Genomic DNA, 72089 nt, shown 5'->3' on the forward strand with positions numbered 1-72089 from the left:
GTTGCTATTATTAAAAACCCGGTCCAGCACTCAAAGACTAAGCAATTGACATCCGAATACACTTTATTCGTGATTGTTATGATCGTAAGCTTGTCAACATAAAAAGGGTCCATACTGACTATAATTTTGCAGATCTCTTTACTAAAGCTTTTAGCCGTGCCCGATTTTTGTTTCTCGTGGAGTCAGTAGGCATGATCTCTTTTGAGTAAATTTTTATTTTTTTTGGTTTTGAAATAGTAAATATTTTTCAAATATGTCACAATTTTATAGGAGAAAATAAGTTAACCTTAACTCACCAAAAAGATTTTAAATGTACTTTTAATATAACAAAAATCAAGTCATCTGACTTAACAAAAAGATTTTAAATTTTTATATATATAATATTAATTTCATCCTTACTCCTATTTAAGAAAATCTTAAGAAAACTCTAAAAGCATTGTCCCGTTAAGAGGGAGCTCCTTCGTACAGGGAGTCGGACATTTAAAATATTCACTCAAGAAGTTGATCTGACCATATGGAAAGTGATAGTACATTGGCATGTATTGATCCTAGCAAGTCAAAAAAATAGAACAAAAGGCTACAAAGTCATTCATTGATGTGTAGATAGGCTTGACAAACAAGTAAATGTTGGGCGATATAAACTTAAATTTATGCTGTTACTAGTGACTACACGTTTAAGAAGCGGTTGCATGATTCCATTTAAGTCATATCAATGAAGGATAAAATGTAATTACACATGTCATACCCAAGCCTCTCTTTACCTGATCACAGTAGTCTTATGAAAGTTAGTGTCAATTTTAATTTTCATTGAGTCAAGAAAAGAGTCAAAGTAAAAAGTCAAGAAAAGCAAGAAAAAGAAAACAAAAGAGTCAGAAAAACAAAAGAAAGAGAGTCAGAAAAAGAGTTAATCCTAGGAATTTTAACTTCTGCTTTATTTATTCATTTATTTTCGACTCAAGCCTTGGACTTTCTACGTTTGTAGTCATACAAGATCTGATTGTTAAGGCCCTGAGTCTTCTGCTTTGTTTTATTTTCTTCCTTTTTTTCAAGCCTTGGACTTTCTCTGCGCGATAATTGGTATTATCCGACCTGATTGTTATGGCCGGAACTTCTGCTTTATTTTAATCTTTCTAGATCGAGTCAAGTGTGCAAAGCACAAAGTGTCATGAGTACAGTGTACAATAGGTCAAGTGTGTTAATAAGAGTACTGTGATCAACTAAGAAAGGTTTAAGTCAAGTTGAGGTGATATGTCAACACAAAGTAAACCCGAGATATGATAGAATCAGCAACATGTGTGATTAAGTGGGGACCATATAAGCACCGTGCCTAATTGAACTTCAAATATATCATTTGACATCGAAACACTTGTCAAGTTAAAAAGGTGGACAATATCTACAGTCAATGATGAATTTGTGTCATAATAACTTCAAAATGGAAACGCGATCTAGGGCTTTACAAATCAATATGATTCTATGTCGCGATCGTTCTTTGTAAATTAACTAAACAAATACTATGTAAATTAATTCAATATTTTTATTTAACGTCAAAATATTTTAAATTTTCTTTTATTTTAGTTTATTTTGTTTTCTAAAATATTAAGTACCTGTACAGTTTAATATTTTAAGTTTTATTTTTAATTTTAATTTTATTTTATTTTTATTTTTTTTGTGTTTTTATGTTTTGTCAAAGAGATCAATCGTTAGTGCAAAGTTTAATAGTAACGGACCGACAAAAGAAAATCATAAAAATTTAAACAAGTGCGTGGATTCGTTGAGTAAATGCTTTTTAGGTTTGAAAATGCAAATATTTTAAAGACCGAGGACTGAGAGTGTATTTTCGGTGAATACTCGCGATGTTTTGACCTTATCGCGAGATAGGCTGACCCTATATAAATAGGAAACCTAAAATATCTTTCACTATTCACCAAAGACTTCTCCTTTTCACTCTCTCTCTTCTCTCTCATCTTCAAACTTCAAACCCTAACTTTTTTTCAAAACATAAAAGATCCGGCTGTCACACCCCGGCCTAGGGCCTAGGCGTATGACCAATAGTTGGTACCTGTTTTACAATTACACCAGAGTTACGTTCTTTTAGCGGAAGTCATAAAATATTATTATAATGAAATCTCGGGAATTTAATACTCGTTTTGATGTTTCAAATACCTGCCATTTTAAAATATGATTTTTCACAATATTTTAATTAAAACATATGAGCCATCAAAACACCTCTAATGACTATGTCCCCAATCTTCTAATCTGGCTTGCTTGTCTGTTCTACCTTTACTGTTTCCCTGAAATGTGGGGGAAAAATACGTCAGCTATGTGCTGGTGAATAACGCTAACTCAATAAAAGATTTTCATAATTCATCATAATATAATCATATACAAAATCACCTTCGTTATGATACAACACCAATAGTGTCAACGACTCAGTGGGCCTCATCCCATCTCATCGGAACTAAAAATACCAATAGACCACATAATCGGACTTCACTCGCCCTAGTGACAGTCACTTGCCTCATGGTCAGTATGATTGTAGTGGCCTGCTACAAATCATATATGAATGGATCCAGACAAATGTATTTTAGCCTGAGCGTTTAGTACTACCTTGTATCAAAACGTTTTTAGAGGATTTGAACCAACCCTCATGCAAATACTTTCATAACTCTTTACATATGGATAACAGTCCATAGTTTATAAGAGTATACATTTCATAAACATAGAGGATTCGTACCAATCCTCATAAAATCTTTTCTGACTTTTTATCTATGGATAACCTTCCATAGTAAATCTTTTAACAGTACATAGACGTATTCACGTCATAAAACATATAAAAAGGTTGGACGTATTCATGCTATCAAAGTTTAGACGTATTCACGTCGTAAAACATAATCATAAAAAGGTTTAGCGTATTCACCTTTGTTCTTGATTCATGTATCTTTCTGATTTATGCATTCTTTCTATCTCTGACCTATAGTACGAGAACAAACTTTGTATAAATATCTAGATCAACGATCTAGCTTCAGACCTATAGTCTGTTTCATATAGCTTAAACCTTGGTAATCATTTCTTTCTATTAAAACATTTGGACCTTTAATCCATTTGTCTATTCATTAATCACATACTATGTTTCTTCTTCATGAAGAAACATCTATATTGGATCTCTTTTTCAAGAAGAAACTTTAGTTTAATTATAACCTTTGCATATATTTTTTAATCATAAAGAAATATTATTTTATTCCTTACGTTTCTTAATCACAAAGAAACAATACCTTGACTATAACCTTTAGTTATGAAAAAGTATATTATGCTTATCAATAAACAAGGTTCGGGCTATATTCCCGACTATGGTCTAAACCATTATAATAATAAAATAATACTTAAGCGAAATCCCTACCTCACACAATTATTCAGAGTTTAGACGCCTAAGATTGATCGAGCAGCACTTCTACTCTATATCGCGTACTAAAGCTTAAACCATCAGAACCCTGCTTCTAACTTGTTTAACGAATCTACCGGGCGTCGGAACTTCAATTCTTGCACGAATCACGAGAAATCAATACCTCGAAACCTCACAATAGTCGGGCACGCTCCCCAATGTTAAGTGTGTGTTTATGGAGGTGTTTTTGGGATGCCTTTGGTTCAAACTCGTAGCTCCCCTTTTATATGCAAAATTTGGCCACCATCGTGTAGCGCGATGGGGCTTTCCCCTCGGCCATCGCGTAGCGCGACGCCGCAATTCACCAGAATCTGACACGTGTTGACACGTGGTTGGACACGTAGATCCAGTTACTTAACGAGGTCATCGCGTAGCGCGATACCCTCTTAAACTTGGACCATCGCGTAGCGCGATACCCCTTTTTCTAAATTCCTAGGATACTGCATCGCGTAGCGCGATGAGGACTATGATCTTCCCATCGCGTAAAGCGATGGCTCTTAAAAACCAAAAATTTTATTTTAAACCCTCTATGTTCCAAGAATGTCATTTTTTAGCCCAAAACTTGAATAGGGTATTTTCGGGATGTTACACCGGCCTTTCATTATCAATCATGCCGTTGAATCCAGATCATGCGCCCTCGGTATAACTTCATAAACATCTTGGTTCCACTGTTTCATCTGTGTTTCTCGGTTCTTGTGGATCGAGACGGCGGTTCTTATGAACCGTCGGCTAGATCTAAGACAGATCTCTTGATTTATGATGTCCTCTTGGTCATAAACAGTTATTAGGGACCTTAGATTTGTGATTATCATCATTATTTGTTAGTTTTAGACTTAGTTTGTGGTCAGTTTGTAATTATAGGGTTTGTTCAGGTGTTCAAGGGCTCAATTGACCAAGCAAACCAAAGGGTTTCTGGTTCAAACTTTCCAGAAACCCAATTCAGGGCTAGGCGTCATCAATGGATTGAATGGGAAACAAAAATTGACAAGTTGAATTTTTTCGCATACAAGGTTTTTCGCTTCGCATACCCATGCGAAGCGAAAAGGCATTTTGTTTCGCTTCGCATGCCTATGCGAAGCGAAATGATCTCTGTTTCGCTTCGCTTGCCCATGCAAAGTGAAGTGATCTTTGTTTCGCTTCGCTTGCCCATGCTAAGCGAAATGATTTCTGTATTGCTTCGCTTACCCGTGCAAAGCGAAATGATCTCTGTTTTGCTTCGCATACCCATGCGAAGCGAAATGACTCTTGTTTCGCTTTGCATGAACATGCGAAGAAAAACTGGACCCCATGCGAAATTTTCCATGCGAAAATGTCACACTTGGAGAATTTTCAAAACCTTAACAATGACAGCGACTGGACTATTTTGGAAAAATAGATTGTTTAGACACTTGGACTGTTTTGGACTTAAAAATTGTACATTTTGGACTAAGTAACTTATATATAAAATTAACTTCTCTACTTATTAAATCTAAAATGTACATACTTAAGGTTTATATATATATAACTTATTTGTTTTGTTTGTCTTAATGATGATTCTCATGATCATATGGTTTGATTTCAGGGTCACAATTTGTTTTGTGCTCTCGAGTTACCAAAAGCCAAGAAGGATAAAGTATTCACGTCAATGGTCAAGGGGCTCAAGCAATCACCCCTTGCACATGCCATCTCAGCTGACCCAGCTATTTATTACAAGTGGGTTTTGGATTTCTGGGCGTTTGCAAAGATTGCTGATGATTCTTTGTCCTTTACTACGAAGGTTGCTGGGAAGGAATTAACCATTACTGAAGCAGACATTAGACGGGTGTTGAAGATAACTGATGAACCTGATTATACATATGAGAAGGGCGACAGAAAGAAGTTGGAAGCGTTTGTTGCCCAGATGGGATATGACACTGAGTGGAAAAGCCTTGAGAAGAAACATCTCCCACCATACTGGAGGTTTCTCTTCTATATTGTCACTCATTGCTTCGCAGACATTCGTGGAGGACTTGATAGCATGAGGGTAGACTGGGTTCGCATCATGTTTGCACTCACGGCTCGGGAGAAGTTTAATTACTCAAGGAATATATTTCTATGTATGTTGGGAAATATCAAGAGTGAAGCTACATGGCTGATGTACCTGAGATTTGTACAAATGCTTATAGATGATTTGATTCTAGATTTTCCAAGGCCGTGATCAAAGAAAGCCAAAGACAAGAAATCATTTCCCGAGCCCTATCATGTGATGAGATCAAGACTTCAATTTTTGGCGTGTTGTTAAGCACCAAGGGCAAGGGACATCAGTATTAGGGACCAAGACCAGGTCCTAAGTTTGGTCTGTTTGAGGAAACTGAGGCGGTGGGTGACCAGCCTGTTGAAAGTGAGGAGGATGATGAGCCAGAGGATGAGGCAGAAGTGGATTCGTCTGATGAGCCCCTTGAGGGCAGAACAAAGGCTCGGCATGACTCGAAGAAGAAGGCTACTGACAAGCCTTCTGTTAGTAGTGCTTCTAGCAAGGAAAAGGTGGTTGTTGAGGAATAGGAAGACCAGCCGCCCTTGAAGCGTCTGACGAAACTTGGGGACTCCCAGAAGTCAACCAAGTTTCTTGTCAAGATTCCCTCACAAGACAAACCATCTGACCAGCCCAAGATCACCAAAGAAGCCCTAGCCCAAGCCCTCAAAGCATTAGACATAACCAAAATCCAAATTCCTACCTATAAAAAGCCAAAGACCAGAAAGAAAGCCAAATCCAAGAAAATCAAAACCTTACTCCATGACTCACCTGAATCCTCACCCGACACCACTCCAACAGACCAACCAATTTCTACCTTCCTACCCCAAATACCACCCTCACCAACCCAAGTCCAACCTACAACTCCAATCTAACAACCTACCCAAACCGAACCCGAACCTTCTCAAATCACAACACCACCCACCACTACAACTTCACCAATCCTTACCCAATCCATTACCCTACCTCTGCAAACAACCCAACCACCCACAGTGTTCATCACACCACCATCCACAGTCATCTCACCCAAACCCATAGCCCGAGGGAAGTCTTCGACTCCTCTATTGTACGCTGATCCTATCCTTGATAAGATCATCGCACTGGAGGAATCCAACGCTAAAAGGGCCGAACGGGAAATCGTGCTCCTCAAATTCATTAAAGACATGAAACATAAGGCACTTGAGGATGAGAAAGAAAAGGCGGCTCTAAAGGAAATGATTAGGGTACTGGAAGAGCAGAAGGAGACAAGTGATGCATTTGCTGAAAGTCAAAGATTGTTGATAAATACTTTCAATACACGAATTCAGAATCTTCAAGTACTGATGAACCGAGAAGCCTCTGAGAACGCAAATATGAGAACAGATCATTCAAGGCTTGGAGACAGACTGACTACACTTGAAAGAAATTTACCAAGTGCAAGCGCTCTCAGAACCAGTGTAAACAAGAAGATAGAAGATGTGATGAGAAGGTGGGATATTGAAAAGTAAGCTACAAACTCCAAAGTTACAAGTTTAGAAAATCAGCTTGCTTCATCTACCTCTCTCGATACACTGTGAACAAAGATGGAGGCTATACAAGAAAAGATAAAGGAGCATGATCGTCTAAATGAGCTTCAATTAGAAACAAATGAAGACATAGTGAGAAAATACCAGGCAGCCTCAGACCTCATGGGTATTCATGAGGATGATTTCAATGATCTGGAAGATAGGCTGGATGCGGTGTTTAGGGCTTGGAGAAGGTTTGGTGAGACTTCTCAAGTTGGTGGATCACAACCTACCGCAGGTTCATCTGTGGCCTTGCGAGGAGTTCAAGTCGTGGCATCTGAAGGTGAGGCGACTGTTGGTCAGTTAGTACAACAGGGCGCTCAGTCTAGTGATATTGGTAGTGGAGTTGAAGGAAAGAAAGAAGATGAAGAGGAGGAAGTTGATGATGATAGTGAGAAGATGAGGACGACAACGTGCATGATAGTTTTGACGACGATGATGATGATGAGGGTGGAGATGGTGGAGACGGAGGAGCCGAGGCAGTAGGAGGTGGAGATGGAGATAACACTCAATCACCTCCACATTCTCAACATGATGTTCAAGACCCTGCTGATCCAGACTCTGCTAGAAAAGTTAGGGAGAACGACTCACAGATCAACGATTTATATAAAGATGTTTTTTCTGCAGGTAATGTTACAGGGATGGTGGATGCTTTTATTGAGGCGGGTATGAGTTTTGAAGATTTTATAACAAGAACGGAGGAGGCAGTAAACGAACCAGATGACGACATCAACTACTCGCCAAATCCAGATACCCCTCCTGCTCAAGCTTCAGATGCACCTGCAACAGATCCCGTCTTAACTCCAGCAGCCGACTTGACACAGGAACCACCAAAGAAGAAGAGAAAGACGCACATTGTGTCAAGTCGTGCGTGTGCCCGCTTGCTCAATTACCCTTATCATGACGATTCACTGATCGTTTATGCGAAGTATAATAAGAGGAACAGTGTTTGGGCCATCAGAAGATACAGCGAAGACCTTATTTATCTCAACCACCACGAGCTAAAGTCACTACCAGAGCTTGACATCAATTATCTCCGAAAAGCTCTAGGTCATGGTGAAGTCGGAAGTATGCTAGAAAGCTGGATCCCCGATTATCTTCATCGTCAATCAAGGGTCGATTACAAAGATTTCGAGCCGAATAAGGGTCGCAAGTACAAGAACCGAAAGGAGATAGACCTAGCTACCAGAGAGCCTCGCACCATGTGGAGATACAAGGCACCGAAAGACTGTCACGAGATTTATCACGACGAGCCTTATCTTCCCAACACTCTCCAAGATTTCATTGACTGGGAGTTTGATAACAAAACCGGTGAGGCCGTCATCCACTGCCGTGATATGCACGAGATTCGAGTGTTTGATGAGCATGAACTTATGGGTCTACACATTGAGGATGTGAAGAAGCTCTACAACAAGCCACTGGGAACCGTCGAGGACTTGTGACGTCAGAATACAGACCGGATAGTTGAAGCCTTCAACAAGTTCGTGCGTAGACTTGTTGAACTTCCACTAACCGAGGATGAATGTTTGGTCTACGGCACTGACGGGTTTCAATACTAAAGACTAGCGGGGGATTGTTAGTCCCATTTTGTAGTTTTAGTCTTTTGTACTGTAATTATATGTTTTGGGCTCTAGTTGTTAGTTGTGAATATTTAGGCCCAAGAGAAATAATATTGTAAAGCCCATTGGGCATTTGATATGACTTACTTCTCATGCATGCTTCCCTATAAATAGGAAGCATGCCATGAGAAGTAAATGTTGTTAGTTGATCAATAGAAAACCTTTTGCTAAATCTCTCTTTCTCTCGGTTTTCTTTCTTTCTCTCAAACCACCCGAAAATAACATCTCAAGATCCGAGGCTGCTTAGGTGGCTTAGTGTGGTTTCTGCTAGCACTAAGCTCGGTTGATCCAAGATTATTGTTAGATCCATCCGCCTCGGGACCTACATAGTTAATTTAATTATTATTAATCAAATACTATGAATTTGTGTGTGTGTGTATATATGCTTTTTATAACGCATTTCAGATGATATTTTTATATTTTTTATTTTATTTCTTTATATTCCTATGTATTTCCTTCCGTCATAGTTCACTATTTTTGTATTAATTATTTTAATAACTTTATTATATGACTAATAACTATTATCATCAATAACTTTTTACATAAAAACATAAGTTTGTATACTTTTAAAAAAAAACACTAATAAGCATCATAATAATAAAAATGTACACACTAAACAAAAGTTTGTAATTAACTGTTTGTTACAATTATGTTTGAATATTTTCTACGCATTTTCAACGAAATCTATTATTTATATTTAATTTGTTTGTTTGCTACGCATTTTTGACAAAAATAATGATACATAAAAGTGTGTAACCAACTTTTTGTTGCTATCTTGTCACACTTCTGTTTCGAATTTATGGTTTTCTATTTTCGTAGGAATTCGTTGGAAAAGTGTAAAAAATAGTGTTAGTAGTAAATGCGTTAGAAAATTTTATAGGAAACATTACTCTTTTCTAATAGTGTACTGAGATTCATATTACATGCTGATAATACAATAATACACTTAAAAGAAAAGTAGAATTAAAAAAAATAATAATTAAAATGGTTATTGTAACAAAATCTATTATAACAAACTTTATTTCCATTTCAAGGGTTATTTAGACATATGTCATTCGATACCCCCAAACAATGTCCACTAATAGGAGTATATGTGATGGCTTATGTAGTTAAGTACAAGAATCAACAGTTTGTTCAACAACTCCTGATCTCTTGATGTCATTGTTAAACACATGTTCAAAATGGTAAGATTGATGTTAATAGCTCTAAAGCTAAAAAGTTCGCCAAATGTTTATAATATCTAGCCTCTCGTACCATCAATATTGTTCACTTTGCACCCGATAGATCGCCTCTCCAAGAGTTCACGGATTTGTTTTTGCTTTTCCCATGTCCCCAATGGAAACTTCCCACATAAGCATGCTTAACTATGGAGTTTTCATCTGCTTCACAACCAGCTAAGCCTAAAACACGTTGGTGATATTTGAATATGAGCATGTATTATGAAGCAAGAATCTCTTCTGGCCATGGTTGATGGTGGATTTGTCTAGGGCGTCACAATGAGCCGTGTTAATCTACTATGGTTGTTAAAATGTGGATACATTATACATATGTTCCATTTAAGTCTTATTTGCTTATTTTGGAGTTAATTTAGTTATGATAAGAGTTTCTAGCTTGTATATAAGGTTTTTCACCTTTTTCTTATCGATAAACTCATAGGAAAACCTATTGGAGTGAAAATAAAAAATAAATAATTCTATAATGTTTAATCCATAGAATCTAATAGAATAAAAAATTGAGATTGAAAAACATTTCACTAGATTTCACGACATAATTCAATTGAACTGGAATTCCTTTCATCAAATCTTCACTCAATGGGATACCGATGAAGGTGCTTGTTTTTTTTTTTTACTAACTAGCTAGAGCCTCATCATTATCTTCAAAGATTTGAACAAAACTTTGTTTGATGTAGATCTAGGGAGGGGTGACAAGTAAGACTGCTCAAATTACTCGATGTTTGGAGCTCACTTCGGAAAAATCACATTCGAAGTCAACTCTTTTGTAATGAGCTAGCTCAGCTCGGCTCGTTTACTTTATTCAAAAATTTTAATATTTTATATTCTTCAAAACATTCACATTTGGTTCCATATCGATTTCTCCTTCTCTAACACAGTCAATAATGTATTTTTTAAATATTTCACACATCATACATGCCATATGATTTGACTATATGTCTTCAATTTAACCATTTTTTAAATTGCTATAGGATGTAATGGCATGCTAATAATGACCGAATGTGGTCACTATAATTTTTTTAACCAAAATCCAATACTAATTATAACACTACTTACAAATACGTATAAAAAATATATATACGTACGGTTAGTTATCAATGTATATTGTTGAGCAGTTATGACAAGCATGCATCATCTAGGAACGGTTGGTTATTTAAACATTAGCTTTAATAATAAACCAAACCATATATAAGATCTACTCGTCGGACGGCATGCAGTTAATGTTTCATCGCCGTCATCGGCCATCATTTTCATTTTTCAATTCCAATATCCTTCCTTGCAATCCATTATTCTTTCTTTAATTATTATTATATTGTATTATTCTCCTTGCACTATAATCAAGTTGCTATGTGTAGATTGGTTTGAATAAGTTATGGGGGGTCATGAAGATGAAGGCACGTCCATAGAGTTTACGCCCACTTGGGTTGTTGCCACCGTCTGTGCCGTCATGATCGGTGTCTCCCTCGACCCTCGAACGGCTACTCCACTATGCCGGCAAGGTCTCTTTTAATATATATTATATTAAGATTGCACTAAACTTTGTATACAAAAATGAAGTGTTTTTTGTGTGCATGCAGAAACTAAAAAAAGAAGGCCGGAAGCCACTCTTTCAAGCTCTCCAAAAAGTCAAAGAAGGTAATCATCTTGTGATAATGACCAAAATGCCCATTTGACCGTCGACAACCAATTCTCAAAATATCCACCTTAAAACTCATCAGCCCGATAATTATTTTTTAATCATTACTCCATGAAATTTTTAATCAACTAGACTTTTCCATGTGCCATAAAAACCGCATGGTCACTAGTTATTTTTTTAATTTTTAATTTTTATTTTTGAAGCTGAACGGAATATTTAGGCATCCAATGAGATTTATTTTTGGCTTCCGACGAGGTTGGTTGGACAAGTGGCAATCTGGTAATGATTAAAAAGTGATCGGGTCAACGAGTTTAGGTGGACATTATGAGAACATAATAGGTTGCCCAAATGGACATTTTGTCCACATTGACCAGTCAAATGGACATTTTGGTTATTTTCTCATTCTTCTTTCAGAAAGTCAAAACATTTGTGTATATGTAGTATCTTACGTGAAGTTTAATACCCGTTTGCACTATTTTTGTGTGTGATTTTTTGTCCCCTTTCCTAAGCAACAATATATGGTTAATCAGTTGTACTGTTTTTTGTGCAGAGTTGATGTTGATGGGGTTCGTTTCACTACTATTATCTGTTTGTCAGTCGAGAATCGTCAAGATTTGTGTGAATGAGAATATTACACAACATTTCCTTCCTTGCTCATTAGATGAAAAACCTAGCCCACACACGCTTCATGAAAACAAACAAACATCAGTCGGTTATGGTGCTCTAGAGGTAATCATAAAAAGCAAAACGGGTCGGGTCAGGCGGGCCCATAAACAAATTTTCTTAAAATTCCCTGGAAGTGTATATAACCAATGTTGCTCTAATTAACAGAATAAGGTCCCATTGTTATCCCTGGAGGCACTGCATCATCTACACATTTTTATTTTTGTACTCGCTGTTGTGCACGTGACATTTTCTGTTCTTACCGTTGTATTTGGAGGGGCTAAGGTTAGTAAACACACGCTCTTGTGGATCGTTTTTTAATTAACTCACATATTATATATGGTTTGTTTGTAACTGTTTTTGTTTGCATATTAGATAAGCCAATGGAAGCAATGGGAAAGTGGAAGCAATGGTAATTCAAAGTAGATTGCTACTATATCCTCACAATTTTTTTACACTAACAGGTGGACCCACCTAACATGTTTAATAAACGGGCTGTGTTTTGGTTGGGTTGGGTTGGGTTGTAGGTATACGGGTGAAACTTTTTAACATTAAAATTTAAAAACATGGAAATTAATTATGAACACCAGTATTAACATAAACTCTTTTGGCAATGATGATTTCAGATATTGAGCCGAAAGTCACATATGTTCAAGAGCATGATTTCATCGCGAAACGCTTCATGGGTCTTGGCAAACGTTCAGCTGCTTTAGGTTGGCTGGTAAGTTGTTATAGTAGTTTGGCCACAATTACCAAAATATGGTTGGGACTAGAGGCGGGGTCCGTTGAGTTTATCTGTCGCCGGTAAAGTAGTTGAAATGAATGCAAAAAATAATTTTTGTTGTGATCCATAGTTGAAAACTACCTTGTTCCACTACTAACCCAAAGACAAAAACCGTTGCAAAATATTTGAAAAAACTTGACATTAGTGTTGTAAGCAAAGCCGAGTTCACCTAAGCTCGAACTTGGCTCTTTTATTGTTTCTATTGCTTTATTATTTCAATTTTTTTTTACATCGAAACAGAAGGCAAGCGGGCAACAAGCTGCGCCGCTACCCTCTTTTGAATTGCAAAACCCAATCTTTTAAAAACTACATTAGCTGATCTTGGAGTCATAACATTACTATGCATGACCCGCTGAACACGGGTAAGTAACTCCACAGCTTCAGGCGCGAGGAAACCAAAAGTGTCAAAAGCAAAAGGTATATAAATTGGTATTATGTATATAAATTTATAATCATTAGTTAGCAATTTTTATCATAATTGTATATATAATAATAAATAATAACCATTATGTAAATGTTTGTTCAATACATAAATTAAACATTGTAAAATTAATGCACTCGCTAGTCAAGCTTGATAAGTGAAGCTCATGCTTGAGCTTGCTTATAAACTGAGATCCAATATAGGCTAGGCTCAAGCTCAATCTCGTTTAAGCGTGCTCGTTCGAGCATTAAACTAGTCGATCTTGAGTTTGTTAACATCGTTGCTTGCATTGCTTTGAACGTTTTAAGTCCATGGTTGTTTCATCTTCTTTTACCTAATTTTGCACAATTCTTATGCTATAATATACTTTGAAGCAATCATTCTTCAAACAATTCTATGGATCAGTCACCGAATCAGATTACATTGCTCTACGACTGGGATTTATTACGGTAAATATATTTAACATTGCCATCTTTGTGTTATTATTTTTTTACAATGCACACAAATGATTTTCATGATGTTATAGACGCACTGCAGGGGAAACCAAAAGTTTAATTTTCATAAATATATGATGCGGGCTCTTGAAGACGATTCTAGGAAAGTTGTCGGCATCAGGCAAGTGGTTTAGAGCCATTGGCGGATCCAGCATACAAACGGGTGGTTCCCCGGAACCACCCGAGTTTCGAAATAAAAGTGTACGGATATATAGAAGACGCGTAGGAACCACCTTATAAATTAAGAGGGAACCACCTAAAAAAAATTCCTGGATCCGCCACTTAGAGCGAACCTTGCAACGTCAGGAAAATCACGAAAATAAATAATTGATCAAACGTACTTCTTAAAATAGCCATTAACTTTTTAAAATTATAAATTGTGACTGCTACACACTTTTCAACATGAAAACTAACACACGAATAGGTGGACCACATTTGCGACCATTGACACAAAACTTGGAAAGATTTGCGTATAACGATCAAATTGATAAGAAAAAAAGTTAATGACTATTTTGGTATACAAGTTTGATCAATGTAAGTGAAAAATACATTGACTCTTATTTTAATACAGGGTATACTAATGTGTGCTTTTATCTATTGTAGTTGGTACTTGTGGGTATCTGCTATCATATTCCTGTTGCTGAATATTGACGGTATGCACACTCACCCGCCCTCATCTACGTCTCTACAGACAACTTGTAGAAAAAGACATCGAGTATTAGATAAATTTTCAACTATTATCGTTTTTTGAAGTCTTCGTGCCATGATTGATTCTCGTTTCTTGGTTTTCATTCAGGTTGGCATACATATTTTTGGATAGCTTTTATACCCTTTTTCGTAAGTGTTATCCAACTCGAATGCGTACATCAAATTAATCTATTTAAAATTCTTATGTGCTAATAGTCTAATTGTGTCAATGTTCTGTATAACAAATGTAACATTCATAAATTTTCAGTTGCTACTTGCTGTGGGAACCAAACTAGAACATGTAATCATTCAGTTGGCTCATGAAGTTGCTAAGAAGCAAGTAGTCATAGAAGGCGAACCGATAGTGAAACCTTCAGACCAGCACTTTTGGTTTCATCGACCAAAGATCGTTCTTCTTTGTATACATTTTATACTTTTCCAAAATGCGTTCGAGATTGCATTCTTCTTCTGGATATTGGTGAGTTTTATTTCAAAAATATTATGACTAAAGTTAGAAGTGGCAAAAATGAGCGGGTTGAGTAGATTGTGCAATGGGTCAAACCAGGCGGGTCGGGTTGACCCACCAACACTTTTTTAGTGCTTGCTTGTGAATTTTATAAATAGTTAAATGTATTAAATACTGTTCCATGTTACAACAACAATACATTTTTTTTTAAATTAAAATGCTCGAGTTTTATGATGTTTTAGGCACCATAGTTTTTTACTTTTAGCATTGGACAACTTTTGACCTACTCTTCACGGCGAATTCTTATTACGTTTTATTTAATTGACACAAAATGTGTTTTATCAATAGGTTCAATTTGGCCTGGATTCGTGCATAATGGGAAAAATGATTTATATTATTCCAAGACTTGTTATCGGGGGAACATATTGGCATTAAGTTCAGCATTCGCCATACCATTGCTCAAGATCCTGTTTGGTTTGCTTTTAATATAAACTAGCAAACTAAGCAGGGTCTCACAGGTTTGTCTTTTTAGGATTTATATGTCGTATTTTAGATGTTAACTTGTGTTGTAATATGTCATTTGCTTTAGGGTGTTTATTCAAGTATTGTGCAGTTATAGTACTCTACCACTTTACGCGCTTGTCACACAGGTAATTAGTTTCGGTTATAGTCTTCATCTTAGACTTTTGTAGTCAAACTTCAAGTACAAACAATATTCAAGTTAGTTGCCTGATGTGCAGATGGGAAGTAATTTCAAGAAGTCGATATTTGATGAGCATATCCAAGCAAGTCTTATAAGCTGGGCTAAAAACGCCAAGAAAAAGAAGGCTCCACATTCCACCACTAGTGGCTCAGGGCGTGGTGGCAGTTCAAGTGGTGGTGGCGTTGGTGGTGGTACCGAGCTGCAAGGCATTCATATTGCTAAAGATTCACATCAGTGTAGAGATTGATGTTGATTAATATCACATTCTCTCCCTAATCAACTTATGAAATCATCGAGATCTAGAAATGGATCAATATTAGCATGTAACATGGCTTTATGTGTCTTACATGGACGTAGACTTGTATAGTATAACATTACCATTTTTAATCAATTAGTTTTTTATTTTTTTATTTTATCTATGATTTAATCAATAGCTATGTACATTTATTTTCTCAAATAACATTACAAAACAAACAAAAGCACCCCGTTAAACTGGTAAAGAGTGTGTTGGTAATTAAAAGCGCAAAACTTTTTTTTGTATTAAAGGGATTAAACAACCACACTTTTACAAGACACTTTGGTCACATATTTATATTAAAACATACAACATAAAATCTGCATAATCTTAAACAACTTGCACAACTAGTTGCAAGTTACAACCTTATCTTCCTAGATATGCTAACCTTCATTATTTTTAACTTTTCTAATATAGCAACTTGACACACAAGTTGTTTACACAAAAGATCCTTTTACTTAATCCAGAAGTGTAGCCCGACTTCTGTTTTGACTGACCTGAACATTGACTCGTGGCCCGTATGTTAACAAACCTGTGAACATAACGATTATGTCTAACAATCACCCCATTAATCGTTTAATGTTCACACTGCCCTCCACAGCAATGTCAAATCATCATCTTCCCGAGCCAACTCGACTTTATCCCAGATTCCAACTTTTACTCTGGTCACGTCCAAAGACTTCACTCGACTCTTTTTGATTTGACCTTCGCTACCCCAGTACACTAGTTTCTTCATGAGTTGTAAGCCACACGCTATCAACCACCAACCAGAAGACAAGCCACCCGCTTTTCTGTCTTCCAAGCCGCTAAACGAAAGCAATCCCGCTAATTCGTTTTTCCTGTGCTATCTAGTTGGAATAATTCCGCCAAAACAACCAGTCACCTACTGTTCTAGTCCTTGGCGAGGAAGAAATCAGGTCGAAGATACCTTTATATATTTTTTTCTTGGTGTCCCTAATCCTTCTATTCAACCATGTTCCACTCCAACAGCTTCTTTCCCACTGCTTTGACCAATCCACTGGATCTTTCACTGATCCTACCTGCTCCGCTTTATCCTCACAAATAACCACTCACAAATCTGCTCCACGCAGATTGTTGGTTGTTGTCTACTTTCTCTCGACTACAACCTCGCTCAGATTCTGATCGCTCGCTGAACAGAAATTGCAACCTGAATCGCTTAGGCCTTCTCCTTCGGCATTTGTTCCACACAACCAGTCCGAATCGGTCGTTTCACACGACTAAACTGTCTCACGCACACCTTCTGGAAGCTTTTCACAGCCCCTCCGATTTTTCTAGCGGCTTTTACAATTCGATCTATCACAGATCGATTTCAGTAGACTAAATCGACCACAACAAGGTTTGCTGATAACAATCTTCTTCACAAACGATCTGTCATAGATCGCGTATTCAACAGCCCCTGAACCAGTCACTGGTTCTAGGTTACACACGATCAATCACAGATCGCTTATTCAACAACCCCTGAACTAGTCACAAGTTCTGGGTTGAGTGCTAGTCGCCCTCCTTTTTTTTCCGAACAACTCTTCAGCCCTCAATCTTGCAGCTCTGATACCAGTTGTTTCTAATCAAATGCACAAAACTATTTTTGTATTAAAAGGATTAAACAACCACACTTTTACAAGACACTTTGGTCACCTATTTATACTAAAACATACAACATAAAATCTGCATAATCTAAAACAACTTGCACAACTAGTTGCAAGTTACAACCTTATCTTCCTAGATAGGCTAACCTTTTAACTTTTCTAATATAGCAACTTGACACACAAGTTGTTTACACAAAACATCCTTTTACTTAATCCAGAAGTGTAGCCCGACTTCTGTTTTGATTGCCCTGAACATTGACTCGTGACCCATATGTTAACAAACCTGTGAACATAACGATTATGTCTAAAAATCACCCCCTAATCGTTTGTAAAATCCTAGAAAATTCCATAATTATTATGGACTGAAAATGTCAACTTGAAAGTTGAAGGATTAAAAATATTCTTACAACAAGTAAAGAGAAAGAAAAACAAAGTATCTCATGTTAAGGAAATGAGAAAATTCCATCCCACTTGGAAAGATGGAAGAAAGTGGAAGTATTTCACACGGGTATAAATAAGAAAGAAAAGTTTCATCCCACATGGAAACAAGAAAGAAAATGGAAGCTTATTGTAAGAAAGAGAGTTTATATAGTAATATTCTTATGTGGCAAACCACTCTCTTTAGTCCTAACGAAGGGTGCGAAGCACCTGACGCGCACGGACACGGACTCGGACTCGGTGGCGCACTTGGCACTTCACATCGTCGCATAAGGGACGCTTTAGTATTTTTGGAAAATGGAAGTGTGACCAAGAAGTGACAAGTTATCAAAGACAACGGACACGGACTCGGAGTCGGACTCGCGACTGAGAGACGCGTGGCAGAAGCAAGGGCTGAGTCAGCATACACACGCCATTCTTCTGACATCGCGCTACGCGATGGACTAACAGAAGGGACCATCGCGCTACGCAATGGATCCCAAAATCAGCTATAAAAAGGGAGGTTACGACACTTCCCATCTCACACCAAACGCCATCACTTTCATACACTTAGCCTCGGTTTGCGTGTCGTACCTCGTAATATGTGCCAAGCTATGAAGCTTTGACAGTCTAAGCCCTATAACACGATATAGAGTAAAAGTGCTGCTCGATCAATCATAGGTACTAAACTCCAAATACCCGTGTAAGGTAGGGGTTCTGCTTAAGTCATCATTTCATTATTAAATTATATGGCTTAGACCATAGTCGGGGGTATAGCCCGAACCTTGATCACATTTAAGCAATAATATAACTTTTCATAAGTAGAAGCTATGATCATGTAACATCCGTTACTTTTCAATTCCGAAAACCCGACCCGTTTCAAAATTTTGATATAATTCGTCGGCATTTATTAATGAAAGTATTAAATTCCATAATTTATAACTCTTGTTAAAGATTTTATTGTTATGATTTTTATTTCTGAACTCTTTTTTCATGTATTTTATTCCCAAATTTTATTTTATCATAGTCTATTTATTTAAACTTCTCAAAAATCAAACTTTATTTCTTTTGACTCTTTTTGAAGATATTTCATGAACCTAGACATGGCTCCATAGTCAATTCATCATTTGACTCATTCAATTGAGTCAATTCCATGATTTTCTTCATAAGACTAGCCTTATGACTAGCCATCAATTTAATTCGTTTGACCCCTATTTTTAATGATTCTTGGCCTATATATACTAGTCTCTACTTCTACAAATCTTGCATCACAACCCATTTCACTCCCAATTATGTTCTAGCTCTCTAATTTGTGCAAAGTCCAAGTTTGACCAAAGAAAGTCAAACCGCCCAAGTTCAAGTTTATTCGTTTTGTCTTGTGTTCACTCCTCGGGTTAGTATGTTGATTTTTCTGCGAGTTTAGTTTGTTTAGGATATTGTGCTATATTAAAAATATTTCAAACAACATTCGTCCGTCTAAAGACAAACTCAACTCGCTTATGTTCATTTTGGACAAAATTTGCTTTTTTTTTTGTACATATAAATTTTGAAACATAAAAAGTTTTAACCAATGAATAATATTTTTACCATGACGGAAACGAACCCGACATAAAATTTGGTTCGGATCCGACTAAAAACAAACCACTCGCTTAAACCGTTTTCTTACTCTTTAGGCCTGTCTAACTTTCTTGAACGTCTGAACTCATAAAAACTGATTAACAAATATCGCAACCCAAATTCTTAATAAATTTTACCAACTTGAGTATTTTTACGTCAAAAACATTACTAAACCAGTTATAGAGAGAAAATATATTTTTCGTTATAAACTCTAAAAATCCAAACTTTGAACAAAAACTATCGTCGCCTTTGATATTTTATTTCATATCCGTTATTTTGAATCTAGAATTTATTTCGTAGGACCGTTTGCCGAACCGAACTTGTCCGGTTTAGCTCGCTTAAACGCTTACCTCGCTTCACTCGTTTACTTTAACAAGTGAGTTTTCATAACCCCCTTTTACTTGTTTTGGGGTGTAGCTCGTCCAAACTTGGTTTTCTTGTGTCAAACTAACATTCACATGCGTGTCATGTATGTATTTGTTTTGTATCATATTGCTTGTAAACTATGTGATTATGTGCTAGTTGTTTACTGTTTTGTTGGTGGAGAATCATACTCATAGTGGGAGGGTACGACGGGACGTACCTGCGCCGTCCATTTGTTAATGGCGGTATCATACACATACTCATAGTGGGAGGGTCCGACGGGACGTACCTGCGCCGTCCATTTTTAAATGGCGGTATCATTATTCTACACTCCAAGTAGCTCGGCGAACGGGGGTTCCTTAGTAGATTTGACTTATGTCAAGCGAAGTGGAATATCATGTATTTACTTTTCTTTTACCTTATGATTGAGACTATACATCTTGACTTGTGAATTTTACACTTTTCGTATTATATATATACAAAACTTTATGAATTCTCACCAACATTATTGTTGACAAATTATATTATTTTAACGTGCTGTAGATTGAAGTCTAAGGATTGAAGACTAGATTAGTTGGACCATTAGGGTAATAGAAATACAACATAATGAAATTCAATGTTTATCGTATTGTTATTTGATTGCGTATTTGTGATGTACTGAAATGAAATAAATAAAATTATTGTCGCTTTAATAGCGTTACGAGCTTATGAGTTATCTATACGTCACACCCGAGCGTATTCCGCTTTAGTCGGGGTGTTACAGATCACATTAATGTTTCTTCATGTTTAAGAAACGTAAGCATTCACATACAAAGGTTATAGTCATTCAATGTTTCTTCTTGAAGAAGAAACCAATCAATAGATGTTTTTTCATGAAGAAGAAACTCAGCACATAATTGGTAAACAAACAAAAATATCACATGTATAAATATTATATTCAAACAATGATCAATAAAGGTTTAAAGCTATCAAAACCAGACTAAAGGCCTGTAGCTGGATCAAGTGATGATCCGGGTAATTATATAAACCTATTATATTACAGGTCAATCAACATTTATTCAAAAGGTTTTCAAACGAGATCACCACATCATTCAGACAGACAATCATATGTGAATACGTTAAACCTTTACAAACAGTCAAAACATATTTATACTCTATAGGATGAACATGTTGTTTATCTTATAGAGTCAATCAAACGTTTACATGAGATTACGTAATCTCTAAAGCGTTGTAATACAAATTAGAGAATAAAACAACTCAGACCGAATACACATGTGTCTGGATCCAAACATAACTATTCAGCCTAAACAGTCAAAAGCTGCGTGGCCGCGGGCAAACAGTCATAACTAGTTCTCCGGAATGGGCTACGTGGCTCGGAGACTTGTGTGTGTGTAGGGCAGTGTTACAAATACCGGGTATAGTAATATATCTGCTGAGCTTGTCAAGAAAACTATATTTGTATTATAATTGTTGTTTAAATACTTTTAGAGTCAACGATTCACCAGCATATCGCTGACGTATTTTTCCCCACATTTCAGGAAACAGGTTTAGCATAGATAGCAAGGTATTAGAGTAACCCAAGAAGTTAGATGCTCGCTACAAGAAGATGACTTGTTTTCTTTTTTTTTAAATTTCTAGTAAAAGTGCCCGCGCGTTGCGACGGAGACATAATTGTGATTTACTTAGTAGGGGGTCGCTTTGTTACCGACATTTTCAATAGTAACATTTGGATTTTGTTTAGTTTATTATACAAGAGTTGTGATTTTAGACAACTATATTAGGCGAGAAGGAAATTATTGGAAAAGCTGTATATACGTATTTTGCTTTTTTGGTTTGGGTGTCTTTCATTATCAAATGTTGTATAGCAATTTATTTGTCATTTATGGAGTGGTATGCCAGAAGTTATTTGATATGTGGAGAGAGTGGCCGTCTGGCCGTTATATAGGAATGTCTTTATACTTGTTCACCCTTGTATGAAAAATGGTAAAGAATTTATTATTTTAAACTAATAAATTAATTACTCCGTTCTCACGTGGTCAATTTGTTATTTTTTAATTTGTATCTTTTATTGATATTAATTTATTAACTCATGATGTGGGAAATCAATTGTTTTACAAATTGTTACAAAACTGTAAATAGGAAACGAACCTATGGGTTTAGTTAACATAAAGGTTCAAACTGATGTGATTATTAAATTGTAAGTGATGAAATTATATCGAAAGAAAGATTATATTAAACTGTATCTACAGTAAGTTGTATGTTTTAATTTTTTTTAGGGTCCTGTTAGGAACACCGCCCCAAACGCCGCGTATAGGCCTATACGCGGCGTTTTAGGGTACGATTTGATGTCCTAGCCTGGCCTGTCATAGGGTTGTCGGATCGTAAGGGCTATACGCCGCGTATAGCCCTATACGCAGCGCCTAGGGTGTTGTATATTTTTGAAGCCCGGCTCCCTCCCCTCCCTCTCTACCATTTCTTTTTTCCTTTATTTTTTTTTCTTAACCCTCATCCTCTTCATTCAACCAACACCAACAACCATATATGTTTCCGGAGTCGGACGAGGAGATGCCGGACGGGTAACGGTTAGTCGGAGTTGAACCATGTATGTTTCCAGAGTCGGACGAGGAGATGCCGGACGGCGCTAACGGTCAGTCGGAGTTAAACCATGTTTCGTTTTATCTTTATTTGTTATATGTTATAACATAGTTGTAGATGTTAGGAAAGAGATTTGGTGAATGGTTTACTTTAGAAATTTGTCTAGGCACCGACCGTTTGACGGTAACCCTAGTTCGCCAGGCCTCCTAAACTTAAAATAGATTTCCCGTATTGTTACCGTTAGCGCTAAAATTTTTATTATATTATTACTATTAAAATATTAATATTATTATTAAGATATTGTTGTTATGAAAATATTATTGTTAGTAAAATAAAATACTATTATTGTATTTATTAAAATAGTATTATTATTATTATTATTAAAATAATAATATTTAAATACTATTTAAATATAAATTATTATATTTTTATTATTATTAAAATATTATTAAAATAAATATAGTAAAATACTATTAAAATATTAATTATTATATTATTATTATTTTTATTCTAAACATATAATTATTAGTATTAAAGCATTTAGTTTCGGATTATTATTAGTACTAAAATATTATTATTATTAGGTACCTGATGTAGGCCAGAGAGTCAGATGTCGGGGTTAGGCGGCGACGCAAGACTTTCGGAGGTACGTTTGTATAATATAATATAATATAATAATATTATTATATTATTATATTATATTATGTTATATTGTATTATGTTATATTTATGTTAGTGAGTTTTTATAGAAAAGCCCACCAGTGTTGTCTTATTATGGTTTTTTTTCCCTTTTTTTTATTTCTTTTCTTTTGTTATTATTAATGTTATTTATGATTATTATTAATATTAATAATATTTAATTATCAATAACATATTATTATTGGAAATTCGATAAAGGGCGTTTAGTAGCAGGACTTATTTGGGAAAATTGACAGTGCGAAATGAACTTTTAAATTATTGGCTGCTTTCATTATGGGCATCTTCAATCAGTTACAGTGGCTTACTTGGGAAAACTGGCATTTCCAAACGAACTTTCAATTTCTTGGCTGCTTTCGTTATCGACATCTCAAATCTGGCTCTTCAATTTCTTCGAACTCCAACGGTCTTGACCGCCGGTCACCACCGACAACCGTAGTTGTGTTCACTCGAACACATATCAGTCGTCACTAAGCTTAAGCTTAGGCTTGTTATTAGTTTTATTTTTAGTTGGGGGTATTCTAAGTTGTTCATGTTGCGTATATTAAAGAATTATCGGCTTTTATAAATACGTATACATATATAGTAGATGTGCGGTATAAGAATTCATTGCGTCGAGATAACCAGCACCAGATCGAGACGCTAGTTTGATGAGTTTGAATCTCTCGGATCCGCGGTATCCACTAACGGCAGCGAGAACGGGAGCCCCTACTTTGGACAGATAGGTGGAAATTCGGTCATTGCTCCAACATAACGAACACCAGATTGAGATATTAGTTCGCACTTAGCTGAACCGGTTGACACGTATGCAGACGTGGGTTTAGGTTTGGTGCTGACCCGGATATTAACACGTATGTTTACAGCATTCGTTGACACGTTTGCATAATACACAATGAAAGCACAAACTCAAACAACAATCCATACAATAGCAACAGTCTTCGTTATTTTTCTCTTCTTCTTGTTTGACTGGTCGTTAAAGAGAATTGTTATTGTATGGATTGTTGTTTGAGTTTGTGTTTTCATTGTGTATTATGCAAACGTGTTAATATCAGCGCCAGCACGGAGCCTAAATCCACGTCAGCATACGTGTCAGCCGGTTCAAGTAGGTCCCGGCTAATATCTCAGTATGGTGCTCGTTGAGCTGGAGCAATGACCGAATTTCTACTTATCTGTCCAAAATATGGGCTCACGTTCTCGCTGCCGGTAACGTATACCGCGGATCCGAGAGATTGAAACTCATCAAACTAGCGTCTCGATCTGGTGCTAGTTATCTCGACGCAATGAATTCTTATAACGCACATCTACTATATATGTATACGTATATATAAAAGCCGATAATTCTTTAATATACGCAACATGACCAACTTAGAATACCCATAACTAAAAATAAAACTAATAACAAGCCTAAGCTTAAGCTTAGTGACGACTGATATGTGTTCGCGTGAACACAACTACGGTTGCCGGTGGTGGCCGAAGGTCAAGAGCGTTGGAGTTTGAAGATATCGAAGAGGCGGATTTGAGGTGCCGATACCGAGAGCATCCAAGAAAGGGTTCGTTTGGCACTGTCAGTTTTTCCCAAGGTAATCACCGTAACTGATTCAAGATGTCCATAACGATAGCAGCCAATAAATTGAAGGGTCGTTTTGCAATGTCAATTTTCCCATATAAGGCCTGCTACCGAACACGCTTTGCCAAATTGTGAATAATAATATATTATTCATAATTAAAATAATATTAATAATAATTATTATAAATAACAAAAAAAAGAAAAAAGAAAAGAAAAAAAAAACATAACAAGACAAGCGGGTGGGTTTTTCTAGAAAAGCTCCCCTATCGGCCGCGTATAGGCCTATACGCGGCGTCTTTTTATGACTAAGACGCCACGTATAGGCCTATACGCGGCGTCTTAGTTGGATTACAACCTGCCCTGCAAAAGCTGGGCTAAGTTGTCAACTCGTACCTTAGACACCACATATAGACCTATACGTGGCGTCGTGAAGTTGCTGAATTATTGGAGGTCAGCTCCCCTCCTTTCCCTCCTTTCCTTTCTTTATTAACCAATGTAGTTATTGGACTATGTTTCATCGTTCAACGAAAAACAATACAACATTTGTACTATATATACCCATAATGTCTTGGTTTAACCATTTATTTCCGGAGGAGGAACCGGGTTACGCCGCTAACGATCAGCCTGGCACGTCGTGGTTGCCCGACTTGAACCAGGTTTCGTTATATATTTATTTAGTATGAATTTGGTAGTTTTTTTTTACTAACACATGCTGCATTACGTTTGTTAGGAGTATGTCGAGTATGATACCCAACCCGAACAGTTTTATGGTAACACTGGTTCACCGGGCTTGCCAAACTTGAACCAAGTTTTGTTATACAGTCTTTTTGTAAATATACGGTTATCTTATTATTATTTTAATATTCTTATTTATTATTAAAATATTATATTTTATATTATTATAGGTATTATTATTATTAATTATTACCACTGGTACTGTTGTTTGAATTTCTAATTTATGTATGGTAGGAGTACTTCGTGTCGGATTACGGTAGATAGCTTTCATACCCGTCATCTGTCGCCTGGTCGGATTACGGAGGTCAGGCTACTTCATCGTACCAGCCACAGGTAGCAAATGATCCGTTTTATGGAACCGAGTCTTCATCGCACCATGGGCGAAATGATTATGTCGGGCCAAACCCAAATAACGAAGATGGATACGATGACGACTACATACGCTAGGTGAAGGTTTCATATAAAACAGATGCTGTAAGACACCGTGTGTTTTTTTTAAGTTAATATTATTTGTTTGTATGTTATTTAATAAACGGTTTAAGAATTAGCGTAAAACTGTTTCAGATTTTTGAGAGCCGCGAGGAGCTGGAGAAATGGGTAAAAGTTAGAGGACGAGAGCATGGGTTTGTTGTTGTGGTCCAACGGTCAAGGAAAAACGCCGTGGACCTTGCATGCAATCGTGGAGGCGAACCCAAAATAAAGGCGACGGTGAGACGTACCGGCAGCATCAAAAAATGTTGTCCGTTTAAGATCCTGGGCAGGTACGACTCGAGGGGTGCATGTTGGAGGGTTCAAATGGTAAACGAGACTCACAACCACGATCCCGTTGAATTCGAGGAGGGGTGTGCGTCTTTTAGAAAAATGAACACCGACCAGCTGGATATGGTTGAGATTTTACACAGGGCCGGCGTGAAGCCGCAAGAAATCGAAGCAGCCTCCGCGAAAAGTTTCCCGGTGTGCAACCTGTATTAAAAGATATATACAACCACACCGCCAAGATTAGGAGGGATGGGCTACTAGGCGACACTCCTATGAAGGTAGTTCAAAACACTTGTAGTTTTAATGTGTACTTGTCATGCTTGTAATATTTAGCAAAGTTTTATTTCATCCAATGCAGGCACTGGAAAACTTTCTCGCAGGCAACGGTTTCACGTTCTATACCCGGGAGAGTGATACCGACGACAGGACGGAGGAAATTTTCTTATGTCATAGTAAGTCGCATAAGATGTGGCGTGCGTTCCCCGAGGTGCTGATGGTTGACACGACGTACAACACCAACAAGTACGACTGGCCGTTGGTTCAGTTTATCGGTGTGACCTCGACATCACAGTCATTTTGTATCGCCACCGCGTTTGTGATCAGGGAACAGCAGAGGAACTTCGGCTGGGCTCTAGAGAAACTTAAAAAAATGCTCTACAACTGCATGGAGCCACGCGTGATCCTGACTGATGCGGACTAGGCCCTCATGAACGCATGCGACGCGGTCTTCCCTAATGCCACCAAAAATTTATGCAGGTGGCACATATCCGAGAATATAAGGAGAAAATTTAAGGGCTTATATAGCACGGAAATGGGGACGGACTTTGCGTACTGGTGGAACGTCCTGTATCAGTCGCCGATGATTCAGGAGTACGACCACCGTCGCCTCAACGTGGAGCGTCATTTGATACGGGACGATAGAGCCGGTGAGTCCTTCGTATCAGCTGACAGTTTTTAATAGCCTAAACATACGTGTTAATGACGTTTCCTTTTATTTTTCAGAGGTCTGGCAATACATTCGCAAGAGCTGGCTGGATCCATAGAAACACAAGTTTGTAGCCTGCTGGATCGACGAACGCCAAAACTACGACGAACCGAGTTGAGAGCCAGCACGCAAATCTGAAAAGGTACCTCAACGGAAGCAACAACTCGCTCGACACAATTGCCAGGCAAATCCTTAAAATGGTCAACTTGCAGATGAAAGAAATCGGTAAATCTTTTGAAGCCTCCCGCTCGAAGGTCATGGAAGGACATCGACAGCACGTCTGGTTGAAGAAGCTAATAAACAGGGTGTCGATTCACGCTCTGGGTCTACTTGTGAACGAGTATGGGTTGATACACAAGATGCGTGACGACGGCGCTTCATGCGACCACCATTTGTATTCGTCTTCGGGGCTGCCATGTGCCTGTCGGATTGAGGGATACATAGTTAACGACACGTGTATCCCAATAGAGGATGTTGACCCGTTCTTGAGGAGGCTTAATTTTGATCCAGCCTGTCCGCCGAACGAAGAGCCAGACTACGCAGCAGGTCTACGGGACATCACAGATACGCTATCGTCCATAGATGACCCTAATCAAAAGAAAAGTTTTTTCGCCAGGCTCTTGTCTGCTATTCCAGGGAGATCTAAAAAGAAGGAGCCAGAAAAAAGAGAGGATCCTCGGGGGCGTCCCAAAAAACCAAATCCCCAGAGGCACAGCGCATACACCCCCGCTCCAGATCTCCCCAGACACAGCTCCTACAACCCATCCTCGTCACAGGGGCCCAGCCAAGAAAACCCCACCCCATCCTCGCTGAATCGTTCGTTATCCCAATCAACGTCGCGGTTTAAAACTCCTCGTGGACGACCTACGGGAGCTCACCTCGGGTTTCCTTTGATGGTTTCACCTGCGCAAGTACCGGCGATAGAAACGTTTAGGAGCGTTATTCCTAGCTGGGCCCAGCCGTTCGTCGCACACATCAAAAACGTAGGCCCAGACGGTAACTGTGGTTTTCAATCAATTGCAGTGGGTTTGGGGATACATGAGAAAGTTTGGCCGGATATTAGGCGGGCGATGCAGAACGAGCTGGAAATGAACGAAGGGTGGTGGAGGGCGATGTTCAACAAAGAGGATGACAGATTGTACGGCTGGGTTCATTCCAGCATTCCGTACTACAACACGGTCAAACCGGCGCCGCCGAGTCGTTGGTTCAGCTTACCCCGTCACGGGCACGTGGCTGCTCAGACATACGCGTGTGTGTTAGTCAACCTAGTTGGCAATCAGACCGAATCTTACTTCCCATTGAGAATCGGTCCTGACTTGGTTCCGGATCCACAGGCCAAACCCTAATTGAGAATCGGTCCTGATCACTGGATATATATAAACCTGGTAGGGGATTTCCCAATGCCTAGGCCAAACCCTAATTGGGAAAGAAGCGCCGTACTGGTGGCGCTCGAATGGAAAACACGGTTCGAACAACGTTTGAAGGAGTACGAAGACATACGCCAGGGTTGGCGAAGAGAATCCTCTAACGTAGATCTAGACAACTTATAGAAGACATAGTATCAATGGACAAAAAAGTCTATAACAATAATAATAATAATAAATATTAAATAATAAATAATAAATAACAATAATTTTAATAATAAATAACAATAATTAAATAACAAACTAATATTAATATTAATAACTAAATAATAAAAAAAAGTAATAATAATAATAATAATAAATAATAACTAAATAACAAATTAATATTAATATTAATAACTAATAAATAATAAATACTAATAAATAATGATAATTAAATAAAAAATATAGGGCTAAGACGCCACGTATAGTATCAATGGACAAAAAAGTCTATAATAATAATAATAATAATAAATATTAAACAATAAATAATAAATAACAATAATTTTAATAATAATAAATAACAATAATTAAATAACAAACTAATATTAACATTAATAACTAAATAATATAAAAAATAATAATAATAATAAATAATAACTAAATAACAAATTAATATTAATATTAATATTAATAACTAATAAATAATAAATACTAATAAATAATGATAATTAAATAAAAAAAATATAGGGCTAAGACGCCACGTATAGACCTATACGTGGCGTCTAGGACCCCTTATATCAGCAGACGTCTGTTCAGCTACCAGACTTAGGGCTAAGACGCCACGTATAGGCCTATACGTGGCGTCTAGGACCCCATATTATCAGTAGACGCTTGCTCAGATGCCCACTTTCAAATTTCAAAACTCCCGCGCGAACGACCGAGCATCCACACACGAGCCTATATCGGACGGCGACCGGAATACCAAACGAGCGGACGAGATTTCACCCGACACCCACACCGACACCGACACGATATGGAGGTAATTTTTTAATATTATATTAGTGATGATGATTAGGTTAAAATGATGATTAATATGTGTTGTTGATGATGTGATGATGTTGATTATGTTGTTTGGATGGATAAAACTGTCGGCCGGAGTCCGGCCGTCGGTTTACCTGGACAGTCAGACGTGGCGTATAGCTTTATACGTCGCGTCTGATATAATTTTTTTTTCTGTTTATTTTTAATAATAATTATAATATTATTATTATTAATATTAATATTATTATAAATATTATTATTAATATTATTATAAATTTTATTATCAATATTTATTACTAGTATTTATTATTATTATTATTAATATTTTTATTATAATTATTATTATTATTTGTTATAAATATATTAATAATATTTATTATTCGTATTTATTGTTATTATTAATATTTTTATTATAATTATTATTATTTGTTGTAAATATTATTATAAATATTATTATTATTATTTATTATTACTATTTATTGTTATTATTGTAATTGTTATTGTTTTAATTATTATTATTTTTTATTATTATAGTTTGTGGACGACGAGATTGAGCACGAGCTCGAGCAGCTCGGGCAGGGCGAGGGACGGGGCCGCGGACCCCCCGAGGGCAACAACGTGTTGCTCACATACCCTCATGTGAAGTTTGCTGAGGGTTCGGACGCCCACACACGATACATTCGCCTACGCCAGATGCACCCGTTTCCCAGCACGATTATTTCCTGGTCGTTTTTAGAGTCCTGTGACGCGCACCAACGGGCGGCTGAGTACATCAGACAGGATACGCCCTGGAGCCGATGCTTCAGTATGTCACTATCAGCTCATCGTGAGCTGACACTGGAGGTTTACTCCACGATACGCGTTACGTAAGTTTACTCCACATTGTTATATTATATTATATTATATTATATTATATTATATTATATTATATTATATTATATTATATTATATTATATTATATTATATTATATTATATTATATTATATTATATTATATTATATTATATTATATTATATTATATTATATTATTGCAAGCCCCGCGCGCCTGTTACGCCAGAGGTTGAGATGAGGGTGCCAGGCGCCGATACGACATAGTCGGAGGTTTACTTCCGCATGTTCGGGCATGACGTCCATCTCTCGATGGAGGAGTTCGCGGTTGCTCTGGGCTTATACACCGCACAGGAGGTACGCAGCCCGATATACACGGAGAGCATCCACCAGATGCCGGAGGACGAGCTGCGGGTATGGTGGCGGGCCATCAGCGATCACGACTTCGGGGATAGGACCTTGGGCAGCAGTTCCAAGGTCTCGTCTATTAGGGACCCGCTGCACAGGTACGTTCTTAAAATGTATTCTATTGTTTAGTATAGTATAATATAATATAATATAATATAATATAATATAATATAATATAATATAATATAATATAATATAATATAATATAATATAATATAATATAATATAATATAATATAATATAATTATTATTGTTAATAAATTATATTATCATATATTACACAGGTACATTCACAGGCTAATTGCGATGTCCATTGCGGGTCGCAATTAGGACGCGGATCACTGTAGCCTACGCGACTTGTTTTTTTAGGTGTCTGCTGACACACAGGCACTGCAACCTCGCTAGGGGGTTTGCAGACTATTTTGTTGCCTACCAGTTCAGGCAGGGACGAGGGTCCTTGATTGGTGGCGGGTACGTCACCTAGCTTGCAATATCTCTGGGCCATGGAGACCTGGTGGACGGCCTGCGTATCACTCCGACCCGTCCCTGCTCGCTGGACCCCCAGCGTTGCGGCGGCATGCACATTGTGCGTTCGTTCCCCGGGCCCCATGGCCCGCGGGACCAACTGGTGGCCGGGGCGGGGGCACGTGCGCCTTATGTCCCGGTGCCTTTAGTCGAGCCTCCTCCGATCGCGGCACCGGAGGTGGAGCTTGTACATGAGCCTGTCGACGTGGGGGAGGGGGCCAGCGGGGATCCTGACGACGGTGGTGCCGGACGTGAGGATCCGGGCGCATCTCATGTACGTTTTAATATATTATCGTTTTATCGTTTCTTTTAATTCGAGTTCGTATTAAACGTATTTTTGTGGTTTTGTTGTCAGGGGCTGACGCAGCACGTTCCACGCACATATCGCGCGGTGCATCTGGGTCCCGCCACCGACGCAAGGTTGGAGGCCCTGGAGTTGGAGATGAGGCGGATGTCGCGCCAGACGGACTGGCGGATGAGCCAGATGTCGCGCCAGATCGACTGGCTTGTTGCCAGTCGGGTAGTGGAGCTGTCTGGACAGCAGTACACCGTGCCACCGCCACCGCCACCCCCCCCCCCCCCAGTTTTGACCACGAGGCGAGCACGTCTGGCGTGAGAAGCGGACGGGGCGACGACGTGGATGCCCCGGACGGTTCGGGGCCAAGGCGCACGGGATAGGACGACGCCGACGTTGACGACGCGTTCAGGGGGCTCGTGGGCCACGACGATGACATGGGCATGGGCATGGGGAACTTCACGTAGATTTTATGTTTTAGTTGTCATATTTTCTTTTATTTGTACAGATTTAACATTGATTTTTGGTATATATATGTGTTAACTGTTTTTCACCGAAAGGATATTAAATAATAAATAAATAATTAATTAATATATAATGATAATAATAATAATAACAAAATAACAAAGAAAAAAAAAACATAATAAGACAACATTGGTTGGATTTTCTAGGAACACCGGCCTATACGTCGCGTATAGACCTATACGCGGCGTATAGGCCAGTGTTTTAGCAATTGGGCGGTGTCCCTAGAAAATCCGTTTTTTTAACCACATCAATTTAGTTGTAGCAATGTTACACCAATTTACATAACGGCACTCAATCCGTTGACCTTTAAAGAAGAAAGCAGTTTTTAACATATCAAAAGCATGTAAAAAATCTAAGAAATAATAAGCTAAAATATCATTCAAAATAACCTAACATGATGAATGCACTGACTAAGGTCTGAACATCCAACAAATTAACCTAGATTTAAAGATTTGTCACTAACAGTTAATACTTGTATCAATATCAATACATTCAATTAAACAATATGTAAAGGAAGGCAGAGAGAATGAAAGCATACCTGCTTTCGTGATGCAATGTTTGCGGTGCTGGAAAGTATGACTCCAAACATTTGTCATAGTTATAGATGTATGGTAACGGTCACTTGATTGGTTCATCCTGAATTTATTGGTCAATAACATCCGGTTAATAGCCAAAGTCATATTACTCGGGACCGAAATCTACCCGTGCATGTGTTGACCCAAGACAACTTGATTTATTTAAAATAACCAGTGTTGATCCGAACTCTATTATTTAAGTGATAAAAAAATTATTGAAACCAACTTGTTGTAGGCCGACCGATATTGACCCGAAAGCGAAAGTAAAAACAATTTTTGAAAAACAAAAGAGATTGGTATTGCTAGTCAGGCCTAACGGGTCAAGTTTATATGGAAGATTATCTGTTTAAATACAGACCCGTTATGATCCGATGGTCACCCGTTTTGATCCGATGCTTGTAGATGTGTCGTTCGTTTATTTATGTATTCGTTTATGTCCATTCGTTTACATTAATTTATTTTTGTACTTTACAGTTGTCCAATTTGGTTTGTTTTCGCTCGTTAAAGTATTCATTTAAACTTTTGTGGCACATTATAAGTTAGGCTAGAGCCCGCGCTTCGTAGCGGGTTTGAAAATATGACCACACTGCATGTGAATGATTTTTAATCATAAACAGTAAATGAAAATATATTCAAATGTTAGTTTTTTGGTCCGTAATAGTACCGGTGTTTGCTATAACAAAATTTATATTCGGTATAGTTTACGATACAAAAAAAAACCCAAATTTAAATCACAAAAAATTCAAACACACCCCTAATTGGCCTACATAGCAGGTTACTTCAATTTGAAAATATATTATGTTAATAAGGCTAGGCAAATATTTAGCAAAAGCAAGGCCTTCACTTCTGAAAATCGGACATTCAACATCAGAACTTGATTAAAAATTAGATTAAAATACCATTTGAACTTTGTTGCATAACCTTAACCCCTACCTCAGAATTCAACTTGAACTAAAATATGAGTTGAATACATAAACACGCCTATGTAAATTTCTTACAGATTACAATAATCTAATTCTAGACATTAGGAGACTTACGGCCCCCGTTATCCAAATCTCGAGTTGTGCTCGTTTATTGTCTCCTAATCCAATTATTTGGCCTCATTTTGTGACTACAACCGAAAATGTCCGCGACCCATTTCCTTAGTTGTAACAGACTATGAAGTAAAACGTTGCATCTGCAGTGGCATACAAAACTTAAACTATTAGCCCATATCACGTTGTGGACGGATTTTATTATTTTATTATTAATGAATGATAAACCTGAAGTCAACAAAGTTTTTAAAATGTTTCAAACACACCACTCAAAACATGAAAAGGTCATCTAACTATTAAATTATGTGCTGTTTACATTAAAGCGCTAAAAGATGGAAAACACCCAACTTAAATTCGTCGTGGTTGAAAAACAAAGATATCAACTTGCCAAAATGCCTTGTTGAACGTAAATAAGCGAAAAATTATAAAAGATTTAAACGAAGTGATGAAAATAAAATTTTAAAATAATTGCATTTGACAGATAGATAGATCGCTTACCTTGTTCAAACTCTCAACCCTATCCCCAAACGAACTCAGTTTTGAAAGCAAATTAACGAAGACATCGTGATTGAACTTTATTAGATGATTTTAATTGTTTCATGTCATACATATACTATGCTGTATAAAGCAAGAAAGTTTGAGAGGAATATAGTCCCAATATGATGCACGTTACTGAAATCAATAAACTTAATTGTTAAAGAAATGAAAGGCCACGAACGTTAGCAGTATGATCATCAAAACCAGGAATAAGATAAGAGTGATTTCCACACAATTCACTCGTTCGCATGATTCTATAATTGTAAGAATTCCAAAGTTAACTAAAATATATATTATGAAACATCCAAATATGTGCATAATGAAACTAGCAGTATCACCAATTCCATTGATAGCACTCGCAAGAGCCTTCAAAGGACCCTATCAATCCTTCATTCCAAGACTGGCAAAAAAAATTATAACTTTTTTATTAATAACACTACAATACTTGCAACTGAAGGCTTTTCTGGGTACACTTATTTCAGTTTGGTTTATACGGTTACATGTTTTCAGTTTCATGCGCACCCTAGCAAGATGGATGAGTCGATTAAGTTAAGTAACAGGCTAACAGGTCAAAGCAAACCTGATCAGGTAGCCAGGCTGTAGCCACAAACACTTTCTGTCATTTTTGCACAAATAACTAATGAATTATCAGTAATTACCAAAACAATAGTGTAATGATAATGATCATAAACCTTCGGACCTGTTTAATCCGCTCAAATAGTTTGACCCATTGAAATGCTACATTTGGTAAATGGAGTAATCAAGTGATTTTGATCTAACCCAATACATCAAACAAGTGAAATTGTGGGGCGTGCAAACAGAAGGACGCAGCAGCTACTCCTCAGTGACGACCTTGGTGGCATTGCTGCGACTGAGCATATGATATTTTTTGTGCAAATAATTATTAATAAATAACTAATAAGGAAAACTGCTAAATTGTGTTATAAAATTGAAGCAAAACCAAATCTATCCATACATAAGTAAACGGGCCAAAATTGACAACAATGGATAAAAACAGAGACAACATACGACATAGTTAATGTTGAAAATAAAAAAAAAAACAGTATTACATTAGCCACAGGGCCTCCAATCACCATCGATCAGTCGATAGAGCACCACTTACCACCAATGCGTTTGCCGGTGCATTTATCACCAAACTTAGCTTATGAAACAAACGCCAAAAGCTTTGTCTCACCAAACCTACATCCCATCATGACATGTACGTGTAATCATGTATACACATTAACTATGTATAAATTAAAAGAAACAACATAAATTACCAATTTTGCCATCATATACCTATGTTTTCAGCTTTGGTTTGCAACTCAATTATTTTTGTTGATTCATCTTTGGTGACACTGGAAGAAGCTCACAAATTCCCTCCTGTGCAGATTAAAGCTTTGAAAAAGCACTCCCTTCACACAAGAGACTAACTTCTTGCATAGAAATCTTAATGTGTTCAAATAACAAAAACTTAAATTCATCAAATTTAATTTAAAAAAAATGTAAATTCAGTGTAAAGCAGTAAGCCTGTGGCATGACTATTGACATATTCTTCTTCATCATATCCATAGCCATGTTTGGATCAGAGTACATTTGTGTATTGCATAACATAGATATTAATGTCGTATGATTATTATATGAATTCAGTAGCTGTAAAATATGTAAGCACAAATTAAGGTAGCCTAAAACTATGAAGAAGCACACAATATACTCTAAGATTCCACTTTAAGATCCCTAAACTCAACCAACAAATTGAATCAAAACCAAAAGAGCACACATCCTACTGCTATACTACCAAAGCAAATACACATTAAAAACATCAAATACTTCGAACATCATAACTGCACAAAATCGAAACACTACCTTGCAACTCGATACCAAATCCATCTCTACCTCCATACACAAATCATCAAAGCAGACGTTAAGGGTCCAGAAACAAAAAAAATAATAATCATAAAAAAAAACAAGCTTAAATTATCAATTAATCAATCAATCAATCAATCAATCCAGGCATAATCGGAACCGGTGTAAATATTACCTATAACCAGAGAGGAAGTAGACGTTGTAGACTTTTGGGATGCGATCTTGGGGGCTGATAAGGAACGGTCAATTTCAACTCTTCAAGTGATTGCCCCATAACCGTTCCATTGACTGCGGAATTAACCGCTCCAAAGGTTATTGATTGCAAATGATTGGGGCATGAACATTGACACATTCATTGGAGGTTTTCAGAGAGTCGGAATTGAAGAGGATGAAACCGACAGTAATTGAAGGATTGTCATAAAGAAGAACCCCCAGAATATGGACTGTAACCGTAACATTGAAGGCATCTCCAGAATGTGGCGTGCTAAATTACATGACATTAACCTTACCTCTCATTGGATAAAATAGTAATTTCACCAAACGCTAAGTTTTATCAACTTGTACCCAATGCTTTAAGAGTGAATCGAGACATCCGCATATTACTTTTTCAGCCCAATTGTCTAATGTCTGTTTTGTCCCTAACCTCTAATTGTGAATTTACGGTTCTGTCCATCACTCTTTTTTTAATAATATAATATAGATAATTAATCGATTAAATATGAAATTTTAAAATAAACAGTTGGATATTTATTGAGTTTCAAAGTAAATTAATATTTTAAATAAAGTCTTCCGCTAAAACAACCTGTAACTCTAATATATTTACAAAACAAGTACCAACTATTGGTCACACTCCTAGGCCCAGTTTTGGGGTGCGACATCGTTTAATGTTCACACTGCCCTCCACAACAATGTCGAATCATTGTCTCCCGAGCCAACTCGACTTTTTCACGGACTCCAACCATTACTCCAGTCACGTCCAAAGTCTTCACTCAACTCTTCTTAATTTGACCTTCGCTACCTCGGTACGCTAGTTTCTTCCTGTGTTGTAAGCCACACGCTATCAACCACCAACCAGAAGACAAGCTACCCGCTTTTCTATCTTCCATGCCACTAAACGAAAGCAACCCCGTTGATTCGTTTTTTCTGTATTATCTAGTTGGTAATCAAAGACACAAAACTGTTTTTGTATCAAAGGGATTAAACCACCACACTTTTACAAGACACTTTGGTCACCGATTTATACTAAAACATACAACATAAAATCTGCATAATCTAAAACAACTTGAACAACTAGTTGCAAGTTACAACCTTATCTTCCTAGATAGGCTAACCTTCATTATTTTAACTTTTCTAATATTGCAACTTGACACACAAGTTGTTTACACAAAACATCCTTTTACTTAATCCAGAAGTCTAACCCGACTTCAGTTTTGACTGACCAGAACATTAACTCGTGAACCGTATGTTAACAAACCTGTTAACATAACGATTATGTCTAACAATCACATCCTAATCGTTTAATGTTTACACTGCCGTCCACAATAATGTCAAATCATCGTCTTCCCGAGCCAACTCGACTTTATCCCGGACTCTTTACTCTGGTCACATTCAAAGTCTTCACTCGACTCTTCTTGATTTGACCTTCGCTACCCCAGTACGCTAGTTTCTTCCAGAGTTGTAAGCCACATGCTATCAACCACCGACCAGAAGATAAGCCACCCGCTTTTCTGTCTTCCATGCCGCTAAACGAAAGCAATCCCGCTAATTCATTTTCCTGTACTATCTAGTTGGATTAATTCTGCCAAAAGAACCAGTCACCTGCTGTTCTTGTCCTTGGCGAGGAAGAAATCGGGTCGAAGATACCTTTATATATTTTTTTCTTGGCATCCCTAATCCTTCTATTCAACCATGTTCCACTCCAACAACCTTTTTCCAACTGCTTTGACCAATCCACTGGATCTTTCACTGATCCTACCTGCTTCTCTTTATCCTCACAAACCACCGGTCACAAATCTGCTCCTCACAGATTGTTGGTTGTTGTTTACTTTCTCTCGACTACAACCTCGCTCAGATTCTGATCGCTCGTTGGACAGAAATTGCAACCTGAATCACTCAGGCCTTCTCCTTCTACAGTTGTTCCACACAACCAGTCCGACTCGGTCGTTTCACACGACTAAACTGTCTCACGTACACCTTCTGGAAGCTTTTCACAGCCCCTCCAATTTTTCCAGTGGATTTCACAGTTCGATTTATCACAGATCGATTTCAGCAGCCTAAATCGACCACAGCAAGGTTTGTTGATAACAATCTTCTTCACAAACGATCTGTCACAGATCGCTTCTTCAACAGCCCCTGAACCAGTCACTGGTTGGGGTGTTCAAAAAAATCCGAATCCGAATCCGTATCCGAAATATCCAAAAATCCGAATCCGAATTATCAGAAGTTTCGGATTTGGATTCGGATAGTAATTTTGAATATTTTCGGATAGTTCGGATATCCGATATCCGAAATTTTAATTTTTATTATTTTATAACTATTTATTATATTTACATATATATCACATTTTTAACTGTTATCCCTTTACAAGCCGCCCCGCTACATCCACATTTTAAGAAACCCTATAATCCAGTCCTTATCGTCCTACTACGCTTCTCCGGCCACCAGCACACCACCTTCGATCCCCACCAGGCCCAGAACCATCCACTACAACAGATCCAGAGAGAGGGAGACGAAACAAAGATTTAATATTCGGCCATCTGAAATGAAGACGAAGCGACGGTGATTTGGTGGATTCCGGAAATTCGTGGCCGGTGATTCTTCATGAGCGACGGTTGTTTGTGTTGATCAGGGGTTCATAGCTTTGGTCGGCTGTGTTTATGCTTTTATGATGAGTGGTGGTGGTTAGCCTCAAATGTACAGAAATATATTGCTGTACACAAACATTTCTTGGACTTTCCGAAGCAATGGAGTTATAGAAATGAATTATTATTATTATTATTATTAGAATTTCGGATATCTGACTCACTATCCGAATATCCGAAGTTCGGATATCCGAAATTTCGGATTCGGATTCGGATAGTGAAATCCACTATCCAAAAGGACCGGATATCCGAAGTTCGGATATCCGAATTTTCGGATATCCGATTTTGAACACCCCTAGTCACAGGTTCTAGGTTACAAACGATCAATCACAGATCACTTCTTCAACAACCCTTGAACCAGTCACAAGTTCTGGGTTGGGTGGTAGTCGCCCTCTTTTTTTTTTCTAAACATCTCTTCAGCCCTTCAATCTTGCAGCTCTGATGCCAGTTGTTGGTAATCAAATGCACAAAACTGTTTTTGTATTAAAGGGATTAAACCACCATACTTTTACAAGACACTTTGGTCACCTATTTATACTAAAACATACAACATAAAATGTTGGTACATGATGTCAGTAGTTCAGTGTCTAGTGTCTGTAATCGAGTTAGTTGGATTTGTATTTGGATGTAAGCGAAGTTCTCACAAGTTCGCTGATATAGGCGAACTTGTGGAACAAGCAAAGTTAGGGACAACTTCGCCTAAACATGCTAGGCGAAGTTGTCGTGTTATATAAACTGCTAGGTTACGGCTAGATCAGGAGACGGGTTAGAGTTTTAGGTTACGAGTTATTCAGTTTTGTGTAATCGGTGATCAGTGAATCACGTGTTTCCAGTTGCAATACAACGTGTCTTTGTTTATTGTAACGTGTGTTTGATCGTGTTAACGTGTATCGTCTTCTACGCTCGTAACGTCTTACGTAGGGATTCCGCACCTACGTAGAACGAGATATTCCGTGTAGATCCGGCTGGGAACCTACAATTGGTATCAGAGCGTTTGCTCATGATTGTGTGGTTCGGGATAATCACGCGGGTGTAGAAATCGTTCCGTTCGACTATTCGCGGGACGAGTTTACCGAGTTTTTGTGTCCTACTCACCTCCCACCATCAAAAACAACCCATTACACCTTCGCATACCTCGCAAAAGCCAGAAATCAAACCTGCATAATCATCGTGTTTATCAGGCGAAGTTGCCGCTACTGTTTGTAGGGTTTAGGCGAAGATATAAGGTTAAGCGAAGTTATCCACAACTTCGCCTACCTCACAAGTTCGCTTAACTTAAGCGAAGTTATCCACAACTTCGCCAAATTAGGCGAATTTAAAAAGAAGAGCGAAGTTAAGAATTCAAGCGAAGTTAAGACTTAAGCGAAGTTATCCACAACTTCGCCTACAGTACTGTTAAAGATAAAATTTTTATTTTTCAGGTTTCTTTGTGTTTTCGTTTCGTAAAAGATGACTTCAATAAATATTACGGAACTGGTGAAGATGGAAGTGGAAGCGGGTTCAGCTACTAAGGCACCGAAGATGCTAAAGGGTACCGATTTCGTGGCTTGGAAGGATCGGTTTGAGCAGTATGTTAAATACCAAGATGCTAAGATGTGGGTGTGCATTCAAGATGGATACATTCCACCAACTGCTCTGTATGAGGGTCGTGAACAGATTAAGAAATACAACAAGATGGAAGATGAAGAAAAGAAAATGTATGAGGCTGAAAGCAAAGCTCATGCAGCGATAACAATGGCTCTTCCACAAGAGATTCTTCACACCTTCAGGAAGTATAAAACCGCCAGAGAGCTTTGGGAAGCATTTGAAAACCGATTTGAAGGTAATGTGGGGATTCGTGCATCCAAGATTAAACTACTCAAAACCCAATTCTCGGTGTTCAAGTATTTGAAGAATGAATCACTTGATGATATCATCACGAGATATTATCACCTGATGACCGAACTCAGCAATTATTCCATTGCTTACAAAGAAGAGGAGATCGTGGAAAAACTCCTTGATGCTCTCCCACCGAAATGGGAGATGTACACTGTCTTGATGAGAGAAGACAAATAGTTTGCCTACTATGACTTGGAAACAGCAGTCAACAAACTACGAAAGTCTAACTGTTGCCGATTCAAATTCAGGCGAACTTACAGTTTAGGCGAAGTTATTTTTAACTTCGCCTGAGGTTTAACTTCGCCTGATAATTAATTATGTAACAGTATATGAGGCGAAGTTGTGGTTAGGCGAAGTTATCATTAACTTCGCCTTGCCCTTTTTATTTTACATTTATTATGCGAAGTTCAAGTTGAGGCGAAGTTGTTCCCAACTTCGCCCCACCTCTAACTTCGCCTATACAGAATAAATCATAACTTCGCTCATGGTAACAGGCGAACTTGTGATTTGCCTCGACGATTCTCTAACTTAGACTGTTTGTTGCAGAAATGGCAGCTATTGCTGGAGCAGGTGGTGCAGGTGGTGATGAAGGTGGAGATAACCATCGACAGTTTTTCCCAGGGCATAACATGTACATCACATTGGACCCGGATGCAAGTGGTGTTGATGATTTCCGTGAGATCATCACATTTCTACTTCGCTCGCTAATATTCCACGCTATTACCACAACACTGCCTATATCTTTGCCAAACATTGAAGATTTCTGGCAGACAGTGGAATATGACTGTCGAGTCGAGCCCCCGGTTATGCGTGCAACGGTCAATAATCAGATAGTACAGTTCTCGTCTGAACAGATCAGGGTGGCGTTACAATTTGGGGATGAAACAAGAGACGATCCTACCGACTTTGTGGCTCCATTCCGAGATGGTGCGTTTCTGAGGATGGGATATTCTGGTCCTTTGGGGGATACTCAGAGACGCAAGGGGTTCTTACTAGACCAGTGGCGCTTTCTCATGCACGTGATGATTGTGTGTATGTCGGGGAGAAAGGCTGGTACAGACGGGATGGGTGCGACCATGCAGTCGGCGATGACTGCACTGACTTACAATAAGCGTTACAGCTTTAGTCAGATGGTATTTTACAAGATAGATCGTCAAAGACGAGCGGTGGCGCGTGAGAGATTTCTTATGTATCCAAGATTCCTACAAATGATCTTGAATCATGTTGCTCCCACGTTACCTCAGCGCCGTCCAATTAGATACGTGGAAAGTGTAAGTAAAAGGATCTTCATTCAGTGTAGATCATCGAGTGCAAGAAGCAAGCCTAAGCTCCGTCCTCGACATACTCCACTATTTGGGTACTTGATCAACCCAGAGTATGTTCCAACTAGTGGGGACGAGTTTCGGGATCCTCATCCACAACAGGCTGGAGCACCTCAACCACATGAGGTACAACAAGCTATACCTACTGCTCCTGTTGTGTCACCGGAGGAAAATGTAGACCTTGATGAAGCGTTTGGCGGTCAAGGCTTCTTTGATATGGAACATGTTGATCCAGAGGAAAATGTGCAAGTCTCGGTTGCACAGGTTTCTAGTGTGAATGTAGCTAGGGCAGCTCCGACGGTGGCTGATTCTGATTCGTCAGATGATGATGTGGCTGAAGCGAGACGGATTTTAGTAACACAAGAAAGGGTTCAAGGGAAGAGAAAGAGAGCCGATGATGACAGTGAGTCAGATTTTGAGGAAGAAGTACATCAGTTGGTCCGTAGATCAAGAAGGGAGAGGACAGGTGCAGGTTCGGGAGCTGGTGAGAGCTCAAGGGTGGTACGTTTCACTCCACCCGCACTGTCCGGTATGACCATGGTTCCGACATCATTACCAGTTACAAAGCCAAGCGCCACGGACGTTCCCGTGGTGGCTACCTCATCCTCATTCGGCCTACCACCCACTACATTCCAACTCTCGACTCCGGAGATTGTATCTTTGCCACCTCCAACTCTTACTTCAACGGAGGTCGTGGCAAGATTTATTGAGTCGACAGTTGTAGCTACTGCAGGGTTGTCAGTTACGATACCACCTGCGGTTACATTTACGCCTACTTCTGAGGTCCCGGTTACATTGGAAATCCCTCCTCAGTACACTCAAGATATATCACATCTGAGGTTTGATTTCGATGCAACCTTATCCGACTCGGAACGAATAGCAGCGCTTGAACGGGTCGTGGCAGAACAATCAAGGGTAAATCTTATCCAGACCCATGCTATTCAGCGCCTCGTTGCAGAGAATCAGATACAGTCGTCCCTGCTGATCGAACATGGAAAAATAATTGATGCTTTGAAACAGTTCTTGGCATCTCAGGGGGAGACGAGCTGTAAGGGTGATGAGCTGAGGACGAAGAAGCGTAATGATCGAGACGATGATCCCAATGCATCGAAAGGTGCAGGTGGAGAGTTGCCAAGAACTGAACAAGCTCTTGGGACTTCCACATCTCAGGGGGATACAACGAGTGCAGCTGGCGGTTCAGGAGGTGATGATGTGGTGGTTGTGGATGCTGAGGAGGTGTTAGATGATGTTATAGGTGATGAGGATGTGTTACCGATGGAGGAGATAGAGAAGATAGGGGCAGAGATTGTTATTGATAATGAGATTGATGAGGGAGAGATTGTAGAGGAGAACATTGAGCATGAGATTCCGGAAGTTGATAAGGCAGATATGGGTCAAGATATGGGAAGCGATGAGACGGAATGGGAAGAGCAGCCAAGATGGAAAGAAGGCTACTCTCAGTGGTTCGTAAAGACTAAGAAACCGGCGGTCCCTACTATGTTCAAGAAAAGTTACAACATCAGGGGTTATGCTGAATCGAAAAAGGGGATTATATGCTGGTTATATGATGAGCAGTTGAGGCTCTTTGTGATTAAAAGGTATGATGGGGTTCAGTACTTCAAGAGACTGTTGAGATCGTTGAATACGTTGAAGTGATAGACTTAGCCAGATTGGGGTTGATAAACAGGAGTGATGATAACATGGCTAGGGTCATTGGAAAGATTGTTTGGAAGGAAAGTATAAACGAGAAAACGTTCGAGCTGTTGAAACCACAGAAAGGAAAACTTATTGAAGACAAAGATAGAGGGATGAGAGCAGATGGCAAGCCTTGGATGATCATGAAGTATAAGCCGATCCGGTGTTTAAAAGAAGTTCCGATGAAACAAATGCCCAAGTATGTGCTCAAGGATCTGAAGTGGTGGTATGTGGATTGTGAAACAGCTGAAGCAGTAATGGAGAATGAAGATGAACAAGAGCTGCTGAGAGTGTATGATCCAATGCACTTGGTGAATTTGTCTCAAGCTGATCTGCAGGTGCTGAACGAGAAGAAAATATTTTATATTCCTGCTTGGAAAGAAGAAGCGAAGAAATATCAAAGAGTTGTTTCGGTTTGTATACGAGAAGGAGTTCATGCTTGAAGATGAAAGATACAAGATTGTTGAAGATTACAAGACACGTGCTTGAAGATAGAGATATGAAGCTACTGCCAAGGGGGAGTCTGTTGGTACATGATGTCAGTAGTTCAGTGTCTAGTGTCTGTAATCGAGTTAGTTGGATTTGTATTTGGATGTAAGCGAAGTTCTCACAAGTTCGCTGATATAGGCGAACTTGTGGAACAAGCGAAGTTAGGGACAACTTCGCCTAAACATGCTAGGCGAAGTTGTCGTGTTATATAAACTGCTAGGTTACGGCTAGATCAGGAGACGAGTTAGAGTTTTAGGTTACGAGTTATTCAGTTTTGTGTAATCGGTGATCAGTGAATCACGTGTTTCCAGTTGCAATACAACGTGTCTTTGTTTATTGTAACGTGTGTTTGATCGTGTTAACGTGTATCGTCTTCTACGCTCGTAACGTCTTACGTAGGGATTCCGCACCTACGTAGAACGAGATATTCCGTGTAGATCCGGCTGGGAACCTACATAAAATCTGTATAATCTTAAACAACTTGCACAACTAGTTGCAAGTTACAACCTTATCTTCCTAGATATGATAACCTTCATTATTTTAACTTTTCTAATATAGCAACTTGACACACAAGTTGTTTACACAAAACATCCTTTTACTTAATCCAGAAGTCTAATCCGACTTTTTTTTTGACTAAACTAAACATTGACTCGTGACCCGTATATTAACAAACCTGTGAACATAACGATTATGTCTAACTGGGTGGGATGAAAGCATCAAAGGCAAACATTACTTCTCTGTCCTAGGGTATATATAGCTTCAACCTTGGCTCCCAAATAATAAATTGTATATGTCTAATTAAGTATTTGTGTTAATTTGTTAGACATGCTATATACTGCCTATATCATTGTAAGCATATGATGCCTACGCCCTTAAAGTTGGTTTTCTGCAAAAGGCGTTATAAATCATGTTTTCGAAGAAGTTTATGTTTTGAGATTTTGTAAGTTGCTTTGGGATGACATTGAACCTCATGTAGCTTATTGTGTACCTGAAGAGGTAGGTCCCAGCAGAGCCCAGTTGGACCCGCAAGACTCACCTCAAAGAGGGACGTCTGCGCAGTTGAACCCGCAAGTCTCACCTTCAACAGGGACGTCTGCGCAAAGGCTAAACTCGCAACCCCTTGAAGAGGGACGTCTGCGCAGAAACCAACTGGGCCCACAGGACCCACCATGCTCAGAGACGTGACGTCCTTACGCGCAGTACGCAAGCGGTTCCCGCAGGAAAAGCCTCCCAATGGTGAAGTACTCCGCCTGTTCCCGCAGCTGCGGATACAAGCCATCAGGGAAGGCTACCTGCGCAGCAAGGCTACACGCACAAGGCACTTAACTCTTAAATAATTTAGTAATGTCACCTGAAGAAGAAGTGAGCAAGCCGGGAACACTCCCGCACAAAGCCGGGAAAGCTCCCGCCCAAATGAGCCAGTCCATACGATACTGGAGAATCTTTTGTACTGTACCTGACAAGGTATGGACAAAAGATCTGACCAAAGATACGACAGCTCACTGACAACAGTATGACAAGCCGCACGCTCTTGTACTGCATGTCACTATTAGCCGCTGCCTGCTCACCAACCTGTCGGAGGACGTGCATAGCCTGCAGTAGGTGGAACAGGAATAGTACACAGCCGGCCTGGTCATTATCAGCCGCTGCCTACCCACCAACCACCAGCATGGCATGTGCATAGCCCACAGTTGGCAGAACAGGAACACTATTCAGCCGGCTGTACCTGCTTGGAAACCTACATTCGGCTATAAATACTCCAACACCTTGGAATGGTATCATCTTATCTCATATCTCATATCTTGATATATTACCTGATATCTGCTCTAGTAATTCTCTTAATATACACTTATATTCAAGAGCAATCTAGTCTGATTCTCACGCCGGAGGGTGGTCACAAGGAGGTACCCTCCCTTCTCAGTGACGAGCTCACGGTGTCTGTTTTGCAGGTTATCAGAAGAACCATCTTCGCCGGATCTAACTCCTCGTGGGAAACATCTATTTAACCCCCAGATTATCCGTAATCTGCCCGGGGTCGATTAGTGTTTCTTCATTGGCGCCATCCGTGCATAAAATCTATAACTACTTCTTTTTCAGTTTTTTCAAAACTTCTGGAAATATGGTTAAGGTTAATCCGTTGCCAAGATCAACGAGTGACCAAGAAGCCCCGGTAACCACAACCCCAGCGACTGGGGGGAATACCGGCGAGTACACAAATTTTACGAACACTACCTCGGTTACCCAAGCCGGGGCAAGTGCAATAAATTTTACGAACACTACCCCGGTTACCCAAGCCGGGGCAAGTGCAGTAAACAATCATCCCCTGGGATTCATTAATGCCCAGGCGGAAAGACAACGGACGAGGCTCCCCCGCCAAACACTTGATCAAGTTAAAGCGTGGGCGGAAGCACGTCAGAAGGAATTCCAAGCTGAGTTGGACGAACGCTTACGTTCACTCCAACAGGCTGACGAGTTCTGAAGCACTCGACAACAGCTCAACATGAGCAATGAGTGCGAGTACTTGGACGATGATTCGGAGGAATCCGACACCGACGCAAACCCTCGCCATAGGGCGAAAGGGAAGCGTAAGGAAACGGACTTCCAACCGAGAAGGAATTTTGGAGAAACCTTCAAACCAAAAAACGCGGGTGGAAACCCACGTGACTTCTCTAAAACCTTCAGACCAACCGCTGCAAATGCGGGAACCTCCAAGTTTGCAAGGGACATTGCGGAAGCAATCGCCCCAAGAAGTGCCAAACAGATGTCAAACATAGGCACCTATGATGGTATATCTGACCCAGACGATCATTTGAACAGATTCATAGCGGGGGCAACCGTCAGCAGCTGGACGGAACCCACGTGGTGTTATATGTTCCAGATGACGCTGGTTGGAGCAGCCAGAGCGTGGTTCGACCGTCTACCGGTCCACCACATCTACGATTGGGCAGACTTCCAACAGAAGTTTAGCCAACACTTCAGCCAACAAAGAAAGTATACCGAAGAGCAATGGACAATCCTCAATTGCATTCGAGAGGAAGATGAATCTTTGCTAGACTTCATCACTCGCTTCAACTCAAAGAAGCTAAGTCTGGGTAATATTAGCGAAGATTTTGTTCGCGCTGCTTTCATCCAGGGCACAAAAGACCCAGAGCTCATCCGCACCTTAACGGGTAAAGATGACATGCCATCCACATGGGATGCCATCATGATAGCAGCTAAACGCTTCGCGGAAACGGAAAAGCAACTGGGTAGAGACCTCCCCCAGAGCACAAACCTCTACCCCCAGAAAACAAGATAAGACAACGTCCTTACCGCTCGACTAAACAAAAAGCGGAAGCTAGGCATTTGGCAGTCAAGGGTAAACTTTGACACCTCATCCGGCTTGCAACATCGGTTAGGCGGAAGGAATAACGTACAGTCGAACCAGAACTCCAGATGGACGCAACTCACCAAAAGCGTCACCGAGATATTCGCCACTGAGAAGCTCCCATGGCCAAAGGCTCCAATAATCCGAGAGCGTCACAACGCTAATCAGAGCAAATTCTGTGACTTCCACAGGACAAGAGGCCACAACACCGAGGAATGCGTAGACTTGAAGGACATCGTCGAAGCATTTGTCAGAGATGGGACGCTCACGCACCTCGTGGCGTAATAAACGCTGAGCAAGCTAATGCGTGTAGAACCCCAGTTGGGGAAAACACGAATAAAACTGCAGCTTCAATGTCGGAGACTACATACTGCATAAACAACGAGATTCCGAACCAAGTGCATATCGGCTCGAAAGGCTCGATGACACTCCCAAGAACATGGAAGGGAGCTCAATTACACAGTCTGCATGTAGATCAATTCCAAACTTGTAAAAGAAAAGGCCCAGAGCCACTTCTAATGGAAATGATTCTCCTTATCACATTGACGCTGATGGTCTTACATTTATACTTTATGAACTTTCTACACTGATATGCCGGTCTTCACCGCATACATAAGTGGGGAAGTAAGTCGTTGCGTGTGGAAGGCGGCAAAACCCGCATAAACACAAAAAACGGCAAACCTTCACGCAGGTCAGTCATAGGTAAAGTTTGGTCATCCCACTAAATGAAAGTGACGGTCTTACCCGCACAAATCATGATAGAGGAAACCGAACTAACCTATTGACAATCGCGCGTCGAACGGTTAATTTATTCAACACTGATGCCGGTTTTCACCGCATAAGTGTAAGGAAATCGTTGCGTGTGGACGGCGGCAAAACCCGCGTAAACACAATAAACGGAAAACCTTCACGCAAGTCAGTTATAGGTAAAGTTTGGTGATCCCACTAAATGAAAGTGCAGGTCCTAACCGCACAAATCATGATAGAGGAAACCGAACTAACCTATTGACAACCGCGCGTCGAACGGTTAACTTATTCTAAACACTTAAATTTCTAAGGAAAAGATGAGGAAAACATCCACGCAGGTGAGATATAGGTAAAGTTTAGCCATCCTACTAAGTGCAAGTGACGGTCTTACCCGCACAATCACAAAGGAGGAAGCAAAACTTCAACCTATTATCTACCACGTTCAAAGGTTAACTTATTCTAAACACTTAGAAAATTTCTAAGGAGAAGATGAGGAAAACCTCCACGCAGATCAGATATAGGTAAAGTTTAGCCATCCTACTAAGTTCACGTGAAGGTCTTACCCGCACAATCACGAAGGAGGAAGCAAAACTTCAACCTATTATCTACCACGTTCAAAGGTTAACTTATTCAGAACACTTGGAAAGTTGCTAATTTAAACTAAAGTATGCATGAGCAAGTCATATAACGTTTATAAAGCAAGTCATCCACTGAAAGTAGCGGTCCTACCCGCACAAAGATTTGTATTCCATAATAATTCAAGTATTACAAGAATGGCCGGGTAACTACCCGCCTACAAGAATATAAATCTATACAATGTAAACCTATCCTAACAGTGGGAAGGGATCTAAAGGTTCAAGCTTCAGGACCACTCTCTCCAAACCCACTTGTACCCACACCATCAGTTGGCTGTGGCGGTTCAAGGAAGGTCTTAAGAATGGTTAGCCCATCATCAGCAGCAGCAACTTCGTTCACCTTCTCCACCACCGGATGCGGGAAGGCGGCATACTGGTTCACTACTTGGTCATATACAGCTTCAGTATCCACATCATATAAAGGGAAGTTGGAAGGCGGGATGCCCTTTTCAACGAACCCTAGACCAAGCAGGAAGCCGACCTTTTCCCCATCCTCATGAGAAGCGTTGAGGGCTACGCTCATGGCATCGTCATATGATGTGTCTGTGAAGACTCGATGCACAACCTACAAGAAAAAATACAAGTATCAAAACCTTTTCTATGTACAAAGAAAAGCGTAAAGATATTATGAAATTGCGCATACCTGAGACAACGCTTCTCGAAGAAGCCATTCCTTGGCAACCAGAGCCTCCAGGAGGGCAGCTTGAGCTTGGTTACGGGCGCGTTCGGCTTCACTTTTGTTAAGGTTGGCGAGCAACACTTCCTTAGCAGCAGCCTCTTCAACGCCCTTTAGCTTCCGCTCAGTGTGGTCAAGCACGCCCCTCTGGTCCAAGATCTCTTGGAGCTTCTTGGCGTCTTCCATAGCCAAGGCATCATGAGCTTGCTGGAGCCTCTCTAGCTTGGCTTTAAGCTCCTCATTCTCAATGCGTAGAGGCTCAGCAATAGCTTCAGCCTTGGTGGCCCTCTCAGTTGCGTTCCGTGCAGTTTCCTTAGCCAGCCGAAGCTGTTCGTTAACAGCTTGGGCAGCCTTGGAACGGGCCTCGAGCCGGGCCTGAACTTCAACCTCGAAGGCCTTCTCCTTTTCCGCAGCCACTGCGGCAAGCCTCTTGTTCTCCTCCCGGATGGCCCGCGCCTGAGCCACTTCCAGGCTACGCGCCGTCTTTAACTTGTCGTTTTCACGACAAAGTAACTCGATGCGCGGCTGCATCCGGGCAAGGAGAATCTGCAGTTCATTCGACAGCCTACCCTCCTGGTAGCTGGACATGGCTTCCCCCAGCGCACCAGCGGGGGCGGCGTGGTGCGCCCACTCGACGCATTCCACAGGCGTCCGAAGGGTTGTTCCTCGGCGGTGTTCCATCGTGGAACATATACTTCATTGGAATCCTGTTGGTGCATAGATGTCAGTAGTTCATATGTATAAAGTCTGTAATCGAGTCTGTAATATTGTTTATGTAATTGTTTGTGTAACAGCTAAGTTGTTGACAAGTTCGCTTAGGCGAACTTGTTAACCAAGCGAAGTTGCTGACAAGTTCGCCTAGGCGAACTTGTTCAACGAGCGAAGTTATTGACAACTTCGCCTGAGGCGAAGTTGTCGTGTATTTAAGTAACCTACGGGTTACTGTTTAGGGGTAGGTTTTTCGAGAGTTTGTTTCAGAGTTCGTGATAGTGTGTGATCATTTCACGTGTCAAGTGTCTGTAATAGACGTGGTTCGAGTTATAATATAACGTGGTTTCGTTTGTATCGTGTGTTCGTGTTTTACGTATTCTACGCTCGTAACTACCTACGCAGGGATTCCGCACCTGCGCAGATAGCGATATCCCGTGTACGATCCGTCCAGGAACCTACAATTGGTATCAGAGCCAAGGCTCGATTGTGAGGTTCGGGATTTCACGCGGGTGTAGAAAACGTCTCGTTTGACCTATTCGCGGGACGCGTTTTCGTTGGGATTGTGTTATACTCACCTTATACAGTCATATTCAAGCCGTTACAACGACCGAAAACTGCTAAAACGTCGAAAACAGATCTGAATATTTTCAGTGTTCTTCGTGCGAAGTTGTTGTTCTTCAGGCGAAGTTGCCGCCACTGGAAGTAGGGTTTCGGCGAAGATATAAGGCTAAGCGAAGTTATCCACAACTTCGCCTACCTCATAAGTTCGCCTAAGCGAAGTTATCCTCAACTTCGCTTACCTCCTAAGTTCGCTTACCTTAAGTGAAGTTATTCTCAACTTCGCCAAGTCACGCGAATTTAAGATCTTTTCAGCGAAGTTAACACTTAAGCGAAGTTAGCCTTAACTTCGCCTATAGTACTGTTTGGAAGATTTTTTTATTTTCGGGTTTTTCTTGTTTTCGCGAAGATGTCGCCAATTAACATCTCTGAATTAGTCAAAATGGAAGTAGAAGCGGGGTCGGCTACTAAGGCCCCAAGGTTGATGAAAGGAACTGACTTTGTGGCGTGGAAGGATAGATTCATTCAGTATATTAAATACCTGGATGCAAAAATGTGGGTGTGCATCCAGGATGGATATATCCCACCGACAATGGTGTACGAAGGTCGTGATGTGGTTAAGAAGTACAGCAAGATGGAGGAAGAAGAGAAGAAAATGTATGAGGCCGAGAGCAAGGCCCATGCTGCAATTACAATGGCTCTTCCTCAAGAGATTCTCCATACTTTCAGGAAGTACACTTCTGCACGAGAGCTTTGGGATGCTCTTGAGAATAGATTCGAAGGGAACGTGGGTATTCGTGCCTCGAAGATCAAACTGTTAAAGACCCAGTTCTCTGTATTCAAGCATTTGAAGAACGAATCACTCGATGATATTATCACCCGATATTATCATCTAATGACAGAGCTGAACAACTATTCGATTGCTTACAGAGAAGAGGAAATAGTTGAGAAACTTCTCGATGCTCTCCCACCGAAGTGGGAAATGTACACTGTTCTAATGAGGGAAGACAGAGACTTTCCTAATTGTGATTTGGAGACAGCAGTAAACAAGCTCAGAACCTTTGAGCTTAATATGGTTCGTAAAGAGACACCAACAGATCAGATTCAAGACCCTGGTATGTATGGTGCCAAAGTTAACTCAGGCTCAAGTTCGAAGCCTGACTCTGCTGCTTACTACTCCAAAGGAGAGTCAAGTTCTGACTCTTCTCATGAAGGAAATGTGTCTGTAAACATGAACGGTGATGTTTGCTTCGTTGCTGGAGGATCAAGTGCTTCAAAACCTCAAGCATCCAAAAGTAGTTTCTCTCCCAGTGCTTCAAGCAATAACTACACTAAGATGCCAATGAGTGTCAAATCTGCTGAAGAGCAGTTTGCAGTCTATGCATCTTTTATTGCTTCTTACGAGAACTACATACAAGGGAAGATTGTGGACCCTGCGGTTTTGGAAGAAGACTATGACCAGATCGATCCTGATGATCTGGAGGAGATGGATCTGCAGTGGCAGATGGCGATGATAGTCAGAAGAGTGAAGCGTTTCATGAAGAAGACTGGCAGAAAGTTCGTAGGTGGAAAGCCAGGATTTGACAAGTCAAGGGTGAGGTGTTGCAATTGCCAACAGAATGGACACTTTGCAAAAGAGTGCACTAATGCACGGGTAGAACGTAGTCAGGGGAGGACTACACAGCAAAGTGAAAATAACAATGGGAATAGAGCCATGATGTCTGATGCTGGAGAATACAACTGGAATATGTTCTCTGGAGAACTCTTTGGGCAAGCTCACATGGCAAAGGTTGCAGCTGAAGAATGTGTGAAAGCTGCTGAAAATGAAAAAGCATTCATGGCTGATGATCAGATAACCGAGGTATGTACTAAACCTATCTGTACTAAGTGTGAGAACTTGTCTGAACAGCTTGCAACAATTACTAATCAGTATGTTAAATTGGATGCCGAATTTAAAACCTTGAAAGAAGATCATTATTTTACAAAGACAAGAGAAAATAATTATAGAATAAAAATTAAAGAGTGTGAAAAGGACGTTAAAAGTTTAAAAACAAAATTAGCTGAAAAAATTGATGTGATCGATCTAAGCTACGAGGTTTTAGAAGAGAAAACCAAGTTAATTGCTGAGAAAGAAAAGCAGATTGCTGATCACCAAGTAAAAGTGGTGGAACTAAATAGGAAACTGGAGCAATTCCGGAATTCCTCTGCTATTCTTGATCACCTCGTCAGTGATCAAAGTTCCTCACCTAAGAGGGGAGGAATTGGTTACCATGAGGTTCCACCACCATATAACCATAATTATACTTTCAATCCTAGTGTTCATGAATCTGTTAATTTTGTAGCTGATCAGACAGGTACTGCTAAGGAAACTGGTAAAGTACCGGAAGTTAGTAAAGGCGAAACAAGTTCGCCTGTCTCAAAAATTAAAATTTCAAGTCCAGTCTCATCTGATTCGGATAAGTCATCCGAGTCGGGTAAGACAAAAGAGAAGGAAGTATTACCCACTAGTGGAGAAAAGGTTAAATCAACTCAAAAGAGTACTCCACTCAACCCATATGTCCCACCTTATGTGAGACGTACGGGTGGTAATACTGCCTCCACATCTAAAACATCTGCTGAAAAGAAAGCTGAATATAGATGTTGTTTTAGATGTAATCAAACAAGGCACCTTGTTGCTGATTGCCCTCTGAAGCAGCGTTTCAGAGAGGTGAGGCCCTCGAAAACTGAGACTAAGGTTTTTAGTAATCGTTTAAATGATAAAAATGAAAACCATTCAAATTTGAGATATAATACCGGTTTTCAAAGAAACACATCTCGTTTTCACACTACTAATAACCAAACCAACCGCTATAATTCTTTTAATTCTCTAAATGTTCGTCAGTTTGGTTGGCCTCACTATCAGTATCCAAGGAGGTATCCTGTTAGGACTCGTGAAATTTTTCCTAATGCTAACTATGGTCAGTCAAGGTGTGTGAGTTCTGATAAGAAGGTTAGTCGACCCAAGACCAAGAGGTATTGGGTCCCCAAATTTTAATAATCTCTTTTGTTTGTGCAGGAACAGTTGAACAGGGCTTCCAACAATCTTTGGGTTGTGGACAGCGGCTGTTCCCGGCACATAACTGGTAACAAGAATTTGTTACAAGATTTAAAACCTGTTCAGGGAGCAAGAGTCAGTTTTGCCGGTGAGAGTGGTGGCAGAATAACAGGAAGGGGTACGGTAACTAACGGGAAGATGACGTTAGAAAATGTGAACTTTGTTGAAGAACTGAAGCACAATCTGCTGAGTGTGTCGCAGATTTGTGATAAATACTATACCGTACACTTCACGAAGACTGATGCTATTGTGTTGAAGCCTGGTTATCAAATACCAGAAGAGTGGATAGTAATGAAGGCTCCACGTGATCGAAATACGTATATGATGGATCTATGTTCAACTGAAATGTCAACGGAATAATCGTGCCTTTTGACGAAAGCAAGCGAATCGGAATCTGAACTGTGGCACAGGAGAATGGGGCACATTCATCTTCGGAAGATGAACCATATTGTCAGACATGGGCTTGTGTTGGGTGTTCCCTTAAAAAGTTTCAATTTTGAAGACAAATGTCTTGCGTGCAAAAAGGGAAAGCAGCACAAGAAGTCCCATCTCACCAAGAAAGTAAACTCAATTGCTAGTACACTAGAGCTGCTTCACATGGATCTCTTCGGTCCTGTGAATGTAAGAAGTCTAGGTGGTACAACTTATTGCTTGGTGATTACTGATGACTACTCACGATACTCGTGGGTATACTTCCTGAAATCAAAGGACGAAACGGCTCAACTGGTGAAGAATCTGATTACCAAAGTTGAGAACATTATGGATAAACGAGTGAAGTTCATCAGAAGTGACAATGGTTCTGAGTTTAAAAATTTTGAAATGGAGATCTTCTGTCTGTCAAGAGGGATTGAACACCAATTCAGCGCTCCGTATACTCCGCAACAGAATGGAGTGGCTGAAAGGAAGAATAGAACTTTAATTGAAGGAGCCAGAACAATGCTGGCTGATTCGAAGCTTCCGGTGGTGTTCTGGGCTGAAGCTGTTTCTACAGCTTGCTATGTCCTGAATAGAGTGTTAACGGTAAAAAGACTTAATAAAATATGCTACGAGCTGATGCATGGAAGAAAGCCCAATTTGTGTGGACTTGAAGCTTTCGGGTCCCCATGTTCAATTTTAAAGGCACATTCAAAGTTTGGTGAAGCAGCCGATGAAGGAATCTTAGTCGGCTATGAAGTTGGGACTCCCAACAGGCGTGTCTTTAATACAACGAACGGCAAGGTTGAAGTGGTATGTAACACCGACATTACGAGTTACAGATCGCCAAGACCGAGCATTGGACATCCGGGGATTTTCGACTATGATAGGCTCTTCAAGTCTTTTAACATACCTGATTTGGTTCGTACAGAAGAAGAAGAACGTGTTGCTACGAAGATGTTTCTAGATGAGGAGGAAAATTTGGCACATAGACAACTATTTGATGATTGTCAACCTTCCTCATCAAATTCTATTGGTTCCCCTGCTGTCTCTCCTGAAGATGAGTTTATCAATCCTTTTCACTCTCAGCCAGAAACAACCATTGATGAGCTCTCTACTAATTTGGAAGATAATTTGCATGTCAGTGCTGTGCCGACCACGATAATTCACAAAGATCACCCTCTGGAGAATGTTATAGGTGATGTGTCCTCCAGTGTACAAACCAGAAGTAGCTTGAATGAGCACACCTGTGTTTTTACAAGCTTTAAAGAAACGGGTATAATGAACGAATGTTTGTACTCATGCTTTATTAGCCAGATTGAACCGAAAAATTATCAAATGGCTCTTAAGGACAGCTCGTGGGTCGAGGCCATGCAAGAAGAGTTGGCTCAATTTAAGAAGATTGAAGTTTGGACTTTGGTTGAAAAACCAAGGAATGTGCATGCAATAGGCACAAAATGGGTGTTCAAGTGCAAGAGAGATGAAAAAGGGATCATTATAAGAAACAAGGCGAGGCTGGTCGTTAAAGGATTTAATCAGCAAGAGGGGATAGACTATAATGAAGTCTTCGCTCCGGTGGCCAGGTTGGAAGCGATACGATTATTTTTGGCGTTTGCTGCTTTTAAGAAGATGAAAGTGTTTCAGTTGGACGTGAAGAGTGCGTTCCTCAATGGGAAAGTGGATGAGGTTGTGTATGTTGAGCAACCTCCGGGTTTTCCTGACCCAGACTTTCCTGATCACGTATACAAGTTGAGCAAGGCGCTGTATGGATTACATCAGGCACCTCGTGCCTGGTATTCAACGTTATCGGACTACTTGCTAGAAAATGGTTTTGAAAGGGGTTTGATCGACAGTACTTTGTTTGTGAAGAGAGAAGGAAGTGACTTCCTGCTAGTTCAAGTCTACGTGGATGACATCATATTTGCTGCATCAAGAGTCTCCATGTGTCAGGAATTTGAGGCCGTCATGAAGAAAAGATTCGAGATGAGTGCTATGGGTGAACTAACGTTCTTTTTAGGATTGCAGGTTGATCAAAAGAAGGATGGGATGTTCATTCATCAGACAAAATATGTTCATGATGTCCTCAAGCGCTTCATGATGGAGGACTCTTCTCCATTTGACACTCCAATTTGCGTCAACCACAAGTTGGGAGCTGAAATTGACGGTGACGCAGATGTGGACCCAACTCAGTATCGGGCTATAATATGTTCTTTGATGTATTTAACTGCTTCTAGGCCTGATATAATGTTTGTTGTTTGTCTTTGTGCTCGTTTTCAGGCAAACCCAAAGGAATCTCACATGAAAGGTGTGAAGAGGATTTTGCGGTATCTCAAAGGCAAGCCGAAGCTAGGGTTGTGGTACCCGAAGGGAGGAGACGTAGAACTGGTAGCATATACAGATTCTGATTATGGAGGATGCAATCAGAGTCGGAAGTCGACAACAGGAGGATGTCAGTTTCTCGGTGGAAGATTAGTTTCATGGCAGTGCAAGAAACAGACGTCAGTCGCAATCTCAACGTGCGAAGCTGAATATATGGCAGCATCCAACTGCTGTTCTCAGGTTTTGTGGATTCAGCAACAATTGCGCGACTATGGTCTGAATTTCTTACTCACTCCTATTTTAATTGATAACACTGCTGCCATCTCAGTAATTAACAATCCCGTGAAGCATAGTAAAACTAAACATATTGACATTCGTCATCACTTCATACGGGATTGTGCTGAGAAGAAACTGATCAAGGTCGAAAAGGTCGATACGATGGAAAATTTCGCTGATTTATTTACAAAAGCGTTTGATAAATCCAGATTTCAAAACCTAATTGAGCTGAACGGGATGATCAATCCCGAGTAACCATGTTTTTGTGTTTATTTAAAAAAAAAAAAAAAAAAAAAAAAAAAAAAAAAACATCACTATTGCTTAAAATTAGTCGGTTACCTCAGTTTGATGGACATATCCTCGGATATGTTTTGGTCCTCGTTTCTACTTAGGGAATGAGGGTAGCCATTAACCAGATGACTGAAAGTGACCGGGGCAGTTAAGATGTGTTTTCTTTCTGTCACTGAAAATTAGTCGGTCATTCTTAGTGAGAAGGACACATACTTGTATGTGGTCGGTCCAGTTGATCCATTGGATCTTCGGGATTGCCGTTTACCTGAAGACTTTGACGTGATCGGGGTGACTAAAGTCAAAAATTTTTTGGGAAATGAAATTACTTTTCAAGTCTAATACTTCGTAAAGAAGTTCTTTGCTATGTTTAACAGAAAATTGATCCAACGTTGGAAAATGATATATATACTAACTTTATGTGCTTAACTGGTGAAGTTATTAGGCTTAAAAGGCTTTAGGACAATCATTGTATGTCATGGTAACTTTTTATGGTGCGTAAAAGTAGATGTGATACAAATTAAAGTTTACTTGATTTTATGTGGAAACTCCTTAAGAGTTTTGCGTGTCTTCATGTATATCTTTCCGAATGATAGGCAGAAAAGTGATTACCCAGTCATACACGAACCCGTAAGTGTTCTGATTCCCGTGAAGAAGGCGTTTCAAGACACTGCAGTGATCCAGATTCGGGACTTGCAGTTGATTATTACTCTGAAGTCTATAAGTACGTTTAAATAAAAAAAAAATTAATTAGTACTTATGAAGTTATTGTAACATTCGAGAGTTCAAGATATCGAGACTTCTCAATCATGGAGTAAGAATGAATACGGGATCCAGACATAGAATACTTACAAGTTAATCAGACACTATGGGTCGAAGTCAATTCGGGGTGACTTGGGGAAAGCCAAATACGCTTTGAGGATAGATAGGAGGCATCAATATCTCTGAGTTGTTGCCCACTTAAATTTTAAGGATTAATTGAACCTAACTCGTATCACAGAAACGATGAAAACCATCTTAAGTATATTACCTGCTTACAACCTGTCTCTATATGTCATAATACAGCTAAAACGGATCTATGTAACAGTCACGTAGTTAGTATGATTCCTGTTCGGATCTTTTCTGAAACGTGGTGTCCCTGACTAGACTGAAATTTGATCCCTTATTCGTTAAATTTTTATAAGTTTTTCTTATTTGTGTAGTTGTATTATTTTATAACTGGTTACTTAGACTTGATCATTTTTGTTTAACTCTTTTTGGAAGTTTCAAATGTTAATTGCAAAATGTTCAAACTTAAAGGTTTGATTTTGAAATTATAGGCGAAGTTGTTGAATCAGGCGAACTTGTGCTTAACTTCGCCTAGGCGAAGTTATCCGTAACTTCGCCTGAACTACACTGACCCTATATAAGGATTTTTAAACAGTGATATTCATTATTTTCATATAATCCAGCGAACTTAATCTCAGCTTTTCCGGCGAACTTATCATCTTTTTCGATTTCGATCTTCGTTTCCAGTTTCTATTATCAGTTGAGGGTACGTGTTGTCGATATACCTCACAAACATGTTCTTTCATGGTCGTTTTTACCGGTTCGAGACCTCGGGTCGTCGGACCTTCAAAACCGAAACTTTCAAAACTTGTGTTAACTTGTGCATGGACACCCTTCTCATCTAAACATCCTTAATATCATGTGTTTTGATGTCTTTGATCGTCGAACTTAGCCGAAATCACCGGATTTCCGGTGATTGGAATCCTAACAGTCGCCGATTCAGATGTAGGCGAAGTTAGAGTTTAGGCGAAGTTATCCGCAACTTCGCCTGGGGCTTAATTTCGCTTGAGGCGAAGTTATCCGCAACTTCGCCTGAAGCTTAATTTCGCCTAACACTTATCTTCGCCTGAGGCGATGTTGTGATAAGGCGAAGTTAACATCAACTTTGCCTAGATCATTTTACTTAAAATTAGTTAGACGAACTTACAGATGAAGCGAAGTTGTTCCCAACTTCGCCTCACCTTTAACTTCGCCTATACATGTTTGGTCACAACTTCGCTCATGGTATAAAGCGAACTTGTGAGTTGCTTAACGGTTATCTAACTTGGTTCGTTTAGTGCAGATATGGCTGCTGTTGGAGGAGCTGGTGGTGATGACGGTGACGATCAGAGGCAATTCTTACCGGCTCATAACCAGTTCATCACTCTAGATCCAGATGCAAAAGGCGTGGAGGACTACAGGGAGATTATTACCTTTCTCCTGCGCTCAAGAATATTTCACGCTATCACAACTACCCTGCCTATTTCACTACCGAATATTGAAGACTTTTGGCAGACGGTAGAGTATGATTGCCGGGTTGAGCCCCCGGTGATGCGAGCCACCGTTAATGGTCAAGTTGTTCAGTTTTCCTCTGAACACATACGGGTGGCGTTGCAATTTGGAGAAGAAACAAGAGATGACCCCACGGAGTTTGTTGCTCCTTTTCGTGATGGCGCGTTCCTCAGGATGGGGTATTCAGGTCTCTTAGGGGATACACAGCGAAGAAAAGGATTTTTATTAGATCAGTGGCGCTTCCTAATGCACGTCATGATAGTATGTATGTCAGGACGGAAGGCGGGCACTGATGGAATGGGTGCGACGATGCAGTCTGCTATGACTACCCTGACTTACAATAAAAGATATTCTTTTAGTCAGATGATCTTTTACGAGATCGATCGTCAGAGGAGGGCTGTGGCGCGTGAGCGGTTTACAATGTATCCACGATTCCTACAGATGATTTTAAATCATGTGGCTCCGTCGCTACCTCAAAGACGCCCTATTCGATACGTGTAATGTGTGACGAAACGTATCTTTGCTCAGTGTCGCACATCCAGCGCACGAAGCAAGCCTGAGCTGCGTCCCAGGCATACTCCGCTCTTTGGGTATCTTATAAACCCGGAGTATGTACCTGCGGCGGGGGACGAGTTCAGAGACCCAAGACCACAACAGGCGGCGGCACCCCAGGCTGTATCAGCTGCGCCTGCTGTATCTACTGCTGTATCTGCTGCTGTGCCAGCTTCTGAGATTGATCTTGACGCCATGTTCGGCGAGCAAGGGTTGTTTGATATGGACCGAGTTGATCCACATGAGAATATTCAAGTCTCGGGTCCACAAGCTGATTTTGATGATGTGATGGAAGAGGCCAGACGGATGATGGTGAGGCATGAGAGAACGGTGGGTAAGCAGAAAAGAATTGTTGACGACGACGACGAGGAAGATGATGAAGAAGAGGCTGTGCAGCTGGTGCGAAAGCGCTCAAGAAGGGAAACGACAGGTATGGGTGTAGGAGCCGGAGAGACTTCAAGGTTTGCACGTTTTGCTCCACATGCCTTGTCTGGTATGTCCCTTGTTCCAGGTATCGAGTACAAGCGCTACGATTGTTCCCGTAGTGGCTACATCGTCGGCTGACATTCCACAGATCACAACCGTCCAGACGTCGGCTCCAGAAATTGTGTCTCTACCACCTCAAACGCGTACTCCACCGGTGGTAGTAGCACGATTTGTTGAGTCTACGGTCACCACTACTGCAGGAGTATCGGGTACGGTACCACCTGCGGACACGCCCACCTCAGACTCGGAACGTATAGCTTCACTAGAGCGGATTGTAGCTGAGCAGTCAAAGACTATTCAAAGCCTAGTGGAAGCAAATCAACTGCAGGCATCCCTCCTGGCTGAGCACGGGAAAATAATAGATGCCTTGAAGGTGTTCTTGGCATCTCAGGGGGAGATGAGCTGTAGAGGAGATGAGTTGAGGACCAAGCGTCGAGAAGACCGAGACGATGATCCCAATGCACCGGAAGGTGCAGGTGGTGAGCTGCCAAGAACCTCTCAAGCTCTTGGGGCTTCCACAGCTGAGGGGGAGTCTACCGAAGCGGCTGGTGGTGATGATGCAGTGATGGTGGAGGATGACGTGATCGATGCGCTGAAGGAACTTGATGATGACATGTTCAGCGACGATGTATTATTTGATGAAGATGTTCTGCCAATCAGTGAGATTGAAAAGATTGGTGCAGAAATTATGGTTGAAAATGTGATAGAGGAAGGAGAGATTGTTGATGAAAATGTCGAGCACGAGATCCCTGAGGTTGAGAAAGCCGATGTGAGGGCTGAGATGGATGAGACTACTGAGTGGGAGGAGCAGCCTAGGTGGAAGGAAGGCTGTGCTCATTGGTTTATCAAGACCAAGAAGCCTGCTGTTCCAGCCATGTTCAAGAAAAGCTATAACATTAAAGGCTAGGCTGAGGCGAAGAAGGGAATCATCTGTTGGATTTATGATGAACAGATCAAGTTATTTGTGGTAAAACGTTATGATGGCATTCAATACTTCAAGAGAATGTTGAGATCTTTCAACACGTTGCCGGAATGCGAGGTGAAAGATTTGGGCAGATTGGGCCTGATAAACAGAAGTGACAACAATATGGCAAGAATGATTGAGAAGATTGTGTGGAAAGAAGGCGTAAAAGAAAAGAAGTTTGAACTATTAACGCCACAGAAGGGAAAGCTCGTGGAGGATACAGAGAGGGGATTGAGAGCAGATGGCAAGCCATGGATGGTGATGAAGTACAAGCCGATCCGATGCATCAAGGAGGTTCCAATGAAGAATATGCCTCAAGATGTGTTGAAGAATCTAAAATGGTGGTACGTTGATTGCCAGACTGCTGAAGCCGTGATGGAAGACGAAGATGAACAAGAAGTGCTGAGGGTGTATGACCCGATGCATCTTGTTAACTTATCGAAAGCTGATTTGCAAGCGTTGAACGAAAAGAAGATATTCTATATTCCTGCTTGGAAGGATAAAGCAAGGAAATATCAGCGAGTAGTCACGGTGTGTGTTAGAGAAGGAGTGCACGCATGAAGATACAGGATTACAAGACAAGAGCTGAAAGATCAAGATATGAAGCTACTGCCAAGGGGGAGTCTGTTGGTGCATAGATGTCAGTAGTTCATATGTATAAAGTCTGTAATCGAGTCTGTAATATTGTTTATGTAATTGTTTGTGTAACAGCGAAGTTGTTGACAAGTTCGCTTAGGCGAACTTGTTAACCAAGCGAAGTTGTTGACAAGTTCGCCTAGGCGAACTTGTTCAACGAGCGAAGTTATTGACAACTTCGCCTGAGGCGAAGTTGTCGTGTATTTAAGTAACCTACGGGTTACTGTTTAGGGGTAGGTTTTTCGAGAGTTTGTTTCAGAGTTCATGATAGTGTGTGATCATTTCACGTGTCAAGTGTCTGTAATAGACGTGGTTCGAGTTATAATATAACGTGGTTTCGTTTGTATCGTGTGTTCGTGTTTTACGTATTCTACGCTCGTAACTACCTACGCAGGGATTCCGCACCTGCGCAGATAGCGATATCCCGTGTACGATCCGTCCAGGAACCTACAAATCCGACACTGCAAAAGCAAAAAGCAGTTAGGAAAAGATGATAACAAAAAAATATATATATATATAAATAATAAAAGGCCAAAATAACCCTACGCACCTGTAGGGTCGACGACAGGCCTGTAGCCGCCAAACCCATCACCCGAACCCAACGGATATCCATCCAAGAGGTCAGGCAGATGGGAAGGAGGCAGAGATTGGCTTGACGCCCCAACCCCGGACATACCTGAAGGACCGGCCGTAGTCGCCGGCGCCGGAGGAGGCATAGCGGAGGTGAACTCACCGGAGGTGAACTCACAACCGCGGCCGCGGCTGTGGAAGAATCCACAGAAACACTCACCGCCGGCTCGGTGAAGGAATCAGTGAATATGGCACTGACAGCCGGCGGGGACGTCGTCACAGTTGGAACAGTTGGCTCAACCGGGTGAGCAAATGAACCAACAACTGAAGCAGGCGCAGTCGCCTGGGTCATCGCCTCGGTAGGTTGACCAAACCTACCGTCATGGGTCCGGAGGTGCTCCTCCCCGCTCCGCCCTGGAATGCGGTAGCATCCACGCCTACACGAAGACAAGATATATAAGTATAATGGCGGAAAGATATGAAGTTAAAAGTAAAGGAAGTTTATACTTACGGGTTTTCATGAGCCTAAAGGTGCGAACAGGCGGGGACGAACCCGATGGAGCCGGCCTCTTCATACCGGTCACCGTCGTCGTCCTGGGCTGCTCGGAGGTGACAGTCGTCTCAGCCTCCGGAGCAGTGGTCTCAACACCACCTGGGTTCCCCGCCGCCTCCTCGCTTTCGGTCTCTGAGTCAGACCGATTCACCGGATCGGCAGTGGAGGCAACCTTCGCCTTCCCCTTCCCGCCGGCAGCCTTCTTCTTCCTCGCCAAGAAAGGACCATTTGCGGATTCCTCATCAGAAGATGACAAAATTAGAGGAATTCCCGCAGAGGTTTGAGCATTGAGAGGGCGAGGGTCAAAAAGTTCTTTACCTGGCCGCCTGGCGCTCAGGATCTCGTGGCCTAGCGGGTAGACCTCCATGAACCGATCCGCCCTCAAGGATGGGCAACTCGTGCTCATCTAGAGCACGAGTACCCATCCGAGCAGGACCATCACTCTCCCGCGGCTGCAGGAGAGACTGCAAGTCGTTTCCCTCTGTAAACAAAGAAAAAACGGTTAGAGCAAAAACCCTAAATTAACGGATAATATGAAGCATACCGTAAGGGACAGAGTTCAAACCGTATTCAAGGACGATGGGAATCTGTGACGCCTCCTTCCACACCCGGCTCATCCCCAGCATCACCATCCCGGACTCCGCAAAGCGGTACACCGGAGTCTGGATCCGGGAGATCTTGGCGAACCATTCCGCCTCCTGGTAGTTGGGGGCGTGAAGGGCGGGGAGTGCTCTCCCATTCTTAAACGTCATCGCAAGGGGGACGACGCGAGCGGAGATATAGAAAAACTCCCGCTTCCACGACCGAAGACTGCGCTCGGTAGCGCAGATCTTTAAACCCTTGATCCGATTGACCAAGGTGTACCACCCCTGGATGCACCTCCAGGAGTAGAAGGTCATCAACCGATCAACGTGGGGCTCCACACCCAGAATGAGGCACACCCACTCAAAGTGGCGGATCTTGGCGATCGCCATCGGGTGTACCTCCGTCAGATGCACACCGTGCCTCTCCAAGACACGGTATACAAACTTCGTCAATGGGAACCTAAGATTCCCATAAACGAAGAATGCAGCATACACCCCTATTTTGCACTTGGGGGCATCGTACACCGTCTGGTGTGGCTCCGGAAACTCAGGCTCGAACGGCTCGAGCATGAACTTCCGGACGATGTACTGATAAAGCTCGGTGGGAAGAGCACACTGGCATTCGCCAGCAGTGCTCTTATCGTCTTTATCAGACGTAGACGTCGGAATCTCGATGTACACGTCAGGTTCCTCGGCGGCAGCCTCAAAATCGTGAGTAGAGGACATGTTTTGGAGGTAAAGAACGATTTCAGAAAGAATATTCGCCGGAAATCGCTTAAAAGGAGAAGATAGAAGTGAAAGTGTGGATTACAAAGGACCCTCTCCCCCTTTATATACTCATCGCAATGAATGCGATGAATTTAATGCGGAGGAGAGAGAAAAGAGCTGGTGCAATGAAACTATGACACGTGGAAAAAGCAAGCTGGCAACAGCTGTTGACGGGACGCGCGCCGTAAAATCCGCACCCACGCGCCCAAAAAATCGCGCCCACGCGCCTGAAAAAGCGTCTGGAATGACCATGTACTGTCACGTCGCCATAACTTCCTGCACGTCCTGACACTGTCAGAAGAAACCGTCGGACGACGTTTCAACAGTTTGGACTGTTCTTATCCTTTCACCAACTCTTCGAATTTCAAAAAGATTCAAAAGTAAGCGGGAATATACCCCTTACCTTGGCAACCAAGTAACTAAAAGACAGGTGCGAGTACAGTGTTAAGGCAAAACCCTTCACATACTCACCTGCAGGGAATTGAAGCCAAGAATACCTCGGCAACCAAGTAACCATAAGACGGGTGCGAGTACAGTGTCAAGGCAAAACCCTTCACATACTAAGCACCCGCAGAGAATTGAAGCCAGGAATACCTTGGAAGTAAAGTAACTATAAGACGAGTGCGGGTACAGTGTCAAGGCGAAACCCTTCACATACCTAGCACTCCGCAGGGAATTGAAACCAAGAAGGATATTCCGGGCCATGCTTGCGGAAACGGGAATAACATCCCCGCGTAGCGGGAACGTCGAGAACTAGATTGTTTGAAGCTCCAAGATGGAATTGGTTGTTTAAACATAATTGATCACTATGTTCAAAACTACCAAAACCTCATGGAGAATCTACACAAGTGGAACTCAACGCTCCTGACTTGCGAGGAGGTTACAGACCTACCCGCATCATACCCAAAGATCAAGCAGGAAAGTCGGGAATTTCTGCACGTGACATTAGGACTTCCGCGGGAAGAATCCCCATGGAAAACCTTAAAACTAAACCCTTTTCAAAACCCTTTGCTTAAGTCCAAAAGTTCACCTCATTAACAATTCATGAGAAGAACATTGGACTGGGGGGACTTGAAGAGGTAGGTCCCAGCAGAGCCCAGTTGGACCCGCAAGACTCACCTCAAAGAGGGACGTCTGCGCAGTTGAACCCGCAAGACTCGCCTTCAACAGGGACGTCTGCGCAAAGGCTAAACTCGCAACCCCTTGAAGAGGGACGTCTGCGCAGAAACCAACTGGGCCCGCAGGACCCACCATGCTCAGAGACGTGACGTCCTTACGCGCAGTACGCAAGCGGTTCCCGCAGGAAAAGCCTCCCAATGGTGAAGTACTCCGCCTGTTCCCGCAGCTGCGGATACAAGCCATCAGGGAAGGCTACCTGCGCAGCAAGGCTACACGCACAAGGCACTTAACTCTTAAATAATTCAGTAATGTCACCTGAAGAAGAAGTGAGCAAGCCGGGAACACTCCCGCACAAAGCCGGGAAAGCTCCCGCCCAAATGAGTCAGTCCGTACGATACTGGAGGATCTTTTGTACTGTACCTGACGAGGTATGGACAAAAGATCTGACCAAAGATACGACAGCTCACTGACAACAGTATGACGAGCAGCACGCTCTTGTACTGTATGTCACTATTAGCCGCTGCCTACTCACCAACCTGTCGGAGGACGTGCATAGCCTACAGTTGGTGGAACGGGAATAGTACACAGCCGGCCTGGTCATTATCAGCCGCTGCCTACCCACCAACCACCAGCATGGCATGTGCGTAGCCCACAGTTGGCAGAACAGGAACACTATTCAGCCGGCTGTACCTGCTTGGAAACCTACCTTCGGCTATAAATACTCCAACACCTTGGAATGGTATCATCTTATCTCATATCTCATATCTTGATATATTACCTGATATCTGCTCTAGTAATTCTCTTAATATACACTTATATTCAAGAGCAATCTAGTCTGATTCTCACGCCGAAGGGTGGTCACAAGGAGGTACCCCCCCCCCTTCTCAGTGACGAGCTCACGGTGTCTGTTTTGCAGGTTATCAGAAGAACCATCTTCGCTGGATCTAACCCCTCGTGAGAAACATCTATTTAACCCCCAGATTATCCGTAATCTGCCCGGGGTCGATTAGTGTTTCTTCAGTACCTATATGGGTTGGGTTTTGTATGCCAACTCTTTACACAATCCTTTGTATAACTCGTATCTTGTATGTTGTAACATTCTTTAATGAGACCAAGTCAAGAAAGTCAGCAAATCGGAATTTCTTTATTTTTTTAAATAGGAATAGAATTGTAATAGACGACTAAATAAGTGTATTATGTATAACACTTAAAACAAGAGGTAGAAGTATTTATACAAATTTATGGTACTTCTAAAACGTGCTATAATAATAATAATAATAATAATAATAATAATAATAGTTTTACTTAGATACATATGCAAACAAAAGAAAGAGAGCATGGTTCATTCAGTGGTGTGAAATCCTCCAAAGCCGTTTGTGGATGACATTAACCAACTTACCCACCCCCAACTCACTCTGCAATTCAAGCCCGAGCATATTTGATTCAGAGTAAACACCTTCTTCATACAACAATGATAATGATAATGAAGTTGCATGTATCATCACCTTCGATTAAAATGGCAACCATTGGAGGACTGATTACGTTTCCCAATTTGAATGTTCCATGCTGCTCTCGTGATCATCATAATTGGAGTTCCTTTTCGCTCCCTCTGGTACGACGGTTTACCTCTATATATTGTAATTGTAATTGTGTAATCGGTTCAAAAGTTCAAACCAGTTCGGTTAGGATTTGCCACTCTATTTACCATTGTGAAAATTTTATTCTGCTGCTATTTGTGTAACTGATTTTTTTTTGGTTGTTATGAACAGATTGCAGCTAAATTTGTAATTTCGCATCGGAACGCAGTTTGCTATGCAGAATCATCCGCTGCTTCTACCGGTAAAACCAATCTGAATTAAATCTCCCCTTGTGGTTCATTTTGTTTTTGATGGATTGTTAGTTTTATAACTGTTAATACTCATGATTCATTTTGTAGAAACTTATGTACCTGGTCTCTAAATTTTGGTTCATTTTGAGTGTAGTTGCTGCTGAAACCAAGAATGAAAAAGAGGGGGAATCTACTGCCCCTGATGCCAAACCAGAAACTGCTGCTCCCGCAAAGCCAAAGCCTCCCGCAAAAGCCCCTGTTAAGGCGTTGCCCGAGATGATACAAGAGGATGTCATTCCATCCCTACGATCAATTCTTGAAATGCAAGAAGATATCAAAGAGCTCGAGTTGTTTTTCAAGGATAATAAGGTAATTAGTTCTTACATCGAGTGTTTTCAGTAGAGTTTGTAAAAGAGTTGCAAAATATGCCATGTGGTGTTAAACGGATTCTAGGTTTAACACGGCTATTGAGCCCGAACAAGACAAGTAGCTTTCATTTTATTAAACATCGGATATTTTTAGTAAGCAGGTTACACAACACGACAACTTTAACACGATCAAATGTACCTATTCCAGTAGCACGATACATGTAACACGATTAAGTATAAGTTGTTCAATGACACAAAGACCACATGTTTAACATGATTATTGACACAACTCATCAAACCCTATCATGTAGAGATGCACATCTTGCATTTTTGCCCAAACTGGTTTCCACCTTGTTCATGACTTAGATATATACAAACCAATCCCTAACCGCCGACTTGGGTTAGTTCCTAACCCTTTCTTTTTTGTCAAACGGGTCCGGTTTTCTGGTCCACCTCTAATATAATTAAAAATCCATTTAATTATTTATAAAACTATGTCGTTTTGGTAAACACGTGTTGTGCATTTCATAAAAGAATAGAACCCATTTATGACCCGACCCGTTTAACTTTGTGACAAGTCATGACATGTTAACGGGTAGTGCCATAAATTGGCAAGAGGATGGTGGATGAAAGTAGTTTGCTTGAATGGTATCTGTCTATCCGACCCACTTCATTATTATAATACTATGGGCCCGAATTCTGTATGCTAGCACCTAAAAAGGCCCAACGGGCCCAATTAGATTCGGGTTCGGTTCATTACCCTTATTGCTAAATGCTAATATTGCATCTCCTTTGGGTACAGCTTGAAGGGTCATTTTTGAAGAAGGGCATCCCTTATACATTCTGGGCATTATTCCCAGATGGTACCGTAACTGGTGAGTTCTTCCCTCTATAATCAACAAATTCAATAACACCACAAAACAATAATCATCTCAATACCAACAGGTCCAAAAGGGTTTTCACTATCGTCATACGGGTCAACCGCAAGCAATGTTGAACCGTTTCTTGTTGACGAGAAGAAAGTCACAGCAAAACTACTCGTCTTCTGGGTCGAAAAGCGTTTAGCTGCTCAAGGCATAATTCCCGTTTGGAAAGACTGATCATGTTTCTAACAAAAAACTGTTTGAACTTGGGAATCATACAGCATCACTTCCATTGTACTAGTTTTTTAGGTTCTTGATGCTGTAAACACAATGTTTATACATATCTAATGGCATTTATTGGTTTCATTAGTTCATAAAGGTTTTGAAAGTGATCATCAGTAGACTCGTATTGCTATTAGCTTGAGACTAAGCGTTGGCCTGGCTCAAACTCGCTTTATAAAATGTCATACACGGACATAATAGTATAAAATAAAGAATTATCAAATTTAAGCACAAACAGCAAATAATCCTTGACATAAAATACAGCAGAAATTTAAGTTAAGAACACATACAACAGTAGTAGTGATTAACATGTCCTGAACAATAGGAGAGACAGAACGGAAGCTCAAACTCGATAATTGTTTGTTAGAATTGGGCATTTGAGTTGTGCAGTGCTTGTCTGAGTTCACTTATGAAATCCATTTGAGGCCCCAAAGGTGCTCCACCTATCATCTGAAACCGTTTCAAAACAAGTAATTGTTTTAGAGAGTCGAATAAACAAAACAATCTAAAAAAGCGGTCTGGTCCCAATGTGAACAGTACTGAAAAAGTTAACCTGGTGAGGAAGTCTAAATTGCCCCCATGCTGATGCACTGCTTCCTGAATACATAACGGGCCGCTCTGTAAAATACCAAAAAAAGGAAGAACAATATCTATCAGTTTGTACTTTTTTGTCATTCGGGTCAAAACGGGTAACTTTTTGTATATACGGGTTGGGTTGACCTAAAACATGTTTCATCCAACTTTTTATGCATAATAGGGTGCGATTACAAAAGTTATCTTATTGCAATGAACGTCAACCTTTTTAGCATAAGAATTACACTTTAGGTGACTTTTAAACCTTTGATTTGAGCCCACATAACTCGTTTCCATTGCAGCTATTTGATCACTTAATCCGAAAAAAGTATGACAAAATCCAGATCAATCTATTCAAAAGTAATGGTTCAGAACTCGTGGTGTCATCCTAAATCTTACAATCTCGAGGATGGCATGATTTTAATGTTACATAGTGATAACAAAAGGCTAAAAATTGCAGATTCAGATTTAAACCAGAACATTTTAATGTTATATAGCGATAACAAAAGGCAAAAATTGTCTATCAATATATAGACTTTTCTCACTCACCAGATAAATCAGTTGAGGGACTTTCATATGCATTCATAGCAGCTGCCCAACCTGTGTTATATAACATACAGCAACATTACTACTTAATACTCAGTAAACATACAAAAATTGTCTTACCTAATTGTCTAAATACTAAAATACCCTTCAATATGACTAGAGAAAATTATATCAATATCATCTACCTGTTTGAAATTATATAAACTGAAAATCTACTGAACAAATGCTACAATTTTCATGGCAGACGAGTAATTAAATACATACGATTGTTCAGAAGTTGATAAGCTTCACTGTTACAGCATCCTTGCAAGCCAATCAACCGCGGTGGATCTGCATGATCCACTATAGGAGCATTTCTTAAACCAGCAGCTTGATTCTTCTCTCCTTCATTCCCATAACTACCTGCTCGATCCAATCTATCTGCAAATACAGACAAATCACCTTATCAAGATACAATCTTTTTTACCATATCACCCTTCAAAAAAGCTTTTGCCACTGTATTAATTAATTCTGAATCTTTGTACTATGTTTATCTGAAATAACTTGATAGCAAAAACAACACCACTTTTCAAATTTAAAAGTTAATAGGCGGTTTAGTTTTATGTTTTCATAAAAAACGAACTTCGGTTCGATTTTGCGTGTAACTAAAACCGAAAAAACCAAACCGATCTAATACATTCTCATATTTTTTACTTTTGATTTTATGTTATTCATAATAATTTATGTATGCAGTGTAACCCAAATATTTTAGCCCAATTGTATAAGAATCATATAATTATTAAGTAACAAAAAAAAGTTTAATCACAAATTCATTATTCTTGCCCAATTTTTGTTTCAAAAAAATGATTCCGAACCAGCTCCAAACTAAAATCTGAAAACCCTAATCATCATTAATTATTATCATATATATCTGGGGTTATCTCTATTACAAAATGACCAGTTCTTCGAATCCTTGAGCTTCTAAGGTAAAAAAATAAAGCTCAAATCACGACACAATGATCAATTTGAGCAACAAACCACAATTTCATCCTATTCGCCCCCGAACCGACACAATAATCAAAAGAACGCTAACATTAAGCAAAATGAGACATTCGAAACCCTAATTAAGCAAAATCTGTAGTGGTACAACTAAATTCTTGAGCTTCTTTAAAGAGAACAGGTTTACTTACCTCCTCCAGATTTCCTCCTTCCAAGATTCCGATTCCTACATGCATAATTAATTAATTAGTTCTGTTAAAAAGCGGTCAAATGAATGGATGTAAAGGAAGAGAATAAGATACCTTTGATTAGGAGGAGCATAGCGTTTGACGGTGGCCGTAGATGATGTTGAATCCGCAGGGGGGTTTTCCAGCATTTTTATAATAAATCCCCACCACCACCACTGCCGATATATATATATATATATATATATATATATGTCAAAAGGAAATGAATTTATGATTCTCAGTTTAACTTAA

The 72089-nt window shown here is 40.3% G+C and overlaps 3 protein-coding genes and 1 pseudogene across 3 annotated transcripts; 3 read left to right on the forward strand and 1 right to left on the reverse strand.

Moving 5' to 3' along the window:
• Nucleotides 1-11196: 11196 nt before the first annotated feature.
• On the forward strand, nucleotides 11197-15925 carry LOC143533733 (MLO-like protein 1; annotated as a pseudogene).
• An 11583-nt stretch (nucleotides 15926-27508) lies between these two features.
• Nucleotides 27509-28657, forward strand: LOC143533734 (uncharacterized). Its single transcript, XM_077028414.1, has one exon. It carries the CDS (start codon nucleotides 27509-27511, stop codon nucleotides 28655-28657), a length of 1149 nt encoding a protein of 382 aa, XP_076884529.1.
• A 39031-nt stretch (nucleotides 28658-67688) lies between these two features.
• LOC143533735 (uncharacterized) lies at nucleotides 67689-69611 on the forward strand. The gene is made up of 5 exons (XM_077028415.1): nucleotides 67689-67784; nucleotides 67942-68011; nucleotides 68155-68369; nucleotides 69171-69243; nucleotides 69314-69611. The coding sequence occupies exons 1-5, from the start codon at nucleotides 67689-67691 to the stop codon at nucleotides 69466-69468; spliced, it is 609 nt and encodes a 202-aa protein (XP_076884530.1). The 3' UTR covers nucleotides 69469-69611.
• A 94-nt stretch (nucleotides 69612-69705) lies between these two features.
• Nucleotides 69706-71986, reverse strand: LOC143533736 (uncharacterized). Its single transcript, XM_077028416.1, has 6 exons — nucleotides 71913-71986; nucleotides 71802-71836; nucleotides 70897-71052; nucleotides 70636-70686; nucleotides 70067-70131; nucleotides 69706-69963 (listed from the first exon to the last, which is right to left on the reverse strand). Exons 1-6 carry the CDS (start codon nucleotides 71984-71986, stop codon nucleotides 69877-69879), a joined length of 468 nt encoding a protein of 155 aa, XP_076884531.1. The 3' UTR covers nucleotides 69706-69876.
• Nucleotides 71987-72089: the final 103 nt, after the last annotated feature.

Source organism: Bidens hawaiensis, unplaced genomic scaffold, assembly GCF_021521415.1.
Source record: "Bidens hawaiensis isolate Kalapana, Puna unplaced genomic scaffold, B.hawaiensis_p1.1 tig00009843_1, whole genome shotgun sequence".
NCBI classification, from domain to species: domain Eukaryota; kingdom Viridiplantae; phylum Streptophyta; class Magnoliopsida; order Asterales; family Asteraceae; genus Bidens; species Bidens hawaiensis.

Coding starts and splice junctions, on each gene's coding strand:
- LOC143533734 (XM_077028414.1), top strand. CDS start 27,509: ATGGTCAACTTGCAGATGAAAGAAATCGGTAAATCTTTTGAAGCCTCC.
- LOC143533735 (XM_077028415.1), top strand. CDS start 67,689: ATGGCAACCATTGGAGGACTGATTACGTTTCCCAATTTGAATGTTCCA. Junction 67,785..67,941: donor GTTCCTTTTCGCTCCCTCTG/GTACGACGGTTT, acceptor TGTTATGAACAG/ATTGCAGCTAAATTTGTAAT. Junction 68,370..69,170: donor TGTTTTTCAAGGATAATAAG/GTAATTAGTTCT, acceptor CTTTGGGTACAG/CTTGAAGGGTCATTTTTGAA.
- LOC143533736 (XM_077028416.1), bottom strand. CDS start 71,986: ATGCTGGAAAACCCCCCTGCGGATTCAACATCATCTACGGCCACCGTC. Junction 71,837..71,912: donor TATGCTCCTCCTAATCAAAG/GTATCTTATTCT, acceptor TTATGCATGTAG/GAATCGGAATCTTGGAAGGA. Junction 70,687..70,896: donor TTATCAACTTCTGAACAATC/GTATGTATTTAA, acceptor TATATAACACAG/GTTGGGCAGCTGCTATGAAT.